The sequence below is a fragment of the Camelus bactrianus genome, chromosome 2 (assembly GCF_048773025.1).
Source record: "Camelus bactrianus isolate YW-2024 breed Bactrian camel chromosome 2, ASM4877302v1, whole genome shotgun sequence".
NCBI lineage: Eukaryota > Metazoa > Chordata > Mammalia > Artiodactyla > Camelidae > Camelus > Camelus bactrianus.
The window spans coordinates 92437938-92500169 of NC_133540.1; the positions used below are offsets into that span (position 1 = coordinate 92437938).

The window sequence follows — 62232 nt, forward strand, 5'->3', positions numbered from 1 at the left end:
GTCCCCCCTCCCAACACAGCACCAGGACTATTTTCAGTTCCTACTTTAATTCCTTCATAACTTTAAATGCTACACGTAGACCTTTGTGTTTGGTTCTCTCTTATTTAGACAGTATCCCTCGATTTTCTGTTTTGAGAGGCAAGAAGAGTGGTGACCTGACCCTGTCTTGTTGCCCTCTTCCCCATTTCTGCCTCCTAGCTTCTGTTCTCTCTGGTTTTACTTCTCTATTTTTTAAAAAAAATTGAAGTATAGTGGATTTATAATGTGTTAGTTTTTGGGGTATAGCATAGTGATTCAGTTACACATCATATATTCCTTTTCACGTTCTTTTTTATTACAGGCTATTACAAGCTATTGAATACAGTTCCCTGTGCTATACAGTAGAACCTTATTAATTAATTTATTTATTTTTATTATTTTTTAGGAGCTTATTGTTTATACTTTTCTATTTTTGAAGTTGATAAAACTTACATTCTGTTCTGTACCTGTAATTAAGTAATTTGTATATTGTCCAATCGTTGAATCTAAATAGTTCAAAAAAGCAATATTAGTATTATTGTGACTATATGACTATTGTTAAGGACAGAGCCAAGGTTCATTTTTCTTTGTCCGTTCAATGCACACTTACTAATTGCTGGGCACTTTTCTAATCACTCTGCAATTATTAACTAACCTGGTCCTCATGACAGCCCTCTGAGGAAGGCTGAACCTTAGGAAATTTATTTTAAGAGTGAGGAGACGTCCAGGCAGAAAAGTTAACAACTAGGGAAATGTCACAGTTAGTTAACTGAGGAGTCAGGACTTTTTTTCCCCTGAAGTTTCTATTCACTGTTCTTTATTTCTTATGCACTTTAAACATCTTCTGAATGTCAATTTCAAATCTTGGGAATTTTGTTTTCTCTAGATTGTTCCTTCCTAAAACATCTACCTTCTTGTTCCAATTTGGATCAGTTGTTCTCTAGACCTGCTGTGTTTCTCTCTGTCCAAAACTTTTCTTTATTCCTCCCCAGGGCTTTTTAAACTCCAGATCACCCTTTTGCGTTGTTTACTCTGTTTGACTAGATCACACTGAATGTGACTTCCTAAGACAGGAGGGGTGGGAAGTGCATTTTTGAGTCTTTCCACGTCTGAAAAATGTTTTATTCTTCCTTTGCACTTCATAGTTTAATTATATTTAGAATTCTGTGTTTAAAATAAAGTCTCTTATGGGAAGGAGGGATGAGCTGAAAGTGAGGGGGCTCAATCCAAAAGAAGGTAAGAAAGAAGAGAGAAAAGAGAGGAAGAGAAAGCAGAAAGTAAGATGGCAGATTCCCCCCACCCCGGCCAAATGTATTAAGCACTTTATTTTTTTTAATTTGAAAAAAAATTTTTAACATTTTTTATTGAGTTATAGTCATTTTACAATGTTGTGTCAAATTCCAGTGTAGAGCACAATTTTTCAGCTATACGTGAACATATATATATTCATTGTCACATTTTTTTTCACTGTGAGCATTCCCTTTAAATTCCTAAGTTAAAACAGAAAGTTCTTAGATCAGGTTTTTAAAATAAGCAAATGCAGCCACACGTTCTTATCAAGATTTGCAGCAACATAATACAAAGAAACTTTAAAAGTCAAGGGATAGATAAAAGTCTACCAGGCAACTAGCCAAAAGCAAGCTAGCGTCACTGTATTACCATCAGACCAATAATACTAGAATGCAGTGAAAATGCACGAACCCTGACGTTCAGCTGGTTCAGCTGTCTGCACCAATACGGGTGAGCTCAGAAACACAAGTGGAAAAGGCTAGTCAGAGGAATGCATGTGATGGGAAGATACTTGTAGAAATTTCATATAATGAATATATGTTTTTTAATACATATTTCCAAACCAAGATTATATAGGTCAGCAGTACATGCATATGTGGCGAAACTGTAAAGGAAATCAAAGAAATGGTTAGCGCAAAGTTGGGAAAAGGGAGCAGGATCAGGGCGGGGCCCTCAGGTGTCACAGGCACTAGTGATGTGAAATAACTTTAGCAGAGTGTTGGGTTCATGGGTGTTCATTTCACTATTATTTTTAAGCCATGTTTGTATGTTATGTGCACTCTTGTCTATAAATTTCCTTGGGAATTTTGAAGGCATTGCTCCATGGTCTTTTACCATCAGATGTGACTGAGAAGTCAATTTAATTTTTATTCTTTTGGAAGCAGTATGTTTTTGGAAGCTTTTAGCATTTTCATTTTTATGCTTATGTTTCCTCCTTTCATTGTGCTGAGTCCTTTGTCGATCCTTTCATTCCAAAGACATATCCTTCAGTGCTAGGAAAATCTCTTATATTATTTCATTCAGTTATTGTTTCTGATGCCAATGCATGTCTTAATTCCATCTTCCATTGTTTTCATTATTTCTGAAACAGTAACTGGGATTCTTATAGGAAAGATAAAACTCCCACTTCCTTTCGGCCTCCTCTACAAGTGTTCTAGACCACAGCTTCCTCTATTTGTTCTTCAACTACTATTTGTCCACTTACTTTACGTCTTCTAGGAATTCATTGAACTCTCTCCTTTCTGCTGATGACTGTTTTTCCAGTCTCTGGGTTTTAACTTAAAGTCTGCAGGAATGATTCTTAAATGCTCGTTTGTTGGCTTTTCAGCTCAAAGTTTCTCCATCAGTTTTTTCTGAGATGCAGAGAGAAAATCAGTGGGGGAGGATTGAGTGCAACCAAGGGACTTGGAGCCAGAGCCCGAATGAAGCCATACCTGCATACCTGAATAAGCACCAAAAAAATACCGCTTAGTCACTCACTGTGCAATCTTGGAGAGACAAGTTGATTCTCTTACCTGTGCTTCAGTTTCGGGTAAGATGGAGGTAATAATCTTAAATGTACCAGTGAACAAGACAGAAAATCGCAGGCTTCGTGCAACTTACGTCAAATATCTTACCCCTGATACACAGATTGCCCCCCTTCCACTAGTTTAGCCTTATGGAGGAGGGTTTCTCTCAGACAAAGGGAGAATTGAACATTCTGATCGCTAAATCGGGATAAACTGGTGGCAGTGGGTTAGCCGTGTGTGTGGGCACTGGGGGAGAATTGAGTCTGTGCACTCCCTCCACAGAGCCTTTGCACACACTCTTTCACCCACTGCCTACACTGCCCTGTCCCTCTTGGCTAGTTAAGTCCTATTTGTCTTCTAGGTTTCAGCTCAGTTGTCAGTTTCTTTGGGAAGCTTTCCCGGACCCAGATCATGGTCATGTCAACCCTGCTACCTTCAGCTCTTCAAACTGTGTTTTTCTTTCTGCTGATACAACATCCTCCCACTAGAAAACCTCCTCCATGTGGTTTTATTATATGACCTCTGCACAGATTCCTCCTAAATTCCTCCCTACCCTCAGGACCTCTGTCTTGTTTCTCATCTCAAGAATGTCATACTGTCCAGTATTTCCTCTTGTCCTGCTGACCCAGGCACAGTTTTCTTGCTGACAAAGCCTTGTTTGGTTCTGTTGGTTAAGTGAATTCTATTTTTTTTCTCTTATTTACTGATCACTTTCATTAATTTTCTCTCTAAATATTGTGCCATTTACTTGGAAAGAATAATATAGGTAAATGTACAAAATTCAAAAGCCATAAAAGAGTATGCAGTGAAAAGTAAGTCTCCTTCCCTCTCTGGTCCCCCAGTTACACCATCCCCCCGTATGAAGCTTTTACTGATGCCAGTTTCTTTTGTATCTTTCAGCAATAGTAGATTTATTACAAGGATGTCCATCTAGATATTGTTTTTTTTCTTTCTTTAAAAATTTTTTTTATTTTTAGTTGAAGTGTAGTCAATTTACAATGTTAGTTTCAGGTGTATAGCAAAGTGATTCATACACACACACACACACACACACACACACACACATATATTCTTTTCCATTACAGCTCATTACAAGAAATTGAATATAGTTCCCTGTGCAGTAAGTCTTTGTTGTTTCTCTATTTTATGTATAGTAATGTATATCTGTTAATACCAAACTCCTAATCTATCTCCACCGATATTGTTTTTTTTCTTACACACAATAACTATATGCTCTTCTGGGCCTTGTTTTCTTTTATTAACTTATTCTGAAGATTTCTTGTTTCCAAAAAAATCTAACATACACAATAAACCCACATATGCACAACTGTTATTTTTTTAAAGTATTTAATGTGCTTTGAATTATAGATTTTATTCTTTCTTTCTTTTTTTTTTCTAAATAGACTTTATTCTTTTAGAGCAGTTTCAGGTTCACAACAGAACTGAGCAGAAAATACAGAGTTCACACATAGCCCTCCCCACCCACACATATATACTCCCCTACCCTCAACATCCCTCGTCAGTGTGGCACATTTGGTACAATTGATGAACCAATAAGGGCACGTTATTATCAACCAAAGTCCATGGTTTACATTAGGGGTTGTACATTCTTGATGTTGTACATTCTATGGGTTTTGGCAAATGCATAATGACATGTGGCCACCACTGTAGTATCATACAGAATAAAATTTTATATACACATTTTAATAATTTCTTTTTTTAACTCCTGTCCATTGTAATTCCAGTAGCTGCCAGTGTTTTAGAGAAGCGTAATACACTCATAATTCCATGTCTGTGATGGTAGAATGGAACAAAGGGACAGAACAGTACTGAGAGTGGCATCTCTCCACATTCATCTCACCTGTGGGGATGAACAGGTGTGGTGGTAACTGCACCATGGTGAAGAGGTCAACAGCAGAAAAGGAGTTGCGGGCAGAATCTTGCAAGCTCTTATGCTCTGAGAAAATAAATGTTTATTTTTTGAAATGACATGTCGTTTGCATGAACTGAAATTCAAATGCGTTTTTAATTTGCCAAATCCTAGACAAATGATAAGAAGCACCTCGTTGTCTCTCTTCTCTGTCTGTGTCCTTGCTTTGCTGGGACCCTGGGCATGTGCTTGGTCAGCTTCTTGGGTCGCCCAGCGCTCATGGGATGATCAGCACAAGGCACATAGCTGGACAGCACAGAGCCTGAGAATCCAAAGGTGAACAAGACACAATCCCTGACTTTAGGTCACTCTCAGGGGAGACAGACATCAGGGCAATTTCAGCTCCATGTGGTAAGTACAGGATGCTCTGATATCACACTGGGAGGGGCTTAACTTAGGTGCAATCTAAGCTAGTCTCAGTCGTGTATTTCTAGATTCCTAACCTCATTAATTATGTGTCCATGCTCAAGGATAATTTTATCGGCGTGTGCTGGGAGTATCTTATTACAAGTTCCTATTACCAATTACATGCATATAGCTGATTGCATTTTCTGAAGATGGCCGTCCATATCCCACCCCACTTACTCTTCTTACATTGTGACTGATATTCCCACATGTAGGAGTCTGTGTTCCCTTTCTCTGAATCTGGGTGGAGGTTTTTGACTGCCTGACCAAGGGACCAGCAGCCCAAGTGATGCCATATGACTTCAAAGCTCAGTCATACAGAGGCTCTCCCCACCCTCCATGCTTGTCCTTGGAACCCACTACCGTATTTGAATGAAGACCAGTCTATATGGAGAGGCTACATGTGGATGTTTTGGCCAACAGTCCCAGCAAAGCCCTCAGCCAACAAACCAGCATCAACCACCAGACATGTGAATGAATGAACTTCAGGTGGTCCCAGATCCTAGCCTTTGAGTCTTTCAAACGAGGATCAGATATGATGGAGCAAAGGCAAGCTGTCTCCATTGATTCCACCTGAATTCCTGATTCATCGAAACCATGAGACCCAATACATAATCATTGTTGTTTTAAGCCACTAAGTGTAGGGAAGTTTATTATGCGTGAGTAGGTGACTAATACAATGTACAAAGCTGTTTATGAGGATTTGTTCTTTTTGTAGAAAGACATGAGAAATTGGAATAATGGCGAACATCTTAATCTTTATTATTTGCAAAAAATTAAAGTGGAACACTTTTTATTTGGGTGTTGATGAATGAAGTAACATTTAAAAATGATAATCTAGGAAAATGCTTTGGAAAGCCAAAAGCAGAGTAGTTGGTGTAAACATAACTAACACCCTGATAATTCATACAAGGCTTGCGAGCTCAGAAATTGGAACAAATCCAGGATATTAAAGCCTGCAGGTAATATGAAACCAACCATAGATCAGAATCAAGCTTCCGCTAACCCACAAGCGGCAATGTTCAAACTCTGGTGTGTCTTGGAGTCACCAGTGATTGTGTTAGCAGCACAGGCTCCCACTCTCTCCCTCCCTCTGGGTTTTTTCACACAGGGTGAGGTGTGGGAATCAGTATTTCTTCAGTCTTCATGCAAGTTGACTACAGGCAGCGTATCTTCATCCCATAGTAGAAAACATGTTTGAATTCTGGCAGTGCGGACAGCTCAGGCCGAGGCAGGGATGACCAGGCTGCGCCCCTCCTCTGAGCTCTGGAGGGCAGATGCCATGTCCCGGTGTCCATCCTCGTGTCCCCAGGGCCACACAGAGCACACTCAGGAGATGTTGGCTGAGTGGAGGTCATCACTGCTGTGGCGTCCCCTCCAGTTTCACAAAGTGGCCAGACTCTTGCCGAGCTCCCAAAGCACATGCTTCCACTCTAGGGAAATGACTCACCTGCAAGTCTCGTAAGAATTTCCTGATTCTTTGGTGTTTCTTTAATGACTAGAGATGGGGGAGCTTACAGGGAGTGAGTAGAGACACTCAGTGAAAGTACAAAGGGAAACATTCGTTTGCGGAAATTGTTGGTAAAAGTGGTAAAAGTAATTTATTTGTTCAACAACAGCTTTTGAATTTTAGCTCCACGATGATAGTCTTTTTTTTTTTTTTTTTTAACCACCTTCTATTCAGAGCTTTGGATGATGCTTGGCAAATGACAACCATGATAACAAAGGTAATCAACTGTTCTTGGGCACTTACTATGTGTCAAGGACTCTTCTAATCACTTTCAGTCTATGTTATTTCATTTTCTCTTTACATCAACCCTATGGGGTAGGTACTCTTATGATGCCCATTTTATAAGTTCATAAACTGAGGCTCAGAGAGGCACGTAGTAGCACTGACTAAATACTTACTGAATGAACTATTTGTGCAGTGCTTCCTATGGCAACACTCTCTGCTAAGCTCTGAAGCGGGTGAAGAAATGAAGACGACGTGGTCTGTCTTAGGGGGTCTACATGCCAGCCTGTTCTGTGAGACTTCAGTTCACCACGCCAAGAAAAGTGGACAGAGCCTGCCTCCCTCTATCCCCCACCTCCCATCCTGCCATGAACCGAGAGTCCTGGCTGGAAGTGTGAGAATGTGATGCAAGTCAGCATGTCCTAAAAAACTGACCCAAGGATGAGATGACAGCCATTTCCTGCAGAACACCAGAAAGATGGCTTATTTCTGAGGGAATCTGGAAAACTGAGTGATCAGTTTCCTGCACGTGATTATTCAGGACAGAGACAGCCCTTGGGACCTGACTGTTTAGTGAGCCACACGATTAAACTGAGTTGATTTTCGGGATTTAGAGGAACTCAAAAAAAGGGAAATTGACTGGTGTCTAACCTTCTCCTTGTCCCTCTCGGAGCCACCCTTTCCACTCATTCATTTTTCTGGCCTTGATCACGCTCCAAATGTGGAAAGGAATAATCAGACCATTTTATTCCCCCAAGATAGTTACCCTTTCATAGTCATCCCCAGGAGAAATCATTTGCTCCTGTCCCCCATCCCCCCGCACACATACTGCAAAATGGGAGAAGCTCTCCAAAAGGTCTTCAGTTCCATTCCAGCAGCACAGTTCAAGTGTCTGCATATAATTTGGTCTCTCACTTTTGAAACACTGTCCTCTTCTATCTCCCTTGGTTTCACTCTCCCGTCCACACAAGCTGCTCCTTCTGAATTTTGTTAATGTTTCATTTTCTAACTAATGTCCAAATCTTGGAGTTCCTCAGGCCTGGCCCTAGACCCTCTTTCTTCTGTCTCTGCCCTTCCTAGCTCCTCTCATTCACTGCCATCGATTCAAGCACCAGTGTAGTGCCATCAAGTCCGAAATTTGCGATTCCTCACTGGGTCTCTCCTTTGACCGACAACCTCTTGATGTCTGCTTTCCTGACTTGTTCCTTTGGATGCTGCATAGACATCTCAAACTTGACGAGTCCAAAGAGAGCTTTCAGTTTTCTCAAAACCTCTCCTCCCACCCCACTCCAGACTCGCCCATTTGGCTTAGTGGCCCTCCCCTCCATTTGGCTGCTCAAGCTGAAAGCACACTATCCTAAATTTCTTCCTTTTCTTCAAGTCCCCCAGCCTGATTCATTCGCATTTATCTTTTCTTGATTGTGCCTCTCAGACTTTGGACCTAAATGCATTTGATGGCTGGAAACCTTAAAAAGTGGCTACCCTTGAGCTGCCAGAAATGTGTGTTTTTGCTCTCAGTGAAAATTGCAGATTTTGGGGAAGATTCTTCTTTTGTTCTGGGAGAGAGAATTTTGTTTTCAGTTTTAGGGGTGGAAAATGTAGTTTCTTGGTTTGAAAGGATCATCAGATGTTTTAAAAGTCTATCTTTAGCCAGGTGAGTCCAGAGAGATCAGAAGCAGAACACTAGTTCCATTTTAAATGTAAGTAACTTGACGGCCATAGCGGAACCTGAATGCACCAAACAAGCAGCACTGCCCCCACCAGCCATCCCTGGACTGTTCTGGGCCAGACTGAGAGGTTTGCTGTGCACTGTCTCCGGGAAGTGGGCCGACTGGGATAATGCTGGACTAGGGGCTAAAGGAACACAAAAGGAGTATCATTCTGGGGAAAGTGTATTGGTTTCTGTTCTTCAAATTTAAAACTGGAGACCCATCAGCCCCTGGGTCTCAGATGAACACATCTCTATTTTGTTTTAATCAATAAAAACTAAAAGACGAACAATGAAGTGAATATTCTTGGTCATACAAGTATAAGACCCCCCCCAACTGCCCCCATTCCCTGTCCCTCCCCCACTGTCTCCAAGAACATCTGGGCTTTGATGAAGGTGTCCAAAGGCAGATACATCAGGTTAGGGTAGTAAATGTACTACTTCCTAGTTTAGAAATGTTTCCTCTGGTGGTGGTTTGGGAGACTTGGTGGACAGAGGAGGTAGTTCACCGGGAGATGTTTGTCATGAGCTGCCGTGAGGAAGAGGGAGAGAGGAGAATAAATTTTTGAGGTTTCTGAGTCTGAGGGAGGAGAGAAGATGGGAGAAAAGTCTCAATAAGAAGCATAGGATGGCTGGGGGTCTGCTTTTATTTTTCTCCATTAAACAGTCTTGTATTGAGGCTTATTTCTGAAAGCAACGACATGCCATTGAGTGACAATATTATAAATGTCTTTGCTCATCGTTAAGTTTATAATATATACTGTATGGCTTTGAAATCAGGTACCGCCGCATTTAGTATTTGTTCTGAAATCACATGGTCACCCAACAGCCATGTCCACAGCTCCAAGGCGTGAGATTCTGCGGCTGGATCCTCTCTGCAGGTTGTGGCTTGGTGACGAAAGCAGCAATCTGGATTGTCCTCCACAAGCAGATGTTCAGCCCTCACTTGGAGAGCTTTCACAATTTTAATTCCTTCCCTATTACTGGCCAAAAATTCTTGAAACCCACAGAGGAGACAATCCAACAGATTGCTTTGCAGGCAAAGTCATCATTCTACCAACGTTCACTGCTTCCTGAAGATATTGCTTGTTGCTTATTTTTATTCCAGATGATAAACAGATCTTTGGCCCACAGATGTGGCTATGTTGTGTTGTCTACTTTCCTCTCTTGGCAAGTGGATAAAGTCAATGCTCACAGAGGCTTTCTGTAATGTGTTTTATAAGAACTGACATTACGGAGCATGTTCCTTTCCCATGCACAGTGTACGTGACCAAACTCAGGTGACCTTTCGGACCTGAGAAATTATTGATGCTTATGTGTATTACGCTTTGTAGTTGACAAATCTTGTTCCTATACCAGTGAATTATTTCTTTTAAACCTTGAAATCTAGTGAGTAGTGGAAAAGCCTTAATTCTATTTCAGAGGTGAGAAATTTGGGGCTCAGAAAAGCCAAGTGATCTGCTGAAGCTCGCACAACTGGCAAGGGCACTTAGTCTCGGCTTTCTTTGTGGTCTGCCCTCCCTTTGCCAGCCCCAAATACTGATGCCACCGTGGGCTCTGACCGTTAGCCCTGCTCTCCGCACTCTCCGCACTCCTTCTGGGCAATCTCATCCTCCCAGTTTTAACTATCAGCTGCATGCTGGTGATTTCCAAACCTGTGTCTCCATCCCAGACCATCCTGTTGAGCTCATGACTTCAAATGCCAGCTAAATATCTACACTTGAGGGTCATGGGCATTTCAAACTCAGCATGTCCGCAATCAAACTCTGTGCGATCTATTCCACTTAATTAAGCCTTCCCCTCTCCCTACACCCTCTCCCTCCCTCCCACCCTTGCTTCTTCTCCTTCTCACTTTTTTTTTCTTTCTGAGAATTTAGGTTTTTCTGTCTGATTACTCTTCTTAATTTCAATTTCAGGACTTTAATACATGACAAAATATGTAACAGGTAGAAATATCCATTTGAGGAAAAGTTAATAAAAACTACCTAGACTGTAGTTGATTGCAGCTCTGAAATACTTAATAGAACATAAGTTGAAACGAAAAGGGAACATAACTTTGCCAAATCTATGGGACTCAGCAAAAGCAAGTCCAAGAGGGAAGTTCATAGTGTTACAGGCTTATCTCAGGAAACAAGAGAAACCTCAAGTACATAATCTAACTTTACATTGAAAGGAACTAGAAAAAGAAGAATAAAGCCCAAAGTTATAGAAGGAAGGAAATAATAAATATCAGAGTGGAAATAAACAAAATAAAGACTTTTAAAAAAGAAAAAAATCAATGAAACTAAGAGCTGGTTCTTTGAGAGGATAAACAAAATTGATGACCTTTAGCCAGACTCATCAAGAAAAGAAGAGAGCTCAAATAAATAAAATCAGAAATGAAAGAGGAGAAATTACAACCAATACCAGAGAAATACAAAGGATCATAAGAGAATACTAGGAACAATTATATGCCAACAAATTAGACAACCTGGAAAAAAATGGGTAAGTTCCTAGAAATATACAGTATTCTAAGACTGAATTTTGAAGAAATAGAAAATCTGAATAGTCTAATTACTACTGATGAAATTGAATCAGTAATCAAAAAACTCCCAATAAACAAAAGTCCAGGTCCAGATGGCTTCGCAGGTGAATTATACCACACCTTTAAAGAAAACTTAATACCTATCCTTTTCAAATTATTCCAAAAAATTGAAGAGGAAGGAATACTTCTAAACTCATTTTAAAAGGCCCTGATAACAAAACGAGACAAAAGCATTACAAAAGGAAAATTATAGGCCAATATTCCTGATGAACATAAATGAAAAAACCTCAAGAAAATACTAGCAAACTAATTTAATATACATTAAAAAGATCATACACCATGATCTAGTGGGATTCATTCCAGGGATGCAAAGATGGTTTAACATTCATGATTCTATCAGTGTGATACACCACACTGACAAAACAAAGGATAAAATCGTCTTATCATCTCAATAGATGCATAAAAAGCTTTTGACAAAATTCAACATCCATTTATGATGAAAACTCTTAACAAAAGGATATGAAGGGAATGTATCTCAATACAATAAGGACCATATTTGATGAACCCACATACTCAATGTTGAAAAGCTGGAAGCTTTTCCTCTAAGATCAGGAAGACAAGGCTACCCACTGTCATCTCTTTTATTCAACTTAGTATTGGAAGTCCTAACCAGAGCAATTAGGCAAATGAAAAAAAGAAATAAAAGGCATCCAAATTGGAAAAGAAGAAGTAAAACTGTCACTACTTGTAGATGACATGATACTATATATAGAAAACCCTAGGGATGCCAATAAAACACAATTAGAACTAATAAAGGAATTCGGTAAATTTGCAGCATATAAAATAAATATACAGAACTATGTTGCATTTCAAACACTAATAATGAAATATCAGAAAGAGGAATGAGGAAAACAATCCCACTTGCAATTGCATCAAAAAGATTAAAATACCAAGAAATAAATTTAACCAAGGAGGCAAAGATCTGTAATTCTGAAAACGATATAAGACATTGATGAAAGAAATTGAAGATGACACAAGTAAATGGAAAGATGCACTGTGCTCATGGATGGAAAGAATTAATATTGTTAAAATGACCATACTACACAAAGCAATCTACAGATTCAATGCAATTTCTGTCAAAATATCAATGGCATTTTTCACAGAACAGGGACAAATGATGCTAAAATTTGTACAGACCCCAATAGCCAAAGCAATCTTGAGAATGACGAACAAAGCTGGAGGCATCACATTCCCTGACATCAAACCATATTCCAAAGCCATTGTAATCAAAAGAGTGTAATACTGACACAAAAACAGACACACAGATCAATGGAACAGAATAGACAGCCCAGAAATAAACCCACACACTATGATCAATCAATTAATCTACAACAAAGGAGGTAACAATATACAATGGGATGAAGACATCCTCTTCAATAACTTGTGGTTGAAAAACTGCAAAACAATGAAACTGGACCACTTTTAAAATACCATATACAAAAGTAAACTCAAAATGGATTAAAGACATACATGTAAGACTTGAAGCCATAAAACTCCTGGAAGAAAACATAAGCAGTAATCTCTTTGACATCTGTCTTAGCAATATTTTTTTGAATCTGTTCCCTCAGGCAAGGGAAACAAAAGAAAAAAATAAACAATTAGGACCAAATCAAACTAAAAAGTTTTTGCGTAGCCAAGAAAACCATAAACAAAATGAAAAGGCATCCTACTGAATGGAAGAAGACATTGGCAAATGATATAATATGATAAGGGGTTGATATTCAAAATATAGAAAGAACTTCTACAACTCAACATAAAAAAGAAAACAAACTACCTGATTAAAAAATGGGCAGAGTACCTGAATAGACGTTTTCCAAAGAAGATATACAGATGAGCAACAGGCACATGAGAAGATGCTCAACATCACTAATCATCAGGGAAATCCAAATCAAAACCATGATGAGATATCACTTCACACCTGTCAGAATAGCTATTATCAAAAAGACAGGAAACAATGAGTGTTGGTGAAGATGTGGGAAAAGGGGAGTCCTGGTGCACAGTTGGTAGAAATGTAACTTGGTATAGCCACCATGGAAAACTATAGAAATTTCTCAAAAAACTAAAAATAAAACTACCAAATGGTCTAGCAGTTCTATTTCTGGCTATTTACACACAAAAAACCCCCCCAAACACTAATTTGAAACATATTCTATATTCACTAAAGCACTATTTTACAATAACCAGGATATGAAAGCAACTTAAGTGTCCACCCATAGATGAAATGAGTAAAGAAGATGGTGTATATGTATAAATGGAATATTACTCAGCCATAAAAAAGAATGAAATCTTGCCATTTGTGACAACATGGGTGGACCCAGAGGGTATAAGTCAGACAGAGACAGACAAATGCTGTATGATTTCACTTATATGTGGAATCTAAAAAACAAAACAAATAAACAAACAAAACAAAGCAGAAACAGACTCATAGATACAGAGAACAAAATGATGGCCACCGGAGTGGAGGAGGAGGGGGAAATGGGGGAAATAGGTGAAGGGGATTAATAGGTACAAACTTCCAGTTGTAAAGTAAGTAAAGCATGTGATACAATATACAGCATAAAGAATATAGTCAATATTTTAATAACTCTGCATGGTGACAGTTGGTAACTAGACTTATAGTGGTGATCATTTACTATAAATGTATGAGGATATCAAACCTCTTTGTTGTATACCTGAAACTAATATAATATTGTATGTCAATTACAATTCAATTAAAAAAAAAAAACAGCCATTAAGGCCACCAGGACACATACACATACACACACAATTAAATTGACCATGAAATGACTAACTTTGGCATTTGAATACAAAATATTTATCATTGTAAACTATGGAGAAATAATTAAACTTATAGGCAGCATTTCAAAATATCCATAGACATATCCTGTACTCTGAAGTGTGTTGGAAGGAACTGTCCTCTTTTCAGTAGGAATTTTGCTTTGCCAGTTTTTTTAATTTCTTTTTTGTTTTGTCTTACCAAAAAGATCTTTTTTTCCCCATTCTTTTTTGTTGTTTTCTTTTGACATTTACTTTTTAGGGTACAAACATCCAAATTTGAAAATCCAAACAGTCCACCTACTGCTGTCTGCATCAGGAAACAGAGACCTGGGTCTGGAGACTAGGGCTCAGTGGGGCAGGACTCAAGACCTTGGGAGGGATAGTGTGACCAGGTAGGATCATAGTCATGGAAACTAGGCCATAGGTATCAATCAAGTGATATAGGTCCCAAGAAAGAAGGCAAGGATACTGTCTGTAGAGTTGGGCATGAGAGTCATGTTGGGCATTAGTTGGCAGTTTTGTGTTTACTGATCCTACCTTCTTACCAATGTTCCATGATGGTTGTGGATTCTGGACACCTGAAGTGGAGTCCCTGGTAGTACCAGGTCTAGTTTAATAATAAACAGAGAAAGAGAAGGACATATGAAGACCCTCCACTGTACAGGGATTGTATCATCTTCAGAGTTGAAGTGAAAGTAAAATGCATTGGGTCTTAGACCCAACTAAGGAGATAAAAAGGGCCATGCTTAGAACACTCCAGTTCTAAACCTATGGTTACCAGGGGCTAAAGAGGGTGGGAAGGGATAAATTAGGAATTCGAAAATTGCACCTCTTGGGGAGCAATGGAAATGGTAGCTATCTTGATTGTGGTGGTGGTTTCATGAGTGTATACATCTATCAAAACTCACCAAATTGTACATCTGAAATATGTGTAGTTTACTGTACAGGAACCATACCACAATAAGGATGTTTAAAAAAAAACAAGAATACTCCAGTTCTGAATATCGGGTGTTTTGGTGTTAGGAAACTCCAGTGAAAAGGTAAGAAAACTCAAAACTAAGCGCAATTGAAGATTCAGAGGTGAGGTGGTTGGTTGATACTAAGAATATTTTGTAATCTGTCCCATGAGTCAAAACAACCAAACCAAAAGACCTTGACTATGTTATATGAAGGAGCTCTTCATTTTTTGAATATTTAGGGAATAATATATAAAACAAAGAATTTTACATCCTTTATTGATACTTGGAACTTTTCCCTACATTTGTATAGGAAATTCTTATCTTTCTCTCACTCTTATCTGTAAGGCTCAAGCCCGCTAGCTAGCTCTGAAACGAAACTAGAAACTAGAATCGTAAGGGAAACCGAAAGTAAGGCTTCGCTGGAGGAACAGGCCAGCAAAAACAGCAGCTGCTTGCTTGCAAAGGGCAACCCCTGGCAGAACACAATAGCACAGTAACTACAGGCCAGGTAGACAGGCAAATGGAGAGGCACCCTACACCTTCTAGGGGCTAAACGTCCCCTAATGCTTTAAAGGTCACCAGTCAAAAACTAACCACCACCCCTCTCCCCCCATTCCCCAAAATCCCCACCCTAGCCCTTTTGCTTGACTGGTTGATAATTCAATAAAATGCTGGGGTTGTCAGGGGTCTGGGGTTGGGGGGCGATCTGAGTCCAATGTACTCCTAGCCTCAAATCTGCTGGTAGAGACGCTTGCCCGGGTCCCCTCCCATCCTGAGCCCGTCTGGCTGCACCTGAACTCTTGGCTCTTGGCTGTTTCTTCGCTCTGCACACAAGCAACAGGGACACAACGTCCAGGGAATCCGTGCACGGTGGTTGTCAGGAAACAAGATACCTGACAGGCTTTTCAGGATCCCCAGATTTGTTGGGCTGGAGACTCTCCGAACCCGGCAGAGGCTTGATCACCCTTGGCCCAGAAGAGATATCTGAGCCTGACACTTGTCTTTACTCCTTCTGGCCTCATTAGGCTTCTTAAACCAACCATATGCATAAATGACTGAATTCAAATGCTTTTTGTCTCTTTACACTTCAAAATTATTGCTTAGTCTTTAAAAGAAAGATCACATACAATGATGTAAAGATGAGTTCAATTTTTCAGCTTTGTAATAACAGGTTTTCAACTTGTGGTCAACACAGGAAATACAGAAAAGAGGAAGAAAATGAAGGAAAACGGTGTGATTTAGCCAATGGCTTAGCTTTATGCATGACAGATGACGAACTCAACTAATTTAAGAAACAGGTTGGATTTTAAAAACAAAACAAAAAACAAACAAACAAGAAGCCTTGGTCCTGCATGGAACAGTGAGAAGTGGAGATAAAATACTGGGACTGGCGGAGATTCTGGGAAGATGACAGAATAGGGATCATCGGGAACCTCTCGTCCCATCCAAGCGAGAATTAAACTAGTGGAAAAAGACAACCCACAGAATGGGAGAAAAGATTTGCAAATCATGTATCTAATCATAGATTAATATCTAGAATATACAGAGAACTCCTAAAACTCAACAACAACAAAAACAAACAATCCAATTCAAAAATGGGCAAATAACCTGAATAGACATGTCTTCAAAGAAGATATACACATGGCTGATGAGCCCATGAAAAAATGCTCAGCATCACTGATCATTGGGGAAACACAAATCAAAACTACAATGAGTTGCCACTTTGTACCCATTAAGATGATTACTATCAACCCCTCCCCCCCCCAATCTGTAATATAATATGTTGGTGAGAATGTGAAGAAATTGGAACTCTTGTGCACTCTTGGTAGGAATGTGAAATGATACAGCCATTGTGGAAAATAATGTGACAATTCTTTAAAGAATTAAAAGTAGAATTGCAATATGATCCACCAATTCCCCCTGTGATATATACTCAAAGAATTAAAAGCAGGGTCTCAAAGAGATATTTGGATGCCTAAATTGATAGCAGCATTATTCACAACAATTATACTGTGGAAACAACCCAAGTGTCCCACAACATATGAATGGATAAGCAAAATGTAGTATATACATACAATGGAACATTATTCAGCCTTAAGAAATGGAAAAGAAAAAGAAAGTGGAGAGGAAGAGGAAAGGAGCAGCGGGTGAAACAGGGTACCCAGCTCTGAACTTTGATCCCCAGCACTGAAAGCGTGGTCCGGATCTGAGTTGTTGCATTAGAGCCCCTTCAGTTTGTACCTACTGGGGAGAGCAGTGGTCTACAGCAGGGCGACAAGGTGCATCAGAAATAATTGTGGTCCTTTTTAAAATTTAGATTCTTGGATCCCGCCATAGATCTGAATCAGAATCTCTGGAAGAATAGGCTATCGTTACCAGCTACAGCCACACTTAGGCTCTGAAATCTTTTCAAAGTCCCCAGAAAGACTCAGCTGGTATTATGGAATTTATGCCACCATAACTGACAGCCCGGGGTGGACAGTGGGCCATCGCTCTGCTGTGACCCTCCAAGAGGGGCTTTACTGAGAACAGACGGACTACAGCTCTGATCCTGGGAGACACAACACAGAGCGCCTCATGGCATCTGTGATAGACTGTATTTTCCAAAGAGGGGTGCAACAGTATCTCCGTCCCTTATACTCTTCAAGCACCTTGCCATTCTCCATTAAGAGTTAGTCTATGCCTCATCTCTCTTGAACTTGGGTGGACCTTTGTCACTGCCTCAACCAAGAGAGTTCAGCAGAGGTGATGCTATGTGATTCCTGAAGCTAGATCATAAAAATGTCACGCGCTTCCATATTGCTTGTCCATATTGCCCTGGACAAGCATCTCAGCAGCCATACTGTGAGCCAGTCCAAGCAGCCGGTTCGTGGCCAATGTGAAGAGGAACCCAGGCCCTCAGGCTCAAGCCACGGCTACAACAACAGCCAAGAAGCAGCACCAACTAGCCTCCAGCTCAGCTGAGCTACCCCAGTTCCCACTGCATGAGCAGAGACAGAATAGCTGGCCCAAATTATAGACTCTTGAGCAGCAGAAATGACTGCTGTTGTTTAAGTCACGAAGCAGCAATGGTAACTCCAATACGGCATCTGTGGGAGGTGGAATGCAGGGATAATCATTCTATACTCTGGAAAAGTGAGATGAATTCTCTCCTGCTGTTCGTTGTCAATTGCTTCTACATGCCCCCTCCCCTGCCCCTGCCCCAGCTTCCTCTGAGAGTTGCTTTTTCTTGGCTCTAGAAGTTTATGACTAGCATGCAGTAGTGTTTAAAGAGGAGGTTTTTTATTTAATTAAGAAAAGTGTCCTGCTATGAGGGAGCCTTAGGCCTTTGGAATGCACAGGATAAAGCATGATATCAAGAGTGGGAGAAGGAGACTAGTAATAACTATTCTCAGCTACATCCAAGCTTTAAAAAAAAGCCTTTTTACTTAATGTATCTTTTAAGTAATTTTTAACAAGTTACATGCAAAACACATTATTTTGATTAACAGCAGAATTCCACCCCCATCCTGCATCTTTGGGCCTGTGGTTCCTAGGACTAGAAAGCTGAGATAGAACTAAACTGCTCTGCATAAGAAATATCTGTGGACTGCACCACCAGATTCACTGCAGCACTATTCACAATAGCCAAGGCATGGAAACAACCTAAATGTCCACTGACAGAGGAATGGATAAAGACAATGTGAGATATATATGTATATTATGCATTTATATCTATATACACACACACACACACAATGGAATATTATTCAGCCATAAAAAGAAGGAAGTTCTGCCATGGATGGAGCTCAAGTGTGTTACGCTTAGTGAAATAAGTCAGACAGAGAAAGACAAATAACATATGATCTCACTTATATGTAGAATCTAAAAAAAACCAAACAAACAAAAAACAGAAAACAAAAACAAAAGCAAATACCCAAAATCATAAATACAGAGAGCAGATTGGTGGTTGTCTGAGGTGGGAGGTGGGCAAAATGAACGAAGGTGGTCACAAGGTACAAACTTCCAATTATAAAATGAATAAATCATGCAGATGTAACATACAGCATGATGACTATAGTTAATAACACTGCGTTGCATATTTTGATGTTATTTATATGTACTTATTAATATGGGAAGTCATTCATAATTTGTGGTTAAGCCATAAAACAGAACAAATAATTTATAAAATAGTATGCACAACATCATCCTATCACCCCATGACTAAGAAAAAAGACCCCCAAAGAGTTTCATCTTGCCCAAATGCCTTATCTGATGACTAGCATTGCCACTTTTTCTATCTTTGAACCTAATCTACTGACTTCTTTTTTTTCTAACATTTTTTATTGATTTATAATCATTTTACAATGTTGTGTCAAATTTCAGTGTAGAGCACAATTTTTCAGTTATTTATGAACATATATATATTCATTGTCACATTTTTTTCTCTGTGAGCTACCATATGATCTTATGTATATTTCCCTGTGCTATACAGTATAATCTTGTTTATCTATTCTACAATTTTGAAATCCCAGTCTATCTCTTCCCACCCCCTGCCCCCTTGGCAACCACAATTTTGTATTCTGTGTCTATGAGTCTATTTCTGTTTTGTATTTATGCTTTGTTTGTTTGTTTGTTTGTTTTAGATTCCACATATGAGCGATCTCATATGGTATTTTTCTTTCTCTTTCTGGCTTACTTCACTTAGAATGACATTCTCCAGGAACATCCATGTTGCTGCAAATGGTGTTATGTTGTCGGTTTTTATGGCTGAGTAGTATTCCATTATATAAATATACCACATCTTCTTTATCCAGTCATCTGTTGATGGACATTTAGGCTGTCTCCATGTCTTGGTTATTGTAAATAGTGCTGCTATGAACATTGGGGTGCAGGTGTCATCCTGAAGTAGGGTTCCTTCTGGATATATGCCCAGGAGCGGGATTCCTGAGTCATATGGTAAGTCTATTCCTAGTCTTTTGAGGAATCTCCATACTGTTTTCCACCAGCAGTGAAGGAGGGTTCCCTTTTCTCCACAACCTCTCCAGCATTTGTCATTTGTGGACTTTTGAATTATGGCCATTCTGACTGGTGTGAGGTGATACCTCATTGTAGTTTTGATTTGCATTTCTCTGATAATTAGTGATATTGAGCATTTTTTCATGTGCCTATTGATCATTTGTATGTCTTCCTTGGAGAATTGCTTGGTTAGGTCTTCTGCCCATTTTTGGATTGGGTTGTTTATTTTTTTTTATTGAGTTGTATGAGCTGCTTATGTATTCTGGAGATCAAGCCTTTGTCGGTTTCATTTGCAAAAAATTTTTCCCATTCTGTAGGTTGTCTTTTTGTTTTACTTATGGTTTCCTTTGCTGTGCAGAAGCTTGTAAGTATCATTAGGTCCCATTTGTTTATTCTTACTTTTATTTCTATTGCTTGAGTAGACTGTTCTAGGAGAACATTTTTGAGATGTATGTCAGATAATGTTTTGCCTATATTTTCCTCTAGGAGGTTTATTGTATCTTGTCTTATGTTCAAGTCTTACTGACTTCTTGACCACAATACTTTCCATGTGCTGGGGGATTAAAAAGGAAATTGGAACATATATGATCTGTCCCTGCTTTCATGATGCTTATCTGACAAAGCAGATGTTAAACAAACAAACCAAAAATAGAAATATGAAGACTGTTAGGACGATAAATGATAGAATAGTCTATAAATTCATAAGAACAATCCTTGACAGCCTAAACCCTAGGGTTATTTTTTTTTGTCTTTAACCTTTTTTTATTACATGCACAGTTCACATTAAAAAACTAAAATAATGAAAAAGGGAATGGAGCGAAACAGTCTTTCTCCCACTCTTGAATTTCATTCCCCTAGGGTTACTTTTTACAAGAAAAATAAAAATAAAAAACACTCCTGTGTACTGCCATGAACAGTGACATAGAACTCAAAGACCCGCTTTCTAGACCCAGCACTGCCATTCTGTATACATTGGTATACACTGGTGACCTTGTAAATGCCATTTAACTTTTGTGTACTGCTGATTTGAAAGTTTCTAACAGACTAAACCTTAAAAATTCTCATTATAAGGAAAAAAAAAAGCTTGTAACTATGCAGTGATGGATGTTAACTACAATTATTGTGGTGATCGTTTTGCAATATATAAGTCTATCAAATCATTATGTTGTGCACCTGAAACTAATGCAATGTTATACGTCAGCTATATCTCAATTAGAAAAATGTCACCTTAACCAGGGAAAAAAAGAGAAAAGAAAGGTATGTGGCTGGCTTGCTGCAAAAGATGACTTTGGGGAGAAGAGAGTTGTCCAATGGAAATTTTAATTAGGTGGTTTGCTGTGTGACTGATGACAGAAATCCTCCCTTTTGTGTCTTTGGACTGGAGTTACTCTGTGGGGCTGTGAAGAAGTGCTAACGGCCCTTCAGGCTCCCTAAGGGAGGAAATCGTACTTGCCTGGGGTGAGGGACCACACAGGGTAATATCTGGCCTCCCAGTGGAGGGAAAATCTAAAATAATAAAAGCCTTTTACTTGAACAATATTTAAAAATTTATTCTGGATATTTTCAAACTTATGTAAAGGTGGAAAAGTAGAATAAAGAATTTCTATGTACCCATTATTCAACTTTTACATTTTGACAACCCTTGGGTTCATTTAAAAAAAAAAAAGCATATTGTAATTTTCCATGAAGCAATATTTAAAGACACACAAATTGTTGACAAAATTAATTTTTTAATGGCAATCATCTTGGAAAACCGTATTGGAAATACATTTCTTTCAAAATAAACCAGAAATTAAAAATGTTTTGAAGCCATTTGAAACTGTATGATTAGTTGAATTAATTTCTAAGATTCGAAATGAGATAGCACTGAATCGATGCAGGATTTCATTCCAGTATTTTCTTTTACCACAATGTGAATTTGACCTGTAGAGATAAGGAAAAAAAGAAAAGAAAAGAAAGAATAAATAAATGAATGAATGAAGACTTATCATTCCATCTTTCTTTATATTATCTTCTTCCAAATATTAAAACTTCATTTCCTGCTACCCTACTACCAAATTGCTACATATTTAAAATCTATATCAAATAATGGCCCCTGATTCACTACTATCTATTTGGAAAGGTCATGACCACTAGTTAAGATTCAGATGAGTCCCCAGGTTAGAGTCTCATTATGATTCCTTGCTTGAAAGTTGGGTTCATTTATTTACCCACAGTATTTATTAAGTGCCTACTATGTGGCAGGCACTGCCGTTAGGTGGTTGGGTAAACCAACAGAATGCTCTGTAGATTGCCAGAGCTAACTTCCCTTACCAAATGTCAATGAATCATCAAGCATGCTAAGGTAAGAGACTCCAAAAGGCAGAGACCCCAAAACAATCTTTTTCATTGGCTGGATGACTAGACCCAGTAAACTGCCACCTTCCAATTCCCTCAGGTCTACTTGGGCATCCAATTCTGAGTCACACTGGTAACATAAGGCTTTAAAGAAACATCACTGCTTGGGAAGAGAAACAACCACTGATTCTCAGGAGGTAGGGTACAAGGAGGAAAAAAGAATAAGAAGGCTCACCATCTTGACTCTGCTTGAAAATGAGTAAAGCACTTCCGTCACTGAGGAAAGCAATCAGAAGACTAATACCTGGATATTAAAATGGTACTAAAATGAAATGACATGAACTAAAATGTTCATGAAGAGGACATTATTTTGTGCCGCATGTGGCAAAATAGCTAAGAGAGACACAGACTGTGCCCACGTCAGCCAGTCATGCAGATGGATGTGCCGTCCTGATCAAGCACTCTCAAAGGCCTCTTGGGAGATGGACTTTACAGAGAAGAGCCATTTCCAGGTGAAAATGAAACTTTGATTACAAATTCCATGAGACTGACAGTAAGAGATGGAAAGACAGGACTGGTAAGCCATTGCCTTAAGAAAAACAGGAAGAACTGAGAAGATTAAATACGTGACAGGAGGACTTAGGAAATGAGGCAAATGAGTAGCTGCCCAACTTTGGTGATACCACCACCAAAAAGTCAGTACTCTTCTTCCTAAATGGGAGCTTTGGGCATTTTGGATAACTGGGTGAATTGGCCACACTTAACTTACAGAGACTAACACAGCTTTCCACCACTTTGGAGAATGAATTACTATTTTAATATTGTGGTGTTGACAAGAACCTGTAACTAGATACGTTACACAGTCACACTCAGTATGACATCTCAGTAGGTAACTGTTGGCAGCAGTGGACCTGATATCTAGGCTTCGGGAAATGAATGTTTTGTCATACACATACCTCCACCACCTTAAATCAGGGTGTAGTTAAGATAAGCGTGGAAGACGTGTGGCATGTTTATCTGGTACATCACGTGGCCACTCCACCCGTGGCAGACATCTTAACAAATCACAGAATTCCTTCTTATCCAAACAGGTTCAGCCCTCTCCACCCAGGTTCTGGAAAGCTAACTCCCAACTGACTGGTGTAGACTGGCCATTTAAAGCCATTTACCCTCCATTTGTTAAGGGATATCTCATGTGTCTGTGAGGGTACCAAGGAAATCAGAGATGTCTTTGAGAATTTGTTTTGATCCTCATAAATCAAAGAATTCTCACCAACTTACCAAGCACCTTTTATAAAGCATTTATTGCTTTTCTTTTTTCAATATCTCGCTTGAGTTGACAAAGGGCACAATGAGTGAAAAACGTCATACATAGGAAATCATCACAAATAGATCCCTGTTAAAAAAAACAAATAAATGGATCAATATGTAGCCTATTAATATGGCCACACAGTTCCTTGCATTCATATAGCTTTTCCAGCCTCTTTAAAACATACATTTTCTGTCACTTGTTTATCATGAGAATTCTGTACTCTTATCCCTATTCTTCTGAGGACCAAGCGAAGCCAATTGACCTGCTAAGGTTACACAACAAATTGGTGGCAGAGATTAGTCTTTCTCTCCTCAAGCCAGTGCTCTTTTCATAACATAGACCTTTTCAAATGATCTGCAGTTTACAATTCCAGGCCCAGTTCTCTAGCATCTGTTCTGGAATATTTTTAAACTTTAAATCAATTAATTAATTAATTTTTATTGAAGTGGAATGGTTCCCTTTTTTAAAAGAAAAAAATCCTTGTATGTATGTATGTTATGTATGTATGTATGCATGCATTTATATATATTGAGGTGAGATGGTTCCCTTTAAAGCCAGTTGTGTAATGCATCAATTTTTCCAGTTGGTTGTGAGCATAGTGCCAGACCAGGCCTCACCTTGTAGCCCTCTAGCCATTTTCACTGACATCTCTCTGGGTGATCCGGGGGAGTCCAATCTGACAGTTGGGTTCTATGACCATGTGTCTTGACTGACTGAAATCAGTTTGGGCTCCATTTTTGGATTACACTTATTTTTTACAATGTTGAGTTTAATACAATTTCCAATGTGCAATGCGAGCAGAAAGAAAGAGAGTGGGAAAGAGAGAGATCTATAGCAGACTTAGTTTATAAGGGTTAGGAGCTCTTAAACAGTGAGACTATGAATGATTTATTTTTCATAAACATTTTTTTCCCTTGTGACAGTGATTTTGAGTCTCATCTAACAGAGGAAGCATGTGCCAAAGAGTGGACAACTAGGTAACAGTGTAAACATTTTTCTGATGTTATGACCCTCATCTCAACAGATGGAAGAACAGATATTCTGCTTGAAAACAGTTCAGTCTCTTGGCCTTCTGTTTTTCCATGATAAATCATCCAAATCCTTTCTTCATAGTACCTTTTGTCCATTCTTTAGTTCATTATTTTTTATTCTTTTAATCTCTAAACCTTCATTAAACCAACATTGATTGCACACATAAAATATGCTACAAAGAAGAAGATACTCTCATTCAACAAAGATGTAATTACTTTTCTGTTCCAGCATGCCTATGTCTGTCTTTTACCATGGGCAGCTTTTAGAGGGGAAAAGTCCACTATTATTTGCTGAGAAACCTAGGGGAACTTTTAGAAAACACTCTCTAAAGTCTTTCATAATACAGAGGCCATAGAGAAGAAAAAACATTCTTTTTTTCAAAGTAAGAGGAAGTGAACTACAGGTTTATACCATGCTGAAGTTAATAAGGGTCATAAACACCTTGACCAGAGCATCTTCCCAGGGAACGGGTGCCAGGAACAAAGATTCTGCTGTCACGATTCTGTTTGGTAAAGGGGAACGGTGCTTTACTTTCTTGGAAGCTGTTAAAAAAGCAATCTTGTTGTGAGCACCATTTACAGAATCATTGAGCAAATAAGCCAATGAGTTGTGGTACGTGGCTGAATACACACCAATGGGAAGGCAAGGTGGTCCAGTGGGAAAAATCAGACCTTGGGAGTCAGAATAAACTTGAGCCCAAATTTCAGCATTTAGATTTCTGTGATCTTCAGCTTTCTCATTCCTGGTTTTCATATCTATAAAGTGCTGATAATGGTCCCCAAAACACAGAGTTTGTAGGTAATGAATGAGCAAATATGTGTCCAGATAATGTCTCAGCACATAGGAGTGGTTGTTCATTTTCTTTCTCCTTCTCTCCTGCAGAGACTGGGGTCCTGGCAAAAGGATGCTTTCTTGCCTGTGTCCATGAAGGGAGGGGCAGAGAGGCTAGGTTGGGGCAGTGCTATAAAAGTTTGCATAGATGGAAAGGAGAAACAAAGCAGAGAACCTGAATTATACAAATCAGCCCTAGGATTTACTAGCCATTTTCCAGGTTTGTTCTAAGGAGGAAGAACAGAGATACACAGTCTATAAATACACTTATTCAAAGTATGCCAAGGAAACTGATTATGTCATAGAAACTTAGACCTAGAAGTGACCTTAGAAATCATACTGCACAACTTCCTCATGCAGATGAGAAAACTGAAGCCGCCCAATGACTTATCGGAGAGTCTTAGAAGTTAGCTCTTTGCTGAGCTGTGCACAGAACTGGCAGCTCCAGAATCCAGCTGAGTGCCCCTTCCTCTAAGCCATTATAGACCACCTTGGGAACCTCACCCACACACCCATACACATAACTCCATATACCTGAAACTTTGCATAGAGTTTGAGGAGTTTATGGTACAGTCACAAAGAACCCCTGTGCTGTGTTATGCTGCCTTGGGAGTGGCATAAATGAGAGTGGCCAGCAATGCTGAGACAGGCGGCTGAGCGAACCCACAGGAGGAAGGAAGCCTGCCTGAGAAAACAGCTGAGACAAGAACAAAAACATAGTCACTTACTGAGCACTTACTGCCTGCTAGGCCCAGGGCTAAGTCCTTTCCACATATTTCCTCATGTGACCCTTACCACACCACCATGGGAGAGGCAGCATTATTACCATTTTATCAGTGGGGGAACCAAGGCTTAGGAAGATTAATCACTTGCTCTTGGTCACAACGCAAGGGGCAGAGGCTAAGTTCCCAGGAATACAAATCCATCATATCCTTTCTTTGTTTAAAAACATTCCAGTGGCTTCCCTGCTCACTCAGAGTAAAAACTAAAGTTCTTATTATGGTCTGCAATGCCCTAGGAGGTCTAACTCTTGCTAATGCTCTGACATCATCTTCTTCTAATATCCCCCGCCCCCAACCACACACGCCCACCTGTGTGCACACACTCTATTTCCACCTTTCTGGCTGCCTGCTGGGTCTGGAACACTCCAGTAAGCTCTACGTCAGGGCCTTGGCTCTGGCTCTCTCCTCTGCCTGGACCCTCCTGAGATGAGTCATCCTCTCATCCTTTCAGATCTTTACTTAGGTCTATGTAAAATCACAGCCCTTCAGCCCTCTATTCTTCTTCCTTGCTGTATTCTCCTCTGCAGCACTTATCAGCATCCTATATACTCCACCTACTTACACTGCAGCTGTCTTCTCCCATGCGCGTGTGCACTCTACCACTGACCGCCATCATCATAATAATTGATTCAGGCAAAAATCCTCAAAGGGTGTTAGAACCAGTGGGTGAAGGGACAGGATATTTACATCTCTCTGCCGGATCCTTATCCATTATGGAGAGGAAATAGCAATTTTGTAGTGGAGAGTCCTGGCAGACACTATCTTAAACAAGGAATCCAAGTTAACATCACCCATAGTGGAGCACATGATATCATGTGCTTCCTGATGTGATGTATGGCAAACATAACATCGCTTTTGTGGAGTTTCTGCCAAAAATGTGTAACCTAAGTCTAATCATGAGGACACATTTGACAAGGCAAATTGAGGAGTAGTCTACAAAATAGCTGATCTGTGACAAAGAAAGACTGAGAAACTCTCTCCCGTCATAGAAAGAGGCATGACAAGTGAAAACAATGCGTGATTCCAGATTGACTTCCTTTTCACCTAAAGAATATTATTGGGATAATTGATAAAGTTTAAATAACACCCATAGATTAGCTAGTAGTACTATATCGATATTAAATTTCTGGTTTTGATAATTGTTTTGTGATAATGTAAGCGATTATCCTTGTTTTTAAGAAATACACATTGAAATAGAGTTAACGGCATCAAGTTTATAATTTGCTCTCAAAAGATTCAGAAAAAATTAGCATAGGTACATAGACACACAGAGGAAAGAGAGAAAATAAAGAAAATGTGGCAGATTTTTAATGTTTGGGGAATCTAGGTGAAAGGTATCCAGGAAGATTTTGTAACATTTTTGCAACTTTTCTTTAAATCTGAAATTAGGTTAAAATAAAAATCCTCCCCCCACAAAACAGATCATAAACTCCTTGAAGACAAGGATTTTGATTTTCTTTTTCACTGACGTGTCTCTGGCAACTGCAATAGTGCCCGGCCTGTTCTATGTACTCAGTAAATCCCTGTTGAATGAGTGAGTATCAGCCTAAGACCTAACAAGGTTCTAGGTGCTCAATACTCTCTTTTGAATGGATGAGCACTGGCTTATGGGTTACCAATGAGACGAATGTGCCAGCTCGGAGGGCATCCACTACACACCCATTGTTAACCCAAGGCCTCCTTGGCAACTGTCACCCACTTTGCAGATTTGCAGGGTCCTCGCTCTGACTCTGAGTAAAGCCAGGAGAGACTAAGGACTTTACGCTGATCTCCGCCCCTCACCTGCTCACCTCCAGCAACTTTTCCAGAGACACATCTATTGGGTCAATAAAAGATTTTATTAGGAATATATTCCAAAGTATAGATAGCCGCATGGCCCCTGTAAGTCACTTAAAATATTTTAGATGGTAGTGGAAAAAAGACTAGAGTCAAGCCATGACAGTGAGGAGGGCAAAAACGGAGGCCCAGTCAGACTGAAGGAAGGGCCTCCGGCCGCCTGGGCTCCCACTTCACAGTGGGTACGGGTGACTCACCGGGATGCCATATCGGGTCCGGTACATGGTCCTCATGGCGACGCTTGCTCCACACAGGCAGCATTCGTTCATGTCAGAGGCGATCTGACATGAAAGGCACAGGGGGAAAAAAGCCCCACAGAGGCCTGAGGCCAGGGTGAAATTACATAGAGGAATTAGTTAAGGGCACCGTGGTTTGACTTAATCATAGCACTCTCAAAAAGATCCTCACACAGGAAATGGCCTTCATGGACACTCTGCGAAAACAATGGGGTCACTTGGCTCTTTATGTCTTGCTTCTAGACCCCATAGTCCAGGATGCGGGGAAAATTGGCTTGTCATATACCAGATCAGTTTTAATTGCAAAAGCTCTTGCCTTGAGGCTCTGAGCACGTGCAAATTATCTTTCTTCCCTGCTCGTGTTTACTTTTGGATCATGTTTGCATGGGAAGGTTGTGGCATCAGGATGTCTGAGGAACCCTTTGAAAACTGTGGGAGTGTGTTTAGGATCAGAAAGTGCTGAGTGAAGAAATACTTAGGGCCAACATGAGAAAAGCAGTAGGAAGTAGATTCTAGATGGTCATTCTGCCAAAGAGGAGAGCCTTATTATTGTTATGAGGATGGAAGCAAATAGAAATTAAGGGATACTGGCATCAAAAACTTAAAAATCATACTGAAATTTTACCTGAAGGAGTCTGTATAAGACACACACACACACGAAAGGACTTAAAATAGCAGCAAACAGGAAACTGTTCTCAAACATGCTCTGAGTACAAGTCTATTTTGAAAAGTTCAGGGGTGGAGTTTTGATATGGCAGTACCCTAGATAAGATAAGAAAGCCCCTGTTTTTTGATTGTTTTAGCAAAAGGCTATATCTCATTGGAACTGGAAACTTCCACCGTATCCAAAAAAAGAGGCTGTTTCTCAAGACAGAGGCAATCCACAGGGAGAATGTTGGCAATTCATTGGGCAGTCGCCTCACACAAGGAAATTGTCTCACACAAAAGAATGTTTTGGTGATGTGAAAGAATTCTAAGAGAGGAAAGCTAGAAACCTGAAAGCTTCCCGAAATGGGACAGCCACAAGAGCCACAAGAACATAACTGAAAGCCAGAAACAAGATAAAGCTCCGGAGGAAAAGAAAAGGCAAAGAGAAGACTGGAGAAACGTGTCAAGACCACGGGGATACTAAAGAGATGAAAAATATAAAAAGAAGTGATGTAGGGGAGGGTATAGCTCAAGTGGTAGAGTGCTCTCCTAGCATGCGTGAAGTCCTGGGTTTGATCCTCAGTACCTCCATGAAAAAAGTAAGTAAGTAAACCTAATTACTTCCCTCTGCAAAAAATTAAAAAAAAAAAAAAAGGTGATTGATATGACCAGGGCTCCAAAACTCAAGGCCTGGTTGGTAAAATAAATGAGTGAAATAGCTTGGGGAAAACCCACAAAACAGAAAAAGCCACAATGGTTGGTGGACGGAAATATGGCAAACTGCAGAGTGAAGGTCCCTTTGAATGGGGTCGGGTCCTACACCACAGCAGCCCACCTCCACCAGCTGAGAATGAAGACACCTCTTTCCAGATTTCCCAAATTGTCAAGAGAATTTGGAGATCTAGATTGGAACACTAGATTTTTCTTTGGAATCTGATTTTTATATGAATCTTACTATTCTAAAATTAATGCAGCAAAAGGGGTGACTAGGCATGGGACAAATGAAACACATCCGGAGGCAAAACCCGCCCCTGGGCTTCCAGGTTGTGACTCCCAAGTTCTAACTAAAACATGGAACTCAGTAAGAGGACACACAAACGATTTTTATGATGTCGGCAGGCTGGAGAGAGCAACAACCGTATGCACTTACAAACTCCTATGTCATCACAGCAGTCAAACATGCCGGTTTGCCAGTCACTAGCCGTGGCCCCTGCACCATATCTTGGCTGGGAAACAACTGGATTCATTTTTAAGGCAAAGGTCAAAAGGGCACGACAGCCTGTGAAAACAAAACCAAAAAGTCTTAAACCCCTAACTGTACCGGTTGGATACAATGTAGAGAGCCATTCAGAAGACATATTCCCCTAACTTAGCACATTATTTTCTAGACTATTGTTGATATTTGAGAATTAAAAGTGTAAAGGAAAGGAAATGAGGGTTCCTTTCTCAGGTTGTTTGGTTTCTCTGTTTTTCACTCCTTTCACTAATCTCTCTTTTCATCAGCAAAGTGATTTTTTTTTTTTTTTTTTTTGCTGTTTTCAAGACAACTATCCTGAACAATGTCTGTTTTGCATTTGAAGTGTCTCTAGTGAATAGTAAGTATAATCAACTCTTACAAAGCTATTCCACAGACATTACATCAGTTGCTCTTTAAGAGCTCTCTGTGGGATAGCGTTCTTTACTTCTCCATAAAACTGTTGTTATTAAAATAGATGCTTCTAGCTAATGTCAGCATTCATTGCTTAATTATCAGTGGTATCCTGAGAACTAAAGTTTTAATACAAGACCTAGGTTACTTTAAAAACATTAATCTCCTTTTGTGAAGGTGTCAGGTCAGGATCTGAAAAAAGAGGCTTCAAGGTCCCATTAAAAAACCTAGTTGTGGCAAAACCACTGGGAAACAGTGTCCATGAAAGGGGTGCCAATACTTTTCATATTTCATTTGGTCATCAAGTTATAGCTTGTGAGCTGCTACCCAGCCAGAAGTCTCAAGAGAGAAACTTTGATTTCATTAACGAGTAATGTTAAAACTCTCTCTTTTACTATTTCAAATCAAACTGTAACGCTGTGCTCTGTAGTCTTGGTCCCTGGTCACTTCTAACACTCCCCTTGATGGGTTGTGAGACAGACCCCACCTGCATTATCCCTCTACTCTGCTCCCTTCAATTCTCCTCCACTGTGCTCCCAGGGGAGGCCCCCATCAAAGGTTCTCCCATAATGCTCCCCAGTCCTGACGGTGAACTACGTTCATCCCTGGCACTTGGTTAAAAATACAGAAACTTGATTCTGATTCCGTAGCCGGGGCTGGACAATGCGTGTGTACAGTTTTTAAGAGGCGATCCTGATACAGCTGGTTCTGGGGACCACTGTGTTCACGTCATTTCACTCTTTCTCAGTCCTTCCTAATCAGTGTTCTTAGCTCTTCACCGTGCCCTGCTCTTCCTCCTGGTTGCTTTGTCTCCAGAGGCCCGAGGCCATTATCAGTTGATTCCCACCAACAGCCGAGTCGCCTCAAAGTGGAAGTTCATAGAACAATAAATGCCAAGGCACTTTGAACTGCTTTAGAAAGGTACCTCTAATATGTATTACCAAGAATTTGCTTTATGACACAAAGGGAAAACCGCCTGAGACTGAGAAGGCTGTATAATTATGGTCAAATCACACCTGGAATCATGTTTGAAACTGCAAGGTGTAGATAAATATTTAACTAGAATCAGAAGTTCTCTCTCTTCTTTATTTCAGAGGGTAATGATATCTTTGCTGATAATGTGGGAAAATATATGGCTACGTGGTGATGCAGACTATTAACTGAGAGGTGAAAGTAATAAAGGGCTGACCAGAAAGTCCTACAACAGCGCCAGGCACACAGCAGACACGCAATGAATATTGTTGAAAGAATGAATTAGCAGAGAAATGCTGGTTAAAAGTCTTGAGAATGGTTTGTATTGCCTTGCCTAATCAAGTGAATTCAAATTTGTGCAGGGTAAGACATAAACTTTTTAGTTTGTGTATAGAAGTGTTTTGATTCTTGTTATAATGAAGTCTTATTAATTAAAATATTCTAAGTAGCAGTTGTTTCCCCCGGTTTGTCTATAGCCATTCCATCTTAGAAAACCACTGTCGTTTTGTTAGATAACTTTTGTGATATTACTTATTTAAATACAAGAGAAAACTTGCTTCTAATTGGCAAATTTTCCTTTTATTTTTCAAACTTTAATGTGGGTAAGAATCACTTGAGGGGGTTTTAAAAATGACACATCTCTAGAAATTTGGATTTAATTTAATAAGTCTGGATAGGGATTAAGGAATCTGTATGTTTAATAAGTACCCAAGTGCTTCTTAAGGGAGATGAATTGATTTAAAAAAAAAAACAAACAACCAAGAATGGTAAAGGGGACCACAAGTATTATTGCCTAATCTGACTGCTTTTAAATCTAAATCATATTTGTTTGACTCCTTTCTCAGACACTGATTCCTCTGAGAACCAAACCAAAGAGGGGAGGACAAGAAGAGAAAAGCATACTTCATTCAAAATCTTTTTATTCAGTGAGCCTGGCTTTATTTTAATATTGGGTGTAGTTACAGAGCTAGAGAGGGTATAACAGAATTTTTGAATAAGTAAGAAAAGCTAAAGAAGAGAACTCATTAGGTGGTAATCTCCAGTAGTGAAATAAAAGACCTAAAACTGCAGACACTTGCATAGCTCCAGAAGGACAAGTGTAACTCGCAAAGAAAGTGGTGGTATTTAATCTCAATCAAAACAAGTCTGTACCGAGAATCTTTTTGGTCCCGTGGGAGGTGGAAAAGAAGCATCTGACCCAGGGCCCTGAGTTGAAGAAGTCCAAACATATGATTTGGGACTGAGTGTTTTGTTTTCTGTTTCCCCTTCTCCCTCCAAAGTAACAGAAGTAGAATTATCATTCGGTTTTGAAGAATTTGGGGAAGGCTGATTGGAGGGTTTGGGATTCTTGTCTGGGCATAGACAATAGACATTCTAAGCAGTGGAAATAACTTGAGGACACAGGGGAAAGAAAGAGTGTGGAATGCATGAGGAAGAGTAAAGACATCAGCTTTTTGGAGCAAGAAGCAGGGTCAGAGTGTACGGATGGCAATGCATGGCTGGTGTACCTCTAGATCTCCTTCCCACACCTGAAGCAGACATTGCTAGATGATCCCAGAATATTCTCACTTGACATATCTTAGAATCCTTCGCAAGACAGGGTATAGAATGCTACTACTGTTTGATCAGACTTGGCACATGATATGAACTCAATCTACTATCCAAGAGATAGTTACAGATAAGAATAGATTGTACAGGTAATGCGTGGTTAAACTCTGACTGTTATATATCCCTGGCCTCAAGGATGAATTACCCATTACTTTAAAAAATATATACTGGGAAAATCAGTATAGTTAAAATAAACAGAAAGCTTCTGCTGCTGGGTGTGTGTGCACTTTTAAAGAAAGAAATATGTGGGGTAGGGGATAGCTCAGTGGTAGAGTGTATGCCTAACACAAGGTCCTGGGTTCAATCCCCAGTACCTCCTTTAAAAAAAAAAAAAGTACCAATGAAGTTATATTCTTAACAGAAAATTGCTCCTTTAATAAAAACAATGCTTAAGGAAAAAAAAAATCAGTATAGCCAATCAAAATCGGTCTAGCCAATATATCAAAAAGGAAAACTGGGTGTGGGGGGTCGGGGGGGAAGGATATAGCTCAGTGATAGAGTGCTTAGCATGCACGAGGTCCTGCTTAGTGTACATGGGTTCAACTTTAAGAATTTGGGGAAAAAAAGAGGAAACTACACTAAAGTTGTTTCCAAGAGACCCCAAAGCTAAAAATTACTCCAGGGCAAAGACTGTATCTTAAACATTCTTCGAGGACTTCATAACTGTACAGCACTGGACACATATTTGTTGTGTTGAAGAGTTTAGAGTGAGGATAAAATTTTCTGTATTTGATGTAAAGAAAAATACCAGTGTGTAAGTTTCAAAAATAAGAAGTTCTGATGTAAATCCTGGAATGGGCATATGCTGCCATTGCTTTACGTATAAATCACTTCTTTCTTAGTATGTATTATGTAGCTATTAATTCAATTCCTAATCTAACGCAGGGACTCATGTCACTTGCTTTTAAATCTCTAAATTCCCTTTCTTAAAGTAAAAATGTTAGAAGTATATTTTTAAAACGCACTACAATATATGTGTGTATGGATGTGTATACGTGTTTATAGATTTTGTACTTCTGTATATCATAAATAGAGCTGCACTGAGTGGCAACAGAGATCAATGGTTCTTAAATTATAACGTGCACAGGACTCACCTAAATGCCTGTTGAGAAAGCAGATCCTGACTCGGTAAGTCCAGAGGGAGACTTTTTAACACGCTCGTAGGTGGTGCCAGTGGTGCTGGTGTCTGGTGCACACCTTGACTAGGCGGGGTCTAGATCACAATTAGGAACTGTGGAGGCAAATGACCCTGGATTCAAATCTATTTTCTACCCTCTGTGTGTCCTTGGACAAGTAAATTAACTTCTCTGAGCCTCAGTTTTAACATCTTTCAAATGAATGCAATATAACTTTCTTCTTTGGGTTGTTGTATTAATGTGATGAGACTGTGTCTATTAAACACTGTGTTTCCTATGTGTCAGTGACTTGACAGATGCACCACTGTGTCTGTTTTAAACTAAATGTTGCCAAGTAGCAGGGCCTATGCCTGATTTAATGGTATGGAGAGGCACCTGGGAGCAGAGCACCCAGAGGCTAATGGCAGTGTGGTGCTAGGAGGACCCATGGGTTAGGAATCAGAAGGCTTGGATTTTAGTCACTGCTAGTATTTGGGAGGCTCAAATCAGATCATGTATGTGAAGACATTTTGAAAACTGCAAGTCACCATTTACGTGGGAGAGATGTCTAAGTGCCAGTGAAAGATGACAGACAAGCCTGGTGTGATATGCTGCCAACATGACAATGGCTTTCACTTGTAGAGAGACCTATGCTTTCCATGTTTGACCTCTAGTTAACATTGATCTCTATTTAATATTCACAGCAGGCCAGAACATTCAGGGAACTAAGGCTGATAAGACTTTTTTCACTGCAGACCAGAAAATGGAGGCAAAGAAGTTAAGTGCCATGGCCAAGGAGAAATCGTGATCGCTGGGCTACCCTCTTGAATTTCTCAATGGGAAAATGAGGCTTGTCTCAAAGACTGAGTGTTGGCCCTGCACCCTTGTCCTAGTCTCTTCAGGGAAAAGACATGGCGAGCACCCCACAGGAAATATTACCAGAACCAGAAGATGAGAAAGTGGACCAAGCAGCACAATCAAGGGGGTCAGGTCATGGACTCTGGCCCTAGACTCCAGCTCTCCCAGTGATGAGCTCCATGACCTTGGGTGAGTTACTTCACCTCTCTATGCCTCAGTTTCCTCATCTATGAAATGGGGATACTAACAATACATAGCTTACAAAGTTGTCAGAAGGATTAAGTGCGTTAATATTTGAAAAGCCCTCAGAGTGGTTCCTGGCAGAGGGTAGATACTTCTTGAATGTTAGTTAAGTAAAAAAGAGTAGTAGTTGGCTCTGTGGGGGAAACATGGTACTACCCCTCCCCTGTCCCACCTCCTTTAGGTTCCTAGGAATTGTTAGATGTCGTTAGTTCTCCAGCAAGGCTACCGAGAAAAGGGAAAGAAACAGAAAATAAGCCATGTGTCCCAAGTGACAGAGTGGCAGGGCTGGGATGTGAATTCAGTTCTAGGGAACTCCAAGCCTTTAGTCTTCTTTCCACTGAACTCTACCAATCAGGGACTATAATCTTGGCCAGCTGAAACGAGCAAGCCTGGATCAGGAAGGAAAGGTAAGCGTTCTTCTAGGATGTCCTTTCTTAGGTAAATTTTGGGACTACAGGAAGCTAGATGGTTTGTGACTAACTGCTTTCTTACACGTACATGTGTATGTATGCATATATATATTTTTCTCTTTTTTGTTTGATGGAGGTAGCGGGGATTGAAACCAGGACCTTGTGTTAGGCATACACTCTACCACTGAGCAATATCCTCCCTTTCTTATGTATGGATTTTTAATATCTTGAAACCAGTCAATAAAAACTTGCCCTGGAGTTCCACAATGCATGTTTAGAGAACTGGTTCTCTCTCAGAGATTACTTCACCTCCCAGGGGACATTTTTAGCTGTCATAATTGGGGGTGCAGACCACCTAGAGGGCAGAGGCCAAGGATGTTTCCAAACATCCTGAAAAGCACAAGGCTTTTTAATTTTTTCAGAAAAGAATTTTCAGTCACCAAATGTCCACTGTGCTGAGGGGAGAAGCTATGGTGTAGAGACCGTCGACAGCACCACGAAGCCTGAGCTCTGGGAGGGATCCTGCAGGCTGCCCAGAGCCGCTGCCCAGCAGGTGCCCACGTTGCGCCTGCAACAGGCCCGTCAAGCAGTCCTCGTAAGGGATGAAACTCAACACGTGGCGTCTGAGTTCAAAAACGTTCAAGGTGGGATTTCTGGAGTTCAGGAATCATGACCTGACCCCGGTCCCTCCACAGATTTGTTCACATCCTCTTCTGAAACGCCTCTTCTGTGTGGCAGGACCTGCCAGGTGCCCCCTCCCCTCAGACCTGCCTCTTCTCTCTCTCTCCTGCTTATTGTTCCTGTGTTAACAGCTGAACCTGTATGGTTTTCCTGCTCTTTTCTTCTTCCAGTAAACTTTTAATTGAAGGGCAACATGTATGTGGGTAAAGTAAAGTGCAGAAATTGAAGCACAGTTAGAGAATTTTCACCAAGTGCACAATTCTTGTAATCACAGCTTAATTCAAGGTGATAGCGCCCCGAAGCCCTCTTTACCCTCACTGGGAATCTAACCTTCCACCCAAAGGGGACCTCTACCCTGTCTTCTAACACCAGAGGCTCATTTTGCCTGTGTCTAAGCCTTACATCAATTGAATTATAAACATTATTTATTCCTCTGTTCCTGGCTTCTTTTGCTCAAAATTATGATTGTGAGAGTCAACCAGGTTGTGTCCAGCAGTAGTTCATTCACCCTCACTGCTGTACAGCATCCCACTATGTAGATACACCACAATTTATTTATCTGTGCCACCCCATACTGTCTCCAGTTTGGACTCTCATCAAAAGTATGTATAGTGCTGATATGAACATTCTTGTACAGATCTTTAGGTGGACTATATATGTATTTCTGTTACGTCTATACTTAGGAGTGGACTGGCTGGGTCCTACAGTTAGTAGATTGTGACAAACTGTATTCCAAAGCAGTGGGACCAATTTACACTCCCATCAGTAATGTATGAGAGTTCCAGTTGCTCCACATCCCAGCCAATACCTGGTATGGCCTCTATCTTTCTTTTTACCCACAGGTTGCTAAAGAATCTCAGAAGCTGGAGCCTGGGTTTTAGATTGAGAAGAAACGAAAATTATGGTTAAATGATTAAATAGAGTTGTCACATTTAGGAAAAAAAAATACAGGATATTCAGTTAAATCTGAAGAAGTATGTCCCAAGCAATATTTGAGACATATTTATACTAAAAGATTATTTGTTCTTTATTTGAAATTCAAATTTAACTGGGTGTCCTGTGTGTTATCTGGAGGGTTAGGGGATTGAGATTGGTATTAGATATAGCAATGTGGGGGCAGCTATCACTGCTCCTTATGTTCACAGGAACAGGAAGTGGTGGGGCACAGACAGAAACAATGGGCTTTCCTAAGTTGTGTGGGAAGCACCTCTGTCCAGACTGTGCCCCAAAGGATCCTAATGGCAACAATGATTTATTATTTGATTTCTATCTAAATTCCCATAAGAGCACTTCCTCTGGGAATAAACAATGGTTTATCCATGGATTAAACAATTCATGGGATAAAGGAAGAAAAACTGAAATTTCTTGAGCAGTTTACGTTACCAGTTTCCATGTTTCGCAATCTATTGCATGCTGTTGGCCTCTAGCCACATAACAATCAGGCTTCCTATTTTGAAATCTGGTACTTGGAGAAGTTAAGAAGTTAAAAGCCAGGTGAGCTAAAGGCAGAGTCAGAACTCTTCCATTCTACCAAGTAATCGGTCTTATGCAAGGCATTTCACGGACTAGCCCGGGTCCTGCGTGGCTCTGTTTCTCTCAGCCAGTCTGAACCATCCTGATGGGAGCAGACAAGACCACTGACTCTCCCTCATTTGGTCTTCACAGGGCCCTTCACTCCCTCTATTTAGACCCCTTCCTTTCTCCTCTACCCACCTCCTGCTGACTTTCAGCTTCCTACCAAATAATTCCATGGGTTATATGTAACTCATTTTCTGGAACAAGAAAGTAAAATAAAGTCACTCGAGAAGGCCCTGCTTTTTATAACTTCAAGCTTCTCCAGCACCCAACACCCCATGGCAGGCCTGTCTGTTAGTCTGAGGTCTGAGTTTACGTCTGGAGCAGGTGGACCCCTTTCCCCAGCACCTGTGTGTCTCAAGCAGAATTCTGCAGTCTCTCTGTCACACGAGCCCAGAAATGCCATCGCAAAATATGCCTCTTTAGGATAGCAGTTACTTTGAGCTGATTATTTTGAGAAACAGCAGACAGGGGAGAAGATCGGAAAACAGAGTAGAAGTTGCTCTTCAAAGGAAATATATACACATAAAGGAAATTTCTGTTTCTAAGGGTGTCTTCCTCTCCTACCAAGGAAAGAAAGATGACTCCAGATCCCAAGATACTCATCAATGGAGAAGGCACCTTCCTGCGTAGTAAACCTGACCGCTGTTTACCTGGCCACCTCCCCATAACGTCTCTCTTTCGCCTTTAGCTGAGGATGGTATTTAAGCCTGAATTCTAAACCACTTCTGAGAGTTACACGTTTCCCTGGATATCTCCCTCCTATGTGAGATAGGCGTGTTAATACACTTCTGTTTCTTTCCTATTGCTCTCTCTTTTGTTACAGGGGCCCCAGCCAGGGACACAGAGGACTAGAGGGGAAATTATTTTTCCTTCTCTATGATGTCATTTCTGAAATTATAGCCAAAACACTGAAAACTCTCAGTTATTAGGAAGTTAAAAAATGACTCCGCATAATTGAAGGTATGGCGGTTCCCTAACTTAAGCTAAAGAATTGCTGCTAACAAAAGGCCGCTGATCACTACCTGGGAGGTGAGAAGAGGGCTACTTGCCCAACCTAGGGAAGTCCCCATGTTAGGCCCATAGCTGAGGAAATGGTCCCTTGTTTTTGACAGACTGGGCATGAAGAAAGATTAGTCATTTACCAGCATCTGGCTTCCACCCCACTGAAGCCTTGTCTCCCATTATTGTCTCCCATGCATTCAGATCCTGCCCTTCCCAGGGAACCTCCTTTCTTGATCTTGTCCACACTCCCCAGCAGGCGTGGCTCTTACTCCTGGGTCTGAGTGTGCATCTGGAGCCAGTTATCTGGATCTCGTACAGAATTTGGCATTGTCTGCACCCCAACAGGATTCTGCCTAATGTATCCCCAATTATGTCATTTCTGAAATTTTAGCCTAAACAATGAAAGCTCTCAGTTCGAAAGAAATTAAAAAATGGTTATACCTAATTGCAGGCATGGCATTTTCTAATTGAAGCAAAATAATTTTTATTAAAAAAAGTCCCTCCAAAACACTTTCCCTCATGTTCAAATGGTGCTCGTGTCTGGTAATGCTTCGATTAGGAGTCCTCTTAGGATTATTATTATTATTATTTTTTTGGAGGGGAGAGGTAATTAGGATTAATTAACTAATTGATTGATTAACGGAGGTACTGGGGATTGAACCCAGGACCTCGTGCATGCTGAGCATGAACTCTACTACTGAGCTACCTCCTCCCCCACTTAATTGTATTTTTGATGGTTCAAGACTGGAAACTCTTCTGACACCAGGAGTCACCATCTTTTCATTGAGAAAGTAAAGGGAACTTGACTCACTAAAACATTTAATTTGGGGTGAGGCTGGGAGATAAGGAGCACGTGATAAATTGGGTCCTTCCACGACCCCACTGGTATTTCTACTATCACTAATCTGTCTAGTGACCGAATTCATTAAGCTTCTTCTTTACTTTTATCTCATAATTTGTTCTGTCAGGCATCCACAGTTCTGGGGAAAGACTGCCTTTTCACACCCAAACCCTGTAAGCCTGCCCTCGGGAGCTCTTCACAACCTGACCCTCTCAGTCTTCCTAGTCTTTTCGTGACCATCTCCTTCCCACATTCAGTCGGGCCAGATTCCTCACCAGGCTGCAGGCTTTCCTTCTATACTGCTCCTGCTGTGAGTTCTTGACTCTGCTTTCCCCATATACATGTCAACATCTCATCCCAAATGCCACCTCTTCCAGGAAGCCACTCCTAATTTTCCAAGTTGGGTTTGCCTCTTGTCGTCTTTTGAAGTTGCTCACCTCTTTGATGGTGTGGTGGAGAGCCTACTGGACTTGGGAGTAGGGCAGTGGGCTCTAACCACAACCTTGGTACTTGGCAACCTCTGTGCCTTTTCTTGAAATAATGATGATAATAATCTTCACTTCCTTTTTTCCAGGGTCATTAAGAAAGCTATAGGAAGCTATACTAACTTCATACATGAGATATGCCCAATTATGTGCATTCGGAGCACTTAGGTTCTCCTTTTGGTTTTTGTTTGCTTCTTTGTTTGCAGGCTTTTCTGAGGGCAGTCACTGGGCTTCAGCGATCTTTGTGCCCCCCAAAGACAGTGGCCTCCACATAGCCTAGAAAATACCAAGTGTTTGATGGAGTTCAGAACAAACTACCCCCAAATATGGCACTTTGACATACTGAATAGCTCAAGCTGAAGGAGCTTGAGAAAATGGCAGAAGCAAGAAGGCCCCTTCCTTTCCCGTCTTCCCTGAAAGTAAGAGATGAATGTCTCATGTGAAAGGTACCCTCCCTGCATCAGGAGAAAGGGAGACATTCTTATCATCAGAGATGGAATTTAGGGCCAGAATAAACAAATCTTGTTACTTCCTCACCATTTAGTGCCCCTAGAGCCAAGCCCTTTGTCTTGTCAATTCTTCACAAATTAATTGTTTCTTTATCTAAAAAGTATAAAAGCTTCCTGCTCTTGTGAATTCTTTGGGTCTTTATTCTTTTATGAAAATTTCCATGTACATGTAAAAATTAAAATAAAATTTCCATGCTTTTCTCTTGTCAATTTGTCTTTACCAGTTTAATTTTCAGACCCAGCCAGGGATCCTACATGCTCAATATTTTTATTTATTCATTTATACCAGTGAGTTTTGATCAGGGGTGATTTTGCCCCCCCACCCCGGGACATCTGGCAATGTCTGGTGACACTCCGATTGTCATGACTTGGGGTGAGGGGAACAGCTGCTATTGTCATCTAGCATCTGGACGCCGGGATGCCTCCCCTCCCTCCGCTTTCCCCTTCCCACCCCACCATTTCCACCAACAAGGAATTATTTGACTCACTAGTGTCAAGGCTGAGAAATTCTGATTTATACTCTCATTTTGTTTTTAAGAAGGCTTCAGCAGTTTACAAATTTACATACATAATAAAATACAAAAATGAAGAAATCAGGCTCAGGGAAAATAAAAGCCTGAAGCAAATTTACTGCTTGCTTTAAGGTTCCTATACAGTGCTTGACATGAACTGCAAAGTAGACTCTGAGCTTCCTACCAGGCAAAGCAAAGAGGAAACACAAACATTCAGGAGATTAACCATGCCCATAAAATAAAAACAGGTTGAGATGTAGAGAAATTTCTCAACAAGTGCTTCAAAAAAAAAAAAAAAAAAAAAAAAAAGATAGACGATGTAGACTGGCCAAGCCTTTATCAGTATCTCTGTGATAAACACAACAGTGACTTTCCCGAACCTATTCCCTAATATAGGGTTAAAGCACAGTACTGGGGTGGAACCACTGAAAGGGATCACTGAGAAGCTAAAATGATCCCATCTAAGTATTTACCTCCCTGATAATCTGGGATGATTCAAGATTAAAAATCAGACTTTTTAGATTGTTCAGTGAAACACATGGATGCATGTTCTTTAACAACCCTCCATGAATTGTATTTTCACCAGCTGGGGTTTAATAGGGGTTGGGCAGCTGTGGGGCTGAATCAGAAGACCTTGGCAAGGACCTGAGCTCATATTTCTACCTGGGGCTGCTTATCATATGTAGGAATAGGTACGCAGAAGGAAAGGCATATAAGGCAATGCATTGTTATAAAAATTAAAGGATACAACCAGGACACAGGCCTGAATGGAAGGCCACCCTGGTGTAGCATGGAGGTGAGTTGATGGCCGTCCTGATTCAAGATGGAGGTACGGCAAAGGCGTACCTGCTGCAAAGTCTGTGTTTTTCTCAGAAACCCATTCTGGGGCTGCTTTAGTGAGTGGCCAGTGGGGAAGTTTAGAAAGGAGAATCAGCGAGCACAGGCTACAACTGATATTTAAACGATCCATTTAAAACAAACCATGGTGTTTTGTTAAGCAGCCCACCTTGTGCGTGCACTAATAAATCACATGTGCCTATATGACTGATCGAAGTCCCAACGTTTTACACCAGAGAACTTGGAAAACTTTTATGTCAGATGTTACCAAAACCCACCCAATAAAAGAAAGTGACAATAAAAGAAAGCAGTAAAACACGCATGCAATCTAATTTTAAGTAATGTAACTTCCTGGTCAATGCTATAGAGGTTAAAAAAAAATTGCAATATGGAATCTTAATATGTAATGAGTTGACTTTTTAAAAATACCAACCACTTGACTCTATTTTGATTCTGACTCATTGGTCGGGGTAAATAAAGGGGGTTAGTGGCCTTGGAATTGAGATTTTTAATGCTTCCCAGGTGATTTCATGGCGCAGGGAAGGTTGAGAATCACTGTATTAAAGGAAGTCTATCCAAAATGATGACTTGAGTATTGAAGTAGTGGAGCTTAAGTCTCTTACACAAAAATAAAACACACATTTCCCTTCTAACTTCATATTTCCCCTACCACTTAGTTTTTACCCCTAACATGTGTAATTTAAAAAATTTAGCTCAAATAACATGATCAAAGAAGACCAGTCTAAAAATCACACACACACACACACACACAATCAAAAGAAAAAAATCTCTATTAAATCTGCCATACAAAGCTAACCACCATTGACATTTGTGATGTATGTCCTTCCATTTAATGAAAAAAATTTGTGTGCAGGACCATGTTTTAATAAGAATACTCCCAAATGTGGCAATAAAACAATTCCTCCTACAGTGAAGAGAAGGGTGCTTCCCTTTCTGATGTACCTGGGGAGCAAGTATTCATCTCCCTTAGAAGTGAGATCCAATCATTGTGCTCTGGCTCAGAATTATTATCTAATTAGTTAAGACTTCTACCATGACTCTTGAACTGGTATAAAGGAGCATAAAATGTCTTTCTAAGAAACAATTTAATCTGAGTTCTTCCAGCTCATCCCATAATTTACTTCTGTCTGCAGAATCATAGGTTGAAAAACTACTGGTTGAGTGAATGAACTTTTGAGTTACCTTTGCAGTCTCAACTCATATGCAGATATCATGAAAGCCCTCAACTAAAATCAGACTCCTCTCTTAGGCAATTATTTATTTCCCCAGACTCATGTCTTGCCTTTGTTCTATTTGTTTCTCCCTTCACATCTTTCTTGGAATTCTATCTCCAATAGGAGCTCAACAGTGGGGAATCCCAAGAGGGGAAGAGGGCATCACCAGATCCTGGACTTGCAGAGGGCTTGGCTTCACCCATGTTTGGCATGTCTGATATCTGGTCATTGTAGTATAGCAATCCTGTAAATGTCTCAGATTTAATGTCTTAGCTAAAAGAACCAGAAGACCTATGAAGCACAGAACTGTATTTTAAATCTTGCTGTGACTCACATTTGAAATGGAATTATCTGTCTTTTGAATCACGTGGGTTGAAGATCACTTACCTGGTAAGTCAAGGCAGCTAACAGATGTATCTACTTTGGCACAAACATTGTGAAAGGACTTGGTTGACTTAAAAGAAAAGACTTTTTGGCAAACAGTCAACTTTGTTAAATGATTTTAGATTTTGTTTTAATGGCAAGGGGTTGGGGGAAGAGCCCCCTACTGCCACCCAACACCAACAACTTGCACTGGTGATGGAAGTAAAGAGGGTTAAGCCAGTGCTGCTTCTTAGCTATAAAATCGAATCTGAGTGGTGTCTGTAATCTATAACTTGGGCAAGTCCCATCCAATACTTTTTAAGAAGATTACAAAACCATTTGTGAATGCTCTAGTCAATATAAATGGATCTCAAAACTTTGGTGAAAACACAGTTACCTGGTGGCCATGAAGCACTTAAATATTGACAAGTTTAATTCAGGAGAAAGGCAGCAGCCTAGACAAACACTTGATATATAATGTATAATATGCATTATATATTGTATAAACATTATATAATATGTTTTCTCCCAAGAGTTTCCAGGTGTACTCTTCCAGAACACGATCTGTGCACTAAGAGGGGCAGCCATTAAATTCACGCGCATTTGTCTCCACTTTCCCTCCCTCCCTCCATAAAACCCAACTGAGTTTCAAAGTGGTGTCAGGTGCTAATTTCTCAATAAAACTATTGGCTGACCATGGATGCCCGCTCAGTCCTCCCAGTTTCCTCTGCATTTTGCTAAGGTGTTCAAGTGCTATTAGGGTTATTCTTAGAGTCGACTACCTGCCAAGAGGTAAAACTAAGCGTAACCTCAGGGCACCAATAAACTTAGAACAACAAAGTGAAATAAAAGAGGGAAAGCTTGGGGAAGATATTTAGCCCTCTTCTTCAAATAAAAGTAACTTTTGAGGGAAATAACCACAATTATATTGGACTTCCTTACATAGGGAGGGGTGTGGATGGGCAGCATACCACATATTTGTTGAAGTGTCTGAGACCTCTCAAGATGCCTGTCTGGTCCTGGTTGTATCTTAAGACCAGCTGTTTTCAGGTCTCTTGTCTCTACTGGAGTCTGAGCTCCACAGGTGCTGGCCATTCACCTTTTTATTCTAAAACAGTGCCTGGAGCACAGTAGATGCTCAATGAGTGTTTTTAAAAAAATGAATGAGTGAACAAATGTATGAATATAGAAACTGCAGGTCTCCTATGCACAATTTCAAAATCTCTAGGTTAGATATCTATCTACATAACAGAAACGCCACCTCCTGAAACCCTCTGCCTTTTATCAACCATCTTTAAGAAATATATTTGCCTTTAGGGATCTGGAAGTAAGATGGAGGAAAAAAGCTTCTTTTTTTCTCATTTCTTTAAATCATGCAAGTGAGAAGCTTTTTTTCCCCCCTCAACAGTGAAAATACAGAGACCTGCCTTGGTAATAGTGACAATAATAGCAAGGATACAAATCAGGAAAGGTAACGAGAGGCCAGATTGTGATGATCTCAAAAAATTGTTTTTGTTATATAGAAACAGAGACATTTAGAATGAACTTCAGACAATAAAATAATAATACACATCAAAATGACTGAAGCAGACATTGTGTCCCCACCACTGGCAAAAGTAATTCAACACCAAATTGCAGGTGGTTTGAAACCAATTACAAAATAAGACAGATTCTAGAAGGAATTTAGACTATTCTGTTTATACACAACAGTCTTAATGATGATACAATTATTTCTTCTTTCATGATTAAGAACGTTTTTCCTCTTACAACTAGCGCATTTTAAAGAAAGTCATGATATACACAGACTCTTAAGAATCACCACTGTCAGATTTAATTTAAAAGACAATTACATGTTGCAGACACTCGGGTTTTAACAAAAATTCACCTGGGCAAATGATTCATACCTACTATTCAATTCTGCCTTTCCCTGATACATGGTAAAATTTTACTGGCTCCGTAATTTATAATTTTTAAAATAATTTTTCTTCTTTTGAAAGAAGATGAAAGAGAAAGACAAGAGGTTTGCTACGTGGAAATTACTGCAAAAGTAACTTACCACACTCAGGTTATCTACAGAGGACAGCAGCCCAGATCAACCAGGAGAAGCCTCTGGAACAGGACTGTTTTGTTGCTGTAGCCAGGGTTGTAATTAGCAGGGTGGGGTTAGGGGTGTGGAAACTTAGGAGGCAGATCTGGGAAAGAGGAACTGTGCCAAGGTTGTCTCTACTGCCTGGGGATCCATGCTTTCCTTTTAAGAAAGTGAGCACCTCATTGTATCTCATTCCATTTATTTTATGTGACATTTGCCTGACAACGCTGCTCCCTTAGACAGCAAGACTGATTTATGATTGGGCAACAAAATATTTTATGAAAGCGCAAAGCTTGCTTATTTATTTAGGATTTCTATAATTCATTTACTTCCTAAGGCATTTAAGGATATTGAAACACGTTTAAAAGTAAGAACTGGGCAACTGGTCTTAGGTCTCAAAAAGGCGAACGATATATTCATCCTTCCTTCTCGTCAGGTTGTTGAGACTTCTGTTCAAGCTCAAGAGCTGAGTGGTGGAGACAAGGGAAGGTATTGAAGGGTGGTGGGTGGCGTGGGATGTGGAGCTACCTGTCTGGTGCCAGTGTGGGGTCTGGATTCTAGAAGGCATGACTGTCGTCAGGGAACCCACTGGAGGGGCAATTTCACAGAGAGAAGGAGGAGGCAGGGGCCTGAACAGAGATGGAAAGCAAAGGATGGCTTTAGCAGGAAATCTTAAGATGAATGGGCAGATCTTAGGAACTGGGCAGAGGGATGAGAGAGGGAATGAATCACCTCATGAGTCATTAGATAGGCTCATAAGATGTACAATATTGTAAATAAAAACCTCAATTGTTTCCGGTTGCTGACTAAAAATTTGTTAGTTTAGCAGAGGTTAAAATGCCCATCCTTCCTCTTAGTGTGACTCTGGCAAGTCGTATTTTCTTTCATGGGATTTGAACAGAAAACGCAAATGAGTCACTTCACTAGAACGGTTTTACCCTAGGTAAGGTGTGTGTACAGAGGGAGTTGCTCCTGGAGGTGAAAGGGGAAAAGAGGGGTACCTGGGTGCTCATTTATTTCAGAGGGCATTTGCCTCATCTGCGAACATTCACACATACCTTTGAGTAGAAAACCGAATGTCTGCACGATCAGTGCTACATTATTTCAGGAGACTGGGGTGTGAGTTATAGCCACTGCATAGCGAGGCCACTAAACCAAAGAGGGAGGTGACATCATTCCCGTCCTGGAAGGGCTCACAGCCTGGGAAGTGAGACAAGCCTATGGGCTGTACAGAAAATATCCTTAGGATCTTACAAGGCAAGAGGCCATCAAGTTCTAGCAGATCTTGGGCAAATCTCATAATAAAAAAAGGCTGTGACTTATTGAGTACCTAGTGTGTGCTGAGCACAAAATCATTTCAACCAGTGTGATATTCAACCATCTGATATTCTTAACAACCCTCTTTGTTATTATCTTCATAGCAAAGATAAGGAGACTGAGCCCAGAGAAGTTAAGTAGCTTGCCCAAGGGCTCTACAACGAATAATTTGGAAGGGTGAAATTTGAACCCAGGTCTCTCTGACACAAAGCCCCCTTTTCCCCACTATGACTCTCAACCACAAAGCAGTGGTGAAGCCTCCATATCACAGGAATGTGGTGTGGATTAATGAGATACTATGGGAGTGCCTGGATACATGGAGGAGATGCAGGAGGGTGTGTTTCCCCCTCCCCTGTCATCCCTGCTCTTCCTCAGGATGAAGCTCCATTTTTCAGGTTCTTCCAGTGTCCCCTGTGTCCCCCTCTCTTCCGCAGTAGGAGCCTCATCTGCCTCTCTCCCCAGCTGGAGGCTGAGCCCTTTGAATGAGAGGGGGAGGCCTTTGTCATTAGCGTGACTTTAAAAGCTGGAGCCAAGCCAGATGAAGGCACAGAGAGATTCAGGGAGCTATGGGATCATGCTGAAATGTCTTTAGAGTTGTGATCTAAGCCAGTCACACAAGAATAGGGAAAGAACCAGGGATTGATTGATTCTATCTGACGGAGAAGGATCCAAGGTTCGGGGACTTTACCCATTCTGCCCATTTATACAGATCAAGCATTTTAAAAGGGGCCCATGAAGTCACCTGCGATTGGGGTGAAATCAGCACCCCCCTGCCAGGTCCTGTGTTCTAGTCTTTGGGTCTTTTATTCATTCACTCAACAAACATAGATACGAATTGAGTACCTGTACATCTGGCCCGTGTGCGGTGCTAGGGTACAACGGCAACAACAGGTTTCCTCCCGCTCTCAAGCTGCCTGTTCGGTTTCATTCTAATAAAGGAGAAAGACAAAAGGAAAACGCATGCAACACAAACACAACCCAGGCAACACACGAGTGAAAGAAACAGCTGCACATTGTTCTAAGGGCTGGGAAGAAAGTCCTCAAGGGGCTGAGGGTCTGAGTGAGGGGGTGGGCAGGAGAGGCCTCCCCGAAGCAGGCACGTGGGCAGAGCAGGCGCTGGCTGTGTAGATGGGCGGGAGGGGCGTCCAGGGAGAGGGCACAAGTCCCAGTGTGAGCTCAGCAGACTCGAGGAACTGAAAGGAGGCACCTGGAAGAGAAGCACTCAGCATTCTCCTGCACACCACGAGGGGCCCAGGAATCCAGGAATGGTGGCGGAAAGAGTTTGATGGTGCCATTCCCCAAGAGCTACGCTTTGGAGGAGACAGACCGGTGCCCTGGGGTGAGTGCATGCGTGCGTGTGTGTGTGAATTCGAGCTGGGAATGTCACCAGGCCGTCTGTCTGGCTTTTTATGACTGAGAGCTGTGGCACGGCCACACCACCCAGCTGGTGCTGCTCTTTGCTTTGCAAACAGGCTCTGTAGCTTTGGGGCTGAGAATGGGTAGACTTAGTGGTTGATGACCAATTCCCTGAGAATAATGATCAGGCTGGGTGCATGTGACTCCTGCCATTGACCAGACTGCTTCAGAGGGTCATTGCCATTTTCAAAAAGGGCAAAGTAGCCACTGGCCTGTGTCATGTAGCGAGTTCTGTTCACGTTGTCCCTGGGATTAGCCGTTTAGTAAATGTTTATCAAGACAGTAGAGCAGAGTGGTGCTGAGTGTGGCCTCTGGAGCTGGAATCACCACTGGCTCGCTGTGTGACCTTGGACTAGTTAGCCACCATTTCTGTGCTTCAAATTCCTCAGAGGGTAACCGTCAGGATTAAAACATGAACACGTCCCAGCACATAAGCACATGATCAGTATTCAGAAAATACTGCTTTTCTTTTTTTTCCCCTGAATTAGGAAAGTAGAAAAAATGAATCATAATGAAAAGAAACAGAAGAAGTAGAACATGTAGGCTGTCCATGTGGGATACGGACAGTGAGAGAGAGAGAGAGAAACCGCAACGGTTCTTGAGTACTAGCCTGGAACACTGCTTGACAGTTGTGTCATTTAAGGCTTTTTCTGACTCAAGTCATAGAATAGTAAGCAAAAAAAAAAAGGGGGGGGATTTATTGCCTCATCTCTGAAGAATCCTGGGCACACAACTGGCTTTACTGCCAACTTGTTCCAGGGCCCCCTCTGTGATCAGGGCCCAGGCCTGTCCTCCTGACTCCCCTCTCCTCGGTGTGGACTTCATTCCCTCTCAGACTTCGCGTGCCCTGTAACGGTGCAGGGACTGCTGACAGCTCCAGGCTTGTCCTCTCAGAGCCTGTATAACAAATAGGTACATCACAACAATAGTTAGCACCCATACTTGCTTCCTACATCACAGGCTTATTGCGTACATAACCTTCTGCATATACTGAAACTTGTAATTTTCACAAGAATGAGGAAGACAGGAAAATTGAGGCAGATTAAGTATTAGCCCAAAGTTACAAATAAGAGGCAGTGCCAGGATTTGAGCCCAGGTGGTCTGGTTTCAAGGTCTGTGCTCTGAAGTGCCTGTTCTGAAAGAGAGCCGCCATCTTTTTGGATCCAACTCAGTGCATTCACTCTGTCTGGGTTCCTAAGGCTAGAATGAGGTGATGTCCAGTCACCTAGGCTGCAGTCATGTGCCTGTCCTGAAGTGGCCATGGGGAGATGCTACCTAGAACTCCTGGGCTGGGGAGGGTACGGAGGGAGGGATGGATAGCAAATGGCTATTGGATACTCTCTTCAGAACAAACAGCAAAACAAGAGCTTCCCATCACAACTGAGATAGAAAATAAAGAAGAGAAAAAGGTTTTAGGGAGAAGACGATGAGCTTGGTGTTAGAAGGCCAGAGTTCAAAGTGCTGGAAAAGCATTAAGTGAAGATGTGGCTCATTGGACGTGTTGAGTTATACTTGAAACAAGGTGATATTAAAAGGGTGGAAATAAAATAATAGGCAGAGAAATACTGGGCAAATGAAAAACAAATGAAAACAGGGGTAGTAACATTAATATCAGACGTGGTGAAACTGCAGGCTAAAAGCACTTAGAGTTTAAAGAACATCCTTATATAGTAATAATAAAAGACAAATAATAAAGGGGATATAACAGTCATAAAATAGACATCAAAGGACTTAGCAGCTAAATGCGTATAGGCAAGGAAAACCTTATAAATACACAATTATAATGAGAGATTTCGAAATTGCTCTCTCACAATTAGCCAGAAGTAATAGTCAAAAAAAACCCCATTCATTATGCTACATACCTTAAATTTATACAGTGCTCTATTTCATTACATCTCAATAAAACTGGAAAAAAAATAATTCAGACCACCAAAATAATACAATGTAATACTAGTCAAAACGTTATTCAGATGAACTCAATAATATAATCAAACAACTTGATATAGTACATATAAGGACCTCTCCCATCCTAAAAATAAAGAAAAATTTTTTCATAAAAATGTAAAATTATACATACATGATAAAAGGTGACCTAAAATTGTAAGTAGTTAGAAATTAAGGAAGAAACTCCTTGATAAGTCTTGGATCAAAGTGGAAATAAAAAGGAACTCATTAGTCTCTAGAAACCAATGAAAAGGGAACCACTTCTATTGAAATTTACAGATTTACACTTCTATTGAGAAAACAGTGCCAAAGAGGAACATTTAGAGCTCTAAAAATGCCTTTGCAATTTAAAAGTAATACCAAAACAAAAAAGAAACTAAATATTCATTTAATTTAGAAAATGATTTCAAAATTGTAGAATAGATAAAAAAGATTACACTGTATAGCACAGGGAAATATACACAAAATGTTATGATAACTCACAAGAGAAAAAAATGTGACAATGAGTGTGTATATGTCCATGAATGACTGAAAAATTGTGCTGAACACTGGAATTTGACACAACATTGTAAAATGGTTATAAATCAATAAAAAATGTAAAAAAAAATTTAGAAAAAGAAATTAGGAAATTGAACTCAGTAAAGGCAAAAGTTGAAATTAATGACAGAAAAAAACCCAGAAAAGATAAAATAGTAGGAAAGATGAATAAGTCAAAATCTACTGAAAATAATTCCAAAAGTTTTGGATAAACTAATAAACTATGTATTTATATAAAACCAGCAATGTGAAGTAGAATATGGACAGGGTTTCCTACTGGTGGAAATGGGAAGTGTTATAGTTTTTTGGAAGGCATCAAAAAATGAGTTAATATTCATGAAATGCTTTCACATAATAAATGCTATGGATTTTCTGGTTAAGTAAGTGAAACTTCTCTGAAAAATAAAATATATATCTCTACTGACTCAATAGTTCCTTTCCTAGGACTCTATCCTAGTGGTACAAACAAACATGCAAAGATGTTTTTATAGCATTGTCCATGGTGGCTAAGAGCTAGAAACGAAGTGGATGACCATCAAAGGAGAACGGATGCACAAACTGATGTGTCCACACTGTATGTGGCCTTTAAGAAGAATGAAGTAGGAGTTTTAACTGATGACTTGCTGAGATTTTCACCATGTACTCTTGAGCGGGAAGAGCCAGATGCAAAAAGTAGATACGACTTCATTTTTGTAAAGTTGTGACAAAAAGCCATCCATGTGTATGAATATGTAAATCTGCATAGAACTGTGTGAGAAATAGAGAGATATGGAGAGACACATGAGGTCGTCAGCATGATTTACCTGGGGTGGGGGTGGAGTTGGAGGGCAGGACGTGGCTACAAAGGGAGAAAAGGAGAAAGGAGCGAGAAAGGGATCCGTGATAAGAACATGTGTGATATGGCCCCCTTTATTTAAAATTAGACTAGATGTATGAATATACAATGAGATCCATCAACATATTAACAAGGTTTGTCTCGAGGTGGTGAGTTCAGGTGACCTGAAGGTGTTGGGGGTGTGGACCAGGAATGGTATTTTAGGATTCTAGCCAGCTGGGTGCAGTGGACGTTTACTCAGGAAGACTGATGGAGTGAGCCCTCATATCATTATGAGGACTTAAGCAGCACCCTACGAAATAACTCATCTCAAGGGAAACAAGATCCAAGGGTCATATGTTGGGGTCAAGAACAGTTGATCAGTGTGGGAGCAGAGGGAAAATTCTGAGTACATATCTGCCTTGTAAACTAATACCCAGTCCAGTCTCAATTCATGCTTGCGTTCTAGGACGGAACCTTTGAAAACAACCAAGTGAAGCCAGAGGGCTGTTACAGATATGCCCATCCACTGATTCCTTCAGCAAATATTTACCAAGACCCTGCTGTGTGCCCAGCACTATTCTAAAGGTTGGGGGTACAGCAGTGAACCAAAGCGGACGAAAGTCCTCACTCTCGTGGAGCTTATGCTCTGGTCCTTCCCTCCCTCCTCAACTGCAAGGCCCCTCAAGCACAGAAAGCATGTCTTCTTCTTTTTATTCCTGTGCCTAGAAAAGTTCCTGACACGTGTGATGTAACGACACAGCACTTTGCATGTTTGTGATATCCTGCTCTCTGGATGGTTGTGGGTATGTCTGATCTTCAGTTTGGGTTGTAAACTTCTTGAGGGCAAGACGGTATTTTACACACAGAAGGAACAAGAGACATTTTTTGCCTGATGAAACACTGACATGAGAGGGGATGGAAATGGAGATGAAATTGGAAAAACAGATGTACAAGTTTTTGTGATGGGATCCTCAGTGGACTGGGTGGCTCACCAGAAGCCAAGGCAAAGAAGGAGAGAATGAATTCAAGATTCTGGCAGAACAAAATTATTAGAACAAATGTAAGAAACTTTAAGAGCAAAACTGTTTTTTTGTGGAAGACTAATGGTTTCTGATATTTCAGTAAGTGACATAATTGGGATGCCACGTGGAACTATCCAGCTGCTAATGTGAAACATGCATCTGAAGAGAAGTGGGTCTAAGAGCTTTCTCTTGAGGTCACATGTGAGTGAGTGAGAGAGTCACCAAGGAAGAGAAAATGGGGTTCTCAAAACTTAGGGTTGGAGACCTGGGATCAGTCTAGTAGTGCTGCTTACTGACCATGTGAGTCTGGGTACATTATTTAATGGCTCTGAACCTTGTGTCCTCAATACATGAAGGGCTACTAATGCCTGCCCTCCCCTCCACAGAATATCAGCATGATGTGATGTGTGTAGAAGTGGTTCTAAACCAGCAAACACTATGCAAATCAAGGATGCTGATCAAGATGGAAACATTGGGGCTGTGGCCTCACCTCTTCACCTCATCCACAGGTGCCTACCTGCCCTTCAGATCTCAGCCCCAGTGGCCTTCCCTGAGCTCCCCATGGCCCAGTACCCCCATCACAGGCTGTCCTTGCAAATCCACCCTTTTTACTGGTTTAGTCCACACCTGTCCCTCTGCTTTCGGGGGCTCCACATCCGTTCTGCTCCCTGTTGGGAGCACAGTGTCTGGCATATTGCAGTCCCTCCAGAAATATTTCTTAAATGAATACAGGAGAAAACCAAGTAAGCAAAGACAGCAGGAGGGGTAGAGTCAGAGAAGGTGGAAGAAAAACAGAAAACCACCGCTGGAGTCAAAGTAGTACCTTTTTCACAGAAGAAGCAGATCAACGATGCTGAATGCTTTAAGAAGCAAAATGGAGCGAGGAATGTGAGAAAGCCCTAGATTAACTGTACATTGCTGCGATTAGAATGTTGCTGCCATTTAAACAATGGTTTAAATACGACAAGCGGCAGAGCTGTTGGTTGGAAATAGTTTCCAGGTTTCTAAAGAAAGGAAATGTAAATACTGAAACCCTTCCTACTTCTGTTAGGCATTTAACTTTAGGTAATCTTGCCCTATGAAGCAAGAAGACAAAAGGCTTGTGAAATCAGCAGAGTAACTTGAACGGAGCTGTAGAATCTTAAAGTCCGGAAAACCCGGTGTGGATATATTACCCCATAGGTTTGTATTTGTTGCTAGAAGTTCCCAATTACTAAACTTTTGTTCAAACACAAGCACTATTAATAATAATTAATACCGTATTATATACTTGAAAGTTGCTAAGAGACTAGATCTAAAGTGTTCTCACCGCAAGAAAGAAACAGTAATTATGTGACACATGGCAGTATTAGCTACAGGTGGTAATAGTTTTCCAGTGTGTAAGTGTATCAGATCAACATGTACACCTTAAACTCACACAATGCTGTATGTCAATCATATCTCAATAAAACTGGGAAAAAAAACCCCCAAAATCCCAGCTGTGGCAACAAATCTTAGTTCAATTACTCTGAGTTGCCTCTAGAGAAAATGTCAGAGTTCATTTAGGTCCATGCATTTTGTGCATTTAATAACTTTTACATACTATTTTATAGTGTGGACACATTTTTCTAAGCTCATTTTTCACTCACTCTGGGGATATGAAATATTTGGAAGATATTTTATTCCTATTTGACCTACAGATCTGCACTTTTACGTACCTGTAAGAATTCCAGAGGTGGTAAGAACACCCAAGCTTTATATACAAATGCAATGTCTTTATTGCTTGGCTTCTTTAGTGTATGGTGGAGACTTTCAACAATCACATTTTAAAATGTTATGGTAAAAATACACGTAACATAAAACTTGTTGACTCACCTGTTTTTAAGAGCACAGTTAGGTAGAATTAAATGTATTCACATTCTGTGCCACTACTCTCCAGAACTTTTTCATCTTGCAAAACGGAAACTCTATACCCATGAAACAATAACTCCCCATTTCCCCTCCCCACCAACCCCAGGAAACCACTTTGATGGTAACTTTTCTTATTGGGCCAGTTACCTAGAAGTTCCGCCTTAACACATCACTGGGAAATCCCGAATCTGTAGCTACCCATTGAAATTAAGGTGTCATTTGGCTAATCCAGACGATTAGCGATTAGATACAATCCTATGTCAAGAGGAAGCAAAATTCAGGGGTGGATTTATAAACTCTAAAAGATGGAAAGAATTTGGATACAGGTAAAGCAACTTAATTCCTGGGCATTAGTTACATGCCTCGTGCATGAAGGAACGGGCGGGTTCAACAGTCTGAGGAAGGGTAGAGATCATTTAGGGCAGGGAGTCATTCATTCAGTTAACGTGTGTTGAGTACACTTAGGTCTGACCCTGGCTGAAGACTCGGCACTCAGTGAGCTCCCTGGCTCAGGGAGATTGCAGTCAAGTAGTCTGGACAAGAGAAGGCAGTTAATAAATATGTGTTTATTTGTTGCCACTTGCACAAGTTCCCATGTTTTTATCTCAAATAAACTGGCTTCAGGTGGTGAAGATATAGAAGGTCATATCTGCAATTTTTAAATTACTCACTTCCCACCATCTTTTATAGCATCAACACTGAAATGTTCACCACATAACTGAATTTGCCTGATGTGCTTTGAATGTCTCCCAGGCATTTACAAGTCCATGATAACATTTGCTCCTTAGAAAGCCCCAGAGGAGGATATTATTATTATCATTCTTATTTTCCAGGTGAAGAAATAGAAGCTAAAAAATGCTAGGTGACTTTTCCAGGATCACAAATCTAGAAAAGGTGGAGTCAAGAAGAGACTAGGGTGCTCTGATTAAATGCAATGCTCCTTTGACTTCTCCATGTTAATCACAGCTAGAAGGTTCTCAGTCAGTTGGTTAACAAGACACATATTTACTGAGCACTTAACTGTGCCAGACATCCAGGATACTGTAGCAAATGTGATCTAAGCAAGTCAGTCCCTTCCCAGGCTGATGTTGTAGTGTGAGAAGACAGGTAACTACAGACAATCACAAATGCTAAGCATTGCAAAGAGGTGCTTTGAGAAAATCAAACATAAGAACCCCACCTAGGTTGGGGTGGGGTAGGAAGTGGGGGATTCATCTGAGGTGGGGGAGAGTCACAGACAAGTATTTTTTTTTTTTCTGAAAACAAAGCTTCAGGACCCTGCCCTTAATTGATATTGGCTGCAGCCAGACCCATTCAAACTTGTTTTGTTTTGTGGGCGGGTTCAGTTACCACATAGGTGCGTTCAACTGAATTGTGGATAGAAAGTCCGACCCCACCCAGACTAGTGAAATTGGTTTCAGTGCTTTCACATCCTGTGAAATACACACTCTGTGAAGTGTCTGTTTAAATACATCTATTTTGGGACAAAAATTAAAATTAGCCCCTGGATGGGGAAGTAGCACCTGATCCATCACCTATTCTGTTAGTGTTACTTTAACCAATGAAAGAATATTTCATCTTTTTGGGGGGAAAAGGTGTTGTTTGACTTGATGCAAATCTTGCAAAACTGACTTCTGCATTGCTCTCTTCCTCTGAATTCACACAATCACTGGAAAAAGTGACAGGAAAATGACAGGACACAACTGCAAAAGGTCACAGTAACACTGAAAGAAATTCACTTCTGTTAAAAAAAAGTGGGGGGGGGGACACATTTCTTCAGTTGTTTGCATACTGGCTGCAATTAATTGGTGTTCATTTTAACACACTGTATGAACTATAACCATTGTCACTGGATGCTGTGAGGCTCAGAATATGCCAGACTCCACATGCTGAGTGGATCACTGCACTGGGCTCTGGGTTTTAAAGAAGCACCAACAAATTTATTCTTGCCATTCTCCTGCAGGTTATAGTCTAAGACTACAAGAATCTTGCTTTCTGGGATTTCTGAGACTGTCCTAATTTCAGATAATTCAGTTCCTGGTCAAGTCCCTTGGAAACAAGGGACTCTCTTGTCTCATGTGTTGCTATACACTGTCTCCTATAGCGTGTTTGCATATTGCCCATAATTAATGGATTATGTGTGTAGGGGAGGAAATATTTTCCTCTACCTTTCTAGATTCTTTTGGCTAGTCTACTAATTAAACTGACATAATATGGATAACAGGAGAAAAACAAATCTAACTATATACATACAGGAATCCCACAAAAACAATGAGACCCAAGGACAAGTCAGGTAATTGTGGCTTGTATGTCCTCCTGAGCTAAGAAATGGGATGGAAGTGGGGCCTGGAGCTTCAAAGGGGAGGGTGGTAATTTATGGGATGAAAAGGACAGCAGATGCTCAGTTATTAGATGTCTGTCCTGCCATGTAGTTACATCATTCAGAGAAAAGTCATCTCTGGTAACTGTGCTCTTTCTGGACAGGCTCCCTGACCAAATTCTTTTAAGCAGTTAAGAAAAGAGGTGAAAGTTCTTCTTGAGTCTGCTGGGTCTGGATTGTCTTCAGCTCAAAGTAACCCACATACCAGAGTGGCACATTTTGGGGAGACTTGTTCTGAACCCCTTCAGTTGTATGTCTGACAATACAGAAATCGTAGTCACCACAGATGTGTGTTTAATAAGGTCAGAGATGTTAGTGTGTCAATGAAAAATCACCATTCGTTCATTTGCTCTCTTACTGATACGTTGAATAAACAGTATTACAGGTGCTGGGGATATAGAATTGGGAAAAACAGGCAAAACTTCCTGCCCTTGTGGAGCTTAGGCCCAGCAGGGAAGACAGATACACATGAAAAGTAAGGTGAATCTATGGCATGTTAGATGGTAGAAGACAAGAAAAAGAATAAAGTAGTGAAGGGGAATGGGGAGTGTTGGGGGGGGGGATGCTTGCAGCTTTCCAGGGCAGGTCCGTCTGAGCAGACCTCTGAAGGAGTTTGGGAGTGAGCCATGCAGAAACCTGGGGAAGAGCCTTCCGGGCAGGGAGTCAAAGGCCCTGAGGTGGGAGTGTGCCTGGCACTTTCGAAAAAGAGCAAAAAGCTGTCAGGGTGGTTTCAGTAGTGAGAGAAGCAGGAGACGATTGGGAATAGAGTATTAAAGATTTCACAGGTCATTGTAAAAACTTGAGCTTTTACTCTGGGTTAGAGGGGAAGGTGAAGAGAGTTTTGATTAAAGGATTTTTTTCTTTGTGTGTGTATATATATATTTATTTATTGAAGTATAGTCAGTTTACAATGTTGTGTTAATTTCTAGTGTCAGCATAATGCTTCAGTCAAACATACATATATTCATTTTCATTTCTTTCACCACAGGATACTACAAGACATTGAATACAGTTCCCTGTGCTATACTGGTTAGAGGATATTAATGCAGATAATAGTCAACCCTTATATGGCATTTACTAGATTCTGGGCACTGTTCTAAGTACTTTACATATCTTAACTCATTTATTCTCTATATCAACTCCACGAAATAGGCATTATTCTTGTTTACACAGATGAGGAAATTGTGGGTCTAAAAAATGGAGCAACTTGTCCAAGTTCACACAACTGGTAAGTGATAGAACCATAATTCAAAACTAGCCAGCTTGTCTGTGGCCCATTTCCTTTTCTAGACCAAACAGTGAGACTACATTTTCCAGACTCCCTTGCAGTTAGGTTGTGGCCATGTGACTGGGTTGTAGCCAGTGGAATGTGAGCAGAAGGGGAGAGCGCTACTTCCAGCTTTCACATGCAATCCTTCATCCCTCTCCTTCATCTTCCAGCTGAATGCAGAGAACTTAAAGTTCCTAGCAGAAGATGGAGCCATAAGATGAAAGGAGCTTCCAAATGATCACATGGAAGCTCTCCTGCAGGTCAGGAACTATCTTTTGGGATTCACAATGAGCTTTTATTATGTAAGCCACTGAGAATCAGGCAATGGTTTAAAAGTCTTGAATTTAAGAAGAAGGTGGCATGGCCTTCACATAGAAGAGTCCTCAGTCTATTAAAGAAGACAGGCATAAATGATGGCAATGCAGTATTCTAATACAGGCATTAAGAGAGAAGTCTGCTGCTCAGAGAAAGGAGTTCTAAAACCTACCTAGGGAAGTGGAGGCCAACTCTACCTGGTGACACCTGAATAGGTTGATGGAGGGTGCACAGGAGTTTAGGGTTAGGAGGTGTGGGGAATAGTGGTGGGGCCATTTCAGTAACAGTTTGTGCAAAGGCATGAAAGGGCAGAGGAGTCTGGGAAGGATGAGATGTTCTGACATCCAGCTTATCTCATTTTGTGCTAACTCCTGCTTTCCTTCTTCACACATCTTCAGCCCTCTGACCTGAGAAGGCAACATACCCCATGGTTAGGGATGTTAAAGAAAAATTTAGTCTGACACTTGTTAACATGGTAAGGACTTTAATCAGAACTACTGTGATAGGAGTCAAGACTATCACAATAGGGAAGAGAGCTGAGGCTCAACTCTGAATACAGAGAACACAGCTAGGGATCTATAGCCGACATGAAGTCTGAGATCAGTAGATAAATGAAAAAGTACTAAGAGAAGACATTAAGGGTAGGGGTTCTTGCTGAACTGACTTAACAGGATTCTTGCTGAAGATAGGCCAAGCTGATGAGAAATCAATGAGGGGATGAGGAATTCGATCAGATATCAAGGGTAGGGGATTCTGTCTAAACTGACTTAGCAAGATTGTTACAACTGGACTCAGCAAGAACAGAGTGAAGACAAGGATGGGGCCTCATTGAGAAGAGGGCTCAGAGGAGCCCGAGTTTGGTTAAGGAGAACTGAGTCTTTATCAGATCCTTGTGCTCTTGAACCGAAGGACTGGATCTGAATTCTCATTCTGTATCATCTTGCGCTGGTTGCTCAATCTGTCTGTGCCAGTCATATAGGGATAACTGTAATATGTACTTCATGGGGAGACTGTGAGAAATAAGTGATCAAATGTACAAAGCACTTAGGACAGGGCCTGGCACAAGGTAAGTGCTCAGTAAGTGCTATCTGCTGGTGCTGGTGTTGCTTCTTCCTACTACTGCTGTTAACTTCTTTGACCATAGAAAAAACATTCAATAAGCAGAGGAAGCCAAGTGTGGTCAAAGACCTATTTTGAGTCTCAGCTGGGTCATTTTTTTAACATTTTTATTGATTTATAATCATTATACAATGTTGTGTCAAATTCTAGTGTTCAGCACAACTTTTCAGTCATATATGGACATATACACACTCATTATCACATTTTTTCCTCTGTGATCCCCTGTGCTATACAGTATAATCTTGGTTATTTATTCTACAATTTTGAAATTCCAGTCTATCCCTTCCCACCCTCGGCCCCCCTGGCAACCACAAGTCTGTATTCTATGTCTATGAGTTTATTTCTGTCCTGTATTTATGCTTTGTTTTTGTTTGTTTGTTTTTGTTTTTGTTTTTTAGATTCCACACATGAGTGATCTCATATGGTATTTTTCTTTCTCCTTCTGGCTTACTTCACTTAGAATGACATTCTCCAGGAGCATCCATGTTGCTGCAAATGGCGTTATGTTGTTGGTTTTTATGGCTGAGTAGTATTCCATTGTATAAATATACCAATTTTTCTTTATCCAGTCACCTGTTGATGGACATTTAGGCTGTTTCCATGTTTTGGCTATTGTAAATAGTGCTGCTATGAACATTGGGGTGCAGGTGTCATCCTGAAGTAGGGTTCCTTCTGGATACAAGCCCAGGAGTGGGATTCCTGGGTCATATGGTAAGTCTATTCCTAGTCTTTTGAGGAATCTCCACACTGTTTTCCATAGTGGCTGCACCAAACTGCATTCCCACCAGCAGTGTAGGAGGGTTCCCCTTTCTCCACAGACTCTCCAACATTTGTCATTTGTGGATTTTTGAATGACAGCCATTCTGACTGGTGTGAGGTGATACCTCATTGTAGTTTTGATTTGCATTTCTCTGATAATTAGTGATATTGAGCATTTTTTCATGTGCCTTTTGATCATTTGTATGTCTTCCTTGGAGAATTGCTTGTTTAGGTCTTCTGCCCATTTTTGGATTGGGTTGTTTATTTTTTTCTTATTGAGTCGTATGAGCTGCTTATATATTCTGGAGATCAAGCCTTTGTCGGTTTCATTTGCAAAAATTTTTTCCCATTCCATAGGTTGTCTTTTTGTTTTACTTATGGTTTCATTTGCTGTGCAGAAGCTTGTAAGTTTCATTAGATCCCATTTGTTTATTCTTGCTTTTATTTCTACTAGGAGAAAATTTTTGAGATGTATGTCAGATAATGTTTTGCCTATGTTTTCCTCTAGGAGGTTTATTGTATCTTGTCTTATGTTTAAGTCTTTGATCCATTTTGAGTTTATTTTTGTATATGGTGTAAGGGAGTGTCCTAGCGTCATTGTTTTACATGCCGCTGTCCAGTTTTCCCAACACCATTTGCTGAAGAGACTGTCTTTATTCCATTGTATATTCTTGCCTCCTTTGTCGAAGATGAGTTGACCAAAAGTTTGTGGGTTCATTTCTGGGCTCTCTATTCTGTTCCATTGGTCTATATATCTGTTTTTGTACCAATACCATGCTGTCTTGATGACTGTAGCTCTACCCATTTATGATAAAAACTCTCACCAAAGTAGGTATAGAGGGAACATATCTCAACATAATAAAAGCTATATATGACAAACCTACAGCCAGCATAGTACTCAACGGTGAAAAACTCAAAAGCTTCCCACTAAAATCTGAGACAAGACAAGGATGCCCACTATCACCACTCCTATTCAACATAGTCTTTGAAATCCTAGCCACAGCAATCAGGCAAGAGAGAGAAATAAAAGGGATCCAAGTTGCAAAAGAAGAGGTAAAAGTGTCATTATATGCCGACGACATGTTACTATATATAGAAAACCCTAAAAGGTCCACACAAAAACTACTAGATCTGATGGAAGAATTCAGCAAGGTAGCAGGTTACAAAATTAATGTTCAAAAATCAGTTGCATTTCTTTACACTAATGATCAATCAACAGAAAAAGAAAGTAAAGAAACAATCCCCTTTAAAATAGCACCCAAAGTAATAAAATATCTGGGAATAAATCTAACCAAGGAGGTGAAAGAATTATACACAGAAAACTATAAACCATAGATGAAGGAAATTAAAGAAGACTGTAAAAAATGGAAAGATATCCCATGCTTCTGGATTGGAAGAATCAATACTGTTAAAATGGCCATACTGCCCAAGGAAATCCACAGATTTAATGCAATCCCTATCAAATTACCCAGGACATATTTCACAGAACTAGAACAAATCATAATAAAATTTATATGGAACCATCAAAGACCTAGA

The 62232-nt window shown here is 40.5% G+C and overlaps 1 protein-coding gene across 2 annotated transcripts; it reads right to left on the reverse strand.

The window, feature by feature from the left end:
* Window positions 1–21620: 21620 nt before the first annotated feature.
* On the reverse strand, window positions 21621–46029 carry LOC105065168 (placenta-specific gene 8 protein). Of its 2 annotated transcripts, XM_045512992.2 has the most exons (6): window positions 45878–45943; window positions 34247–34383; window positions 30075–30203; window positions 28238–28362; window positions 23529–23643; window positions 21621–21833 (listed from the first exon to the last, which is right to left on the reverse strand). In XM_045512992.2, exons 3-5 carry the CDS (start codon window positions 30169–30171, stop codon window positions 23539–23541), a joined length of 327 nt encoding a protein of 108 aa, XP_045368948.1. In that variant the 5' UTR covers window positions 30172–30203; window positions 34247–34383; window positions 45878–45943; the 3' UTR covers window positions 21621–21833; window positions 23529–23538. The 2 variants fall into 2 exon arrangements, with proteins under 2 accessions (XP_045368948.1, XP_010948525.1); XM_010950223.3 differs by lacking the exon at window positions 34247–34383 and having other exon boundaries at window positions 45878–46029.
* Window positions 46030–62232: the final 16203 nt, after the last annotated feature.

Coding starts and splice junctions, on each gene's coding strand:
- LOC105065168 (XM_010950223.3), bottom strand. CDS start 30,171: ATGAATCCAGTTGTTTCCCAGCCAAGATATGGTGCAGGGGCCACGGCT. Junction 28,363..30,074: donor CTGTGATGACATAGGAGTTT/GTAAGTGCATAC, acceptor CCCTGGCCTCAG/GCCTCTGTGGGGCTTTTTTC. Junction 23,644..28,237: donor GGACCCGATATGGCATCCCG/GTGAGTCACCCG, acceptor TTTTTTTAACAG/GGATCTATTTGTGATGATTT.